The sequence below is a fragment of the Phodopus roborovskii genome, unplaced genomic scaffold (genome assembly GCF_943737965.1).
Source record: "Phodopus roborovskii unplaced genomic scaffold, PHOROB, whole genome shotgun sequence".
In the NCBI taxonomy this organism is placed as follows: domain Eukaryota; kingdom Metazoa; phylum Chordata; class Mammalia; order Rodentia; family Cricetidae; genus Phodopus; species Phodopus roborovskii.
Window position 1 is genome coordinate 22,467,280 of NW_026125295.1, and position 71,861 is coordinate 22,539,140.

A 71,861-nucleotide genomic window follows, 5' to 3' on the forward strand; every position below is an offset into this window, starting at 1 on the left:
AAAGACCCCCAGTTGGAAAAGTGTAAGGGTTTAGGAGGGGAAGTAAAACAAGGTTGAGGATGTTTTGGCTCCCTGTGAGCTGGAGGAAAAGCGCAGCTCATTTGGGTTCCTGGGGTGGGTAAGGAGCCTTGGGCGAGCTTCCTGATCCCTTAGCCACAGGAGATGGTGGAGGAACGGGGCTGGGCGGGGGCTGGTATGACACAGGCAAGGCAGACTGGCTGAAATACCTCAGCAGCTTTCCTCAATGGCAGCTTGGTGCTAACGCTGGAGAGAGGATCCCTGAAAGTCACTGCTGCATGGAGTTGAAGTTGTACTCTCTGGTGGATCAGGAGCCAAATTACAGAATTGACGTGGAGCACAGGGACAACATGGCAGGTAGGGAGAAGGGGCGAGCCTTCTCCCCACCCATCCAATATCAGCCAGTTGATTCCAAGGGCCCTGAAAGGAACACTTGGCCACTGGCTGGCTTCATTCATGCCTGTATTGATGAATATTTCCCAAGTGTATATGCCAAGTCCGGGTCTGCCCTTGGCCACTCTGAGACCAGTAACTGTCACTGCCCTCATGGGTCATGTGGAGTAATAAAGTCATTTAACTAAAATTGTGATGGAAGGAGGTGTTTTAGTCAGTGTTCTGTTGCTGTGAAGAGAGGACATGACCACAGCAACTCCTATAAAAGAAAGCATTTCATTGGGACTTGCTTACTTTCGGAGGTTTAGTTCATTGTCAGCATGGTGGGAACATGGTGGTACAGAGGCAGACAGGGTGCTGGAGAGGAAGGCGAGATTCGACATTACAATCCACAAGGAGAGGGGGGGACTGTGTGTGTGTGAGAGAGAGACAGAGAGAGTGTGTGTGTGTGAGAGAGAGGGAGAGAGAGGGAGAGAGAGAGACAGAGAGAGGGAGAGAACACCACTGGGCCTGGCTTGAGCATTTGGAACCCCAAAGCCCACCACCAGTGACACATTTCCTCCAACAAGGCCACACTTCCTAATCCCAAGTGTTCATCAAATACATGAACCTATGTGTTTGACCATTAGGGCCCTTGGGGACCATTGCTATTTAAGCCATCACAGAGGGAGAGGCCCTGAAGGACTTCGGTGGCTCCTACCAGGGCAGGAAGCCCTTGCTCACATTAGAGGACAGTGGACTGACTAATGGAGGGTGAATGAGTGCGAGGCAGAGCTATGGGGGTACGGAGTCACCACAGACCCCTCCACTATCCATTCCAGCTTCTCCAGGCCTCTTCCTAAACCACAGCTGTGACTTGGGCCTCAGGGCCACTTGGCATGCATTCAGAATTCCACTTCAATAGCTCACCTCTGAGCCCAAGCCCCTGCCGTCGCCTCCAGAACCAGCCAGCCAGCCAGTCAGCCAGCTCCCCTCCCCACCCCAAGACCGTCTTTGAGAAGGTAGTTTCCCAGTCCTGAGCCCTCTTTCATCAATGCCCTCTCCTATGTACACATAAAACTAACCCACACCTGAGTCAGCCCAGCCCTACAGGGCTTACCCAGAACCTGTTCACATCCTTCGGGAACAGCCAGCCTTCTCTTTATCCATGATCCCCTTTCCAGGGGACAGGGCTTGCTCTGGGCACTCGGTAAGTGATGAAGCGAGGCTAGAAGACAACTCTGGGGTGGGTCCCGGGAAGTCTTTCTGGGAGCAGTGACTCCCTTCCACCTTCAACTCCCATTCATTTTCTACCCTCTGCTCTGGTCTGTCACTGTTGTTTCTGGGATTTAGCTTAAAAGATAGAGATGGGAGGGTCTTTGAGATCTAGTCTGATGCCTGCACATTTAATAGAGGTGGAGTAATAAGGTCCTGAATAGAGGTGGAATTTTTTCCCCTCCCGTCTCATCACTCAAAAAACCATAATGGTTAGTTTCTTCTGTTGTTCAGATCTGTGTGCCTAGGGCTGACTCCTTCCCCAGAGGCTAATGCTTTCTTGTGACTAACACTAACATCTCATCTCTGAGTGAGGCCTTATGCCCTTGCCTCTACCCTGGTCTACTCCACTTTTCCTGTCTTTTCATTTAGCGCTGTCTGATGGTCTCCGGAGAGATTTGCAAGGAGCCTCAGTGTCTCTCTGTCCCTCTAGCTGTATATGAGGACTCTCAAGAAACTCTTCAGGACTCCTCTGTGTTGCTGTCCTATGGGGGGTCTCACTAGAGACGGTGTTAGTCCACTCACAGTGCTACAACACTATCCCTGAGGCAGGGTGGCTTAGAAACAACAGGAACGTACTCATCACTGTTCTGGAATCTGTGAAATCAATCGTCAAGGCACCATGAGAGTCTACATCTGATGAGGGCCAGTTTCCTGCTTCATGGGTGGTGTTAGTCAGGGTTTTCTCCTATTCCAACAATGGCCAGTTCCTGATGGGAGTTCTAAAAACTAATGCCAGCAAAGGAATGAACTTGCCAGCAGAGTGAGGGCAAGCAGGCAAAATGCAATCATTTCCTTCTTTCGTGTTCTTTACGTAGGCTGACACCAGAAAGTGGCCAGATGCAAGGTGGACCTTCTCACTCACCTCCAAAGAGTCAGACATAGGGTAGGTCTTTGTAAGGAGTATGGTTTTTCTGCCCACCGCCTGGTCTTGTCCCGCTACTGCGCCTACCCCAATTAACACACAGAGACTCTGTATTCTATATAATTCTGTTGGCCCGTTACTAGTTTCTTATCTGCTAGCTCTGTCTTAAATATTAACCCATTTCTATGTATTTCTACGTGGTCTTACCAGAGAGAGGCGGCTGGCGATTCTGCCTTCTCCAGACTCTCCATCTTGACCCCTCCTTACTACTTCCTCTCTCCTAGTCCCTCCTATCTTCCTTTCCTATTGGCCAACAGTGCTTTATTCATTAACCAGTATGAGAAACATATATACATAATGGCATCTCCTATCATCTCCTCTTTTCTGTCTAAATAAAAAGAAGGGTTTTAACCTTAACATAGCAAAATATATCACACAACAATTATCAAGTAAGAATCACAGTTAACAATATTTAGTTCATCTCCCCTCAGGTCTTCCCACTCCAAATGCTTCAATCAAGAAAAACCCCTCACAGGTGTACCCAGCAGCTTGGGTTTTAGTGAAGTCTTGATGTAGTCAAGTTGACAGTGCAGAATAGTCAGAACACAGGGTATCTTCTGGAGGCATGGTCACACGTGGTGAACAACTTTTCGGGTCACCAGTCTTATGCATGAGGTATCTGTCTCCATGATCTAAAATCCCCTAGACGCCACTGCCTCTTGCTACCAGCATCAGTTACCAGCATACACACTTAATAGGGATCGTAAACATTCAGATTATGACAGAAAGGAAGTACATCTTATGATCTGTGAGACCCAGGGTACTTGTCTTAGTCAGTATTCTGTCTCTGTGAAGAGACTCCAAGACCATGGCAACTCTTATAAAGAGCCTTTCATAAGGGCCGGCTTTCAGTTTCAGAAGTTTACTCCATTGTCATGGTGGGGAGTGAGGCAGACATTGAAGTAGCTGAGTTCTACATCTGGATGTGAAGGCAGCAGGGAGGGAGGGAGAGGGGGAGGGAGAAGGAGGAAGGGAGGGGAGAGAGAGAAGAGAGGGAAGGAAGAAAGGGAGAGAGGTAGAGAGAGAGGGAGGGAGGGAGACAGGGATGGAGGGAGGGAGAGGAGAGAGGGAGAGAGAGAGGGAGGGAGGGGACAGGGGGAAGAAGGAAGGGAGGGAGGAAGAGAGAGAGGGGGGAGAGAATGGGACTGGCTTGAGCTTTGGAAACCTCAAAGCCCACCCACAGGGGCACAGTTCTGCCACAAGGCCACACCCACTCTAACTCTGATATGTGGGATAGCTGATATTTGACCCTGGAGAACCACTGGTGTGGGGGAGTCACCTTTGAAGTAGACAAACTCTCTTGTTCCCAGCAGTCACTAATCTCTCTCCCCCCTTCCTTCCTCTCTCTCTCCCTCTCCCTTCCTTCCTTCCTTCCTGTCTGTCTTTCTTTCATTCTTCCTTCTTCTCTTTCCTTCTTTCTTTTTTTAAAAATTCTTCTTTCATACAGTACATTCTGACTGAAGTTTCCCTCCTCCCTTCCCACTTCCCCTCACCCTCCCCCAGATCCACTGCTCCTCTTATTTTCCTTCAGAATAAAGCAGGCCTCCCAGGAACCCCAGTGCCTTGAAGGAAAAGGCAGGGAGATCTCTGAGCTTGAGGCCAGCTTGGTTTCCACAGGAAGACTCCATCTCAAAAACAAGTAAGATAAATGAACTAATCAGTAGAATAAAGCATATTCATATGGAATTCAAATCTTTATTAGAAATAAATTACACACATTTATGTCATGTTTTAAAAATACAGCTTAGTAAAAAAGCCAAGCAAAGAATATGGTATTAGTTGTATAATTTAATTGTTCACAAAACAACATAAACATTATCTTTTATATCTATCCAGTTTTTTATTTTTTATTTTTATTTTTTTTATTTATTTATTTATTTATTTATTTATTTATTTTGACTGACTGGTAACAACTTGGGTATAATGGAAATCTTTTTTTCCCCAGAGACTGTTATAAGGGTTATGTGTGTTGAAAGATTCTCATTTATGGCATTATAAACAATAGTTTTTTTTTAATGGTTAAAAAAAGATTTTAGCCCAGTGTTGGTGGTGCATGCCTTTAATCTCAGTACTTGGGAGGTAGAGGCAGGAAGATCTCTGTGAGTTCGAGGCCAGCCTGGTCTATAGGGTTAGTTCCAGGACAGGTTCCAAAACAATACAGAGAAACCCTGTCTTGAAAAACAAAAACAAAAACAAAAGAAAAGAAAAGAAAAGAAAAAAAAGATCCTAAAATAGTACTAACACACAACTGCCAGTTCTGGGTTATGGCTCATTAGTATGAACAATTCTTGAAAGCCAATTAGACAAATATCTATGCTGTGGAATGGCGTGTGCTCTGGTGAATTTTATTATCCCAAGACAAATCCAGACTTCCCTGAAGTTCAGGGTTGTTGGTTAGAGTGTTAATTGCAAGAGAGCACAGCATTGGATAACCCCTTTGGAGACAGGGTCTTACTATGTAGCCCTGGATATCCTGAACCTCACTTTGTAGACCAGGCTAGCCTTGAACTCACAAATCTGCCTACTTCTGCCTGAGTGGTGAGATTAAAAGTGTGTAACACCACAGCTCACTGTGTCCCTTTGCTTTGCTTTTGTTCTCTGAGACAGGGTTTCTGTGTGTAGCCCTGGCTGTCCTGGAACTCACTCTGTAGACCAGACTGCCCTTGAATTCAGAGATCCTCTTGCCTCTGCCTCCTGAGTGCTGGGATTGAAGGCATGCACCACCATGCCTGGCTTGATCTTTTTTTTAAAAAGAAGATAAACAATGACAAACAACTTAAAATCTGAAACCAAACTCAAGAGAAAAACATAGCTAAACACTGCCTGCTTAGGAATAAAGACGCTGCACTCCTGGTGGCTGCATGCCTTCGAATGCACTGCGGTAGCCCTAAAGTGGCTCAGTGGATGGGAGGGATTTAGGGACAAGTTCTTCCTTCCTCATTTCAGTCAGTCACAGATCATGCTGCTGCCTCCATGAAAGTCAATAATCTGTCACAACTTTGTAGGCTGTACAAAACAAAACTGCATGACCATGCTTAGACCCTTGCTTGCAAAGTAGCAAAGGACTGTAGGAGACAGTTCAATCTGCTGTCTGTCTGTCTGTCTGTCTACCCACCTATGTACGCATTCAGCAAGAAGAAAACCGAGGCTAAGACTGAGGGAGTTTAAGACCAAAAAGATGGGTGTAAGGAGTAAGTTTCTCCGCCCGCCGCTGGTCTGGTCCCACCGCCGCACCAGCCCAAATTAATACACAGAGAGACAATGTATTTGATATAATGCTGTTGGCCAGTTACTTGTTTCTTATTGGCTAGCTCTGTCTTAAGTATTAGCCCATTTCTGTTAATCTATGTATTTCCACGTGCTTTCATCTTACCCGGGGGAATGGGGCCTGCATCTGGTCACCCCAGTCTCTCCATGCTGACTCCTCCTTACTACTTCCTCTTTCCTCTTTGTCTCCTAGTCCCACCTGTCTTGCTTTCCTATTGGCCAAAAGTGCTTTATTCATTAACCAGTATGAGAAACATATTTACAGAATGACATCTCCCATCATCTCCTCTTTTCTGTCTAAATAAAAGGAAGGGTTTTAACCTTACAAAGCAAAATATATAACACAACAGTTATCAAATATGAATCACAGTTAACAATATTTAGTCCATTACATTTAGTAAGATTTAAGAAAATATTCCATCATCTATTCTATCTTTGTGAGTCTAAAGTCCTATATGTAACTTATCTTTAATCCTAACTAAGGAAAACTATAACCATAACTATTTGTCTTCAACTTCATCAAAGACCACAGAAGGAGAATATATAAACCTTAGAAATGACAGAGACAACTCACTGCCTGGTCAGTCACCCGAAGTTCTTCTGTAATCTTTCATCTTCAGCCCATAGGCCATAGTGTATCTGGCAGACTCTTCAGCAAAGCAGGAAACTTTAAACTGTCTTCTTGTATTTTTTTTGTCAGTCATGTGTGTGTGTGTGTGTGTGTGTGTGTGTGTGTGTGTGTGTGTGTGTGTGTGTGTCCCCTGCAGATTGTCTGGCAGACTCTTCCATGAAGCAGGAACTCTGTAGCAATATCCATCTTGAATCAGTAGTCACTTTTCTGTGGGTCCTGCATGTACAGTTTATTCAGCATAAAGTCAAACAGTCCAGACAAGAGCAGTATGTTGCTCAAATGGCTAGTCTTGCCATATTGAAAGTAACTTCTTAACACATTTCTTTGATGTCCATCTTCCTTTCTGATGCAGGTGGTGTTGCCAGGAGCATTTATGTCTCACTGTCAAGAAAAACCCTAAACCATTTTAAATGCCATATTCTGTAGGCCTCTGAAAGGTTTGAAGAATGCCTATCTATCTCAAATACATCTCTGCATATCTAGAAAGCCTAACTCACCTAGCTATAAGTTTTGACTATTATAGGTAACTATCTAAAATCTGTACTAAATTATACATTACATTTCTAAATGAGCTACATAAACACAATACCTAAACAAGTGGAGAAATATATTCATCACAAGATTGACTTTAAATTTGTATCAATAAATGAAAATCCATTTCAAAACAAAGTATTAATATCTATATCATAATCCCCATTTTACCTTTAAAATGAGATTGGTTGTGATCATTAACCAGTTATAACCAACCCTATTTAAATGAAAACAAACATTTATAGAAGATATTTGGGAATTTGGGTGTCGTTATTTTCAAACTGTTTCCTGTTGATAGGGGGTGCTGTCATTGGGGATCCTAAGAAGATGCAGAAATCCTGGCTGTAGTCTGCAAGGCTGCCTTGTTAAAGATGTTTTGAATGTTGGATCACCTGCAACTCTGTTTCAGGGGGTCTGGCTTGATCAAACCACATTAGTCTGGAAGGAATCCACAGCTTTTTATTTTCTGTGGAAACAAAAATAGAAATCCTTTCCCCCAGTAACTTGTCCTTAGACTTAAATTTTGAGGTCAAAGCATTTTTAAAATATATAAATTGGATTGATCCAGCAGCATTTGTTTTAACAGTTGTTATTTCCTCAGCAGTCAAAAGATACAAAGACAATATAACATCATACAGTATCCAAATTCTCTCTGAGCTTTCTATCTTTACGTGGTTTTATTATTACTCTTTCTTCTTCTATTTTTTCATTTTTTGAGACAGGGTTTCACTGTGTAACTCTTATCTGTCCTGGAATTCATTCTGCATACCAGGTTTACTTTGCAATCACAGAGACCTGCTTGCCTCTGTCTCCTGAGTGCTGCGATTAAAGGTGTGTGCCACCACACCCAGCTCCTCTCTGTCTTTTTAAAACCATTCACTTTGTCTCCTTCTGTGGCACTGACCACGCCCATTGGGTGGTAGAGCCAGGGGTGGAAGTGACTGGGGGAATTAGGTCAGAGGAGGGGGGGGGAAGCTCTCTTGCAAGTTGCACGGGGGCAGGAGGACTTCCTGAGGCATTCTTGGAAGCAGGAACCTGCTGGTGTTCACCTGTCTATGTTGTGACTTATTTCTCCCTGAATAAACATCTGTTTGGCCTAATTGTTATCCAGATCCTTATTAAACTGCAATAGATGGGTGATCTGATAAGGGATAAGCAGTACATTTGAAGAGTTACTATTTCAAGAAAGTATCTTGGCCTCTTTGTTCTACTTACCTTGACTCTTAGTTGTTGGGAATGGCAACTGGGGATCCAGGGTCTGCTTCTGTCACCATTGCCTTCTAACTTGTAGCTACCATGCATGAGTGTATCCCCATCCCCATTGGCTAGGCTGATGTCCAGATCTGCAATGCCTGCTGGGAGACCTACTGTCTGGAACATGCCATCCAAGCTGATGGCCAGATGCGAGTGACAGGACCATTGGGGGGGTGTACTTGGCTCCGTCCACATCTTCAGTGAGCCAGGTGGTGGCAAGCATGTACCCTGGGCAGTGTTCATAGATCTGAAACCCTTAGTTACTGATGATATTTGCACTGGTACCTACTGCCAGCTCCTCACAGGCAAGGAAGGTTCCTGCCAATAACTGTGCCTGTGACCACTACATCATTGGCAAGGAGATCATTGATAATTAGTTTTGGAACTAATTAAAAAACTGGCTACACAGTGCACAGGTCTTCAGGGCTTCTCTGTTTTCACGCTGTATGGGGTGAACTGGCTCTGGGTTCACCTCCCTGCTGATAGAGGGGCTCTCTGTTGATAACAGAAAGAAGTCCTAGCTGGAGTTCTCTATGTACTCACACCCTATGTTTCCATTGATGTGGTTTGGATCTACAATTCCATCCTCACCACCCACACCACCCTGGAGCACTCTGATTGTGCCTTCATAGTTGACAGAGAGGCCATATATGACATCTGGTGTAGAAACCTTGACACTGAGCACCCAACCTATATTAACCTACACTGCCTTATTAGCCAGATTGTGACTTCCATCACTGCTTCCCTCAGATTTGATGGAGCCCTGAATATTGACCTGACAGAATTCCAGACCAACCTGGTGCCCTACCCCCATATCCACTGCCCTATGCCCATACATGCCCTGTCATCTCTGATGGAAAAACCTACCATGAGCAGCATTCTGTAGCAGAGATCACCAATGCCTGCTTTGAGCCAGCCAACCAAATGGTGAAATGTGACCCTTTCCATGGTAAATACATGGCTTGCTGCATGTTGGACCATGATGATGTGGTTGCCAAAGATGTCAGTACTGCCATTGCTACCATCAAGACCAAGGGCAGCATCCAGTTTGTGGATTGTGCCCCATTGGCTTCAAAGTTGGCATTAATTACCAGCCTCCCACCATGGTACCTGGTGGAGACCTGGCCAAGGTTCAGAGAGCCACGTGCATGCTGATCAATACCACAGCCATTGCTGAGGCCTGGGCTCACCTAGATAAAGATTTCAATATGATGTGTGCCAAGTGTGCCTTTTGTATGGTGAAGGCATGGAAGAGAGGGAATTCTCTGAGGGATTCTGTTGAAGGATGGATGGGGTGAGAAAGGAGGAGAGGAGTATCTAGCTTTTTTTTTTGTTTTGTTTTTTTGTTTTTGGTTTTGGAAGATAGGGTTTTGTTGTGTGTAGCCCTGGCTGACCAAGCCGGCTTTGAACTCAGAGATCCACCTGCCTCAGCCTCCCAAGGGGTTAAAGGTGTTCATCACCACCATCTGGCCCAATTTATTCTTTCAGCTCCTGTGCCATGCCGAATTCCCCAAACTTCAGCTTCAACATTAGCTGGCAGACATCAGTGTTTCTAATTATGTTATTTTCATTCTTCCATCGTGTCTTTTCTTCTTCATGCGTACCTGTAAAGTTTTCCTATGATGTCTCTAAGAAAAAGCTTTAAGAACATGTTCCCTGGGACAGGTGACAGAAGCCAGCCAGGCCTCAAGGTGAGGCCAATATGATGATCAAATGTACCATGGAGAGGTGGGAAAGACAAAAAATGGAGCTGTATGTGTGCTGAGGAGAGGTAGAACTTCGGGCAAATTGTCAGTAACAGACAGGTGTGAGAGCCGGCTGAGGCAGACAGGTGTGAGAAATGGCTGAGGTAGACAGGTGTGAGAGCCAGCTGAGGTAGACAGGTGTGAGAGCTGGCTGAGGTAGACAGGTGTGAGAGATGGCTGAGGTAAACAGTGGAACATGTTTCCCAGTAGGGTCAAGCAAGATGGTATGCAGTGGGATTTCCCTGGCTCTGAGCAATGATGGAAGCCTGCCATGAGAAATAGTTCACTTTCTGGATTGTACCTCCTTGAAGGATCACCTTGGTCCATGATGCCATCAGAGGCTATGTTGGTGTCTGTGGTCCATGATGCTACCCCAGTCTATGATAAAGCCTGAGGACCTTCATGGTCAGCAATGCTGACTGAGGCCATATTAATTGCAATGGGCCATGCTGCTGCTGGGGGCCATATTGATGTGAGTGGCCTGCATTGTCACCTGAGGCCACAGAGGGGCATGTCTGGGTCTGAGGTCCTACTGTAGCCCAGGTCTGTATTGATGTCCCTGACCAATGTTACCACCAAAGACCACTTGATGTCCACGTTCTATGATGCAGCCTGAAGTCACATTGATGTCCAAGCTGGTGCTACCACATGAGGCCATGGTGATGTCAGTGGTCTGGGTACCTCCAAGGGCCTTGTCTGGGTCCATAGTCCTCCCGCAGCTGGAGCCCATGTTCAAGATCTGAGCTGTCAACAGAAACCATGTGGAGGAAAGGAAACATGCCCCTGCTGACAGCCAAAACAAGGACACTGCTTTTGCAGTGATGACAATGATTGCAGACCCAAGAGTTGAAAAAGGGACATGGAAGACCTCGATGACAACCACTGTGCCCCCAAAAGTGACAGCCTAAGCAGGAAGCCATTGAAGAGAACTCATAAAAAGTGTGACAAAGAAGCTGAAGTTTGCTCTCCACAATTGATGGCTTCTGTCAGGAGTGCTGAAGGGGAGTGCTCAACCCTGTATCTTGAGATCTCAGGCCACTCCCGTGAGCATGGTCGTACCACAAATTGGACTTCTTTATTTTTCTATTTTTTATATTAACTTTTACTTTCTTTGGATATAGGTCCCATGGTGGGGAGAAGGGCAGATATAATGATTGGAAAGTGAGTGTGATTGATGGGTTACATGTGATGAAATTCCCAAAGAATCAAGAAAAATATTATGAAGATAATAATAAAAAAACCCATAAAGGTTGAAATTTGCCTCAATGGTTAAGGGCAACAGCTGCTCTTCCACAGTACCAGGTTCAATTCCCAGAACCCACACAGCAGCTAAAAACCGTCAAGAATTCCAGTTCAAAACAATCTGGGGCCCATGCACAGACAAATATATAGGCAAAACACCAATGCATATGAAAATAAACAAACCTAAAAAATATAAACTTAAAAAAGGTAAAAAAAATTCTCATACACGTAAATTTTAAGAGTAACATTTTACTTTCCATAAAGATGAGAAAAAATCCATAATGAAAATATTTTTCACAAGTTTGGAACCCTAAAGGAAAACGCACAGAAAATGTATAAGAGTATCTTCAGTACTTTTCCATGACACTGCAGCGAAAGGCACTCTGTGACTTAAGCAAAGAAAAAGACATTCACACTGAGTAGTGAAAACAGCGGAAATTCTGCATGAACTTTCTTTCAAGGCAGAGACAGGCAATAGCTTAGAGCCACAACCTATCGCCTACTTATTTGTTTATTACTGTTTTGTTTATTTATATGTAACAGAGTGGGGGCTCAGCTGACAGTCTTGTATCTGTTCTATTTGCTATGTATCCCTGAGCTGATGCGTATGGGGTTTACACACACTTTGATTTGTACTGCCGTTGGAATTATTTTCTCACGACTCCATGGGTATCTTGACATCTGTTGGAAAAGTATGTTAAGAGCCCCAAAGACATTCATGGGATGATTCTGTGTGCCCTGCTGGCTAATCTTCTTGGAACCACTGTCCCCACGGTCTTCCCTACATTTGTTTCCGTCTTTCTCCTAACCCTATACAAAACAATGGGCGTCAGTATGACTTCCTTCTACCTGTGTAAAGTAGACTTGGATTTCATTCATGGCCCTCCACCCTCTCCTCTTGCTGTCTCCATTCCTTTTCCTAACTCTTCGTCACCACACTCTAAGGACTTGAGGAATACTTTTCAATGATCCTTTCAACAAGAGTGTTGTGTAACCCACCCAACTAGCCTAAAATCCAGGATGGTGTGATTGACCGTGTCTATATCCCAAAAGCTGGGATGTGTTCCTACCAACACCTTTCTCCACCTCCTGCTCTGTTCGGGAACTTTCCACCTCCAAAGATATGGATTCAGGGTGGGGCTTCCTACTTCCAATAATTGAATCAAGAAAAATCTCACACAGGTGCCCTGGACCTTGGAGGTTGTAGTTAATTTCAGTCGGAGTCAAGTTGACAACCAAGAATAGACACCACAACTTCTCTAAATGAGAAGTTCTTGCTGCCCTCAGTTTTGTTTGTTTTCTTGTTTTTGTTTTGTTTCTTCATTCTTTTTGTGAAACTTTTACTCATTTGCAATTTGTTTGGTTGTGTGTATGTTTGAATGCCTTATGGACAATTCAGACCAGACAAGCTAGGGCCTGACAAAAGAGGGTGTTCATCTTAGTGTTTTTTTTTTTTTTTTTTTTATATTTTTATTTTTGAGACAGGGTTTCTCTGTATTGGTTTGAAGCCTGTCCTGGAACTAGCTCTGTAGAACAGGCTGGCTTCGAACTCAAGAACCTGCCTCTGCCTTCCGAGTGCTGGGATTAAAAGCATGTGCCACCAGCATTGGGCCAACCTTCCTATTGTAGATAGGGATGGTTAAGGGTCATCCTGTGGGTGTTGCCACATCAATGAGTCCTTTCATATTATTAAAAAACATTGCCTTCTCCCACCCAAAACCATCATTTCCAGGGGCTTTTTGTGGATTTGTGTGTGTGTGTGTGTGTGTGTGTGCGCGCGCGCGCGTGCACGTGCATCCCTTTAGTTGTTCATTTTCTTTTCCATTTTTTAAAAATACTTTTTGTGCCCGGCATTGGTGGGGCACGCCTTTAATCCCAGCACTCAGGAGGCAGAGGCAGCAAGATCTCTGTGAGTTTGAGTCCAGCCTGGTCTACAGAGCTAGTGCCGGGGGCTCCAAAGTAATACAGAGAAACCTTGTCTGGAAAAAACAAAACAAAAAAAAAAACAAATAAAAAATACCCTTTGCTCTGATGTGGGTAAGCAGAGGCAATTTCACACAACTGACATTTTAACATGTTTAGTATTTATTAGGTTATATTTGATATTGATTTATCCTGGGTGGGGCCTAGGGAAGGTGAGACCCTCCATTTCACAACTTAGCTGATATTCAACAAATTTGCATGTTCACACAGGCCCGAAAAATGCTTGTGCTCTTTATTGTGTTCTTTCTCAGTCACAGACACAGAGACACACTGCTTCCCTCCCTCCCCCTGCATCCCTTTTTACTCATCCCTCCCTCTTCTCTCCTCCCTCCCTCCCTCTCCCTTTCCACACTCTTATAAACACTTTGTCCACACTCAGCTACTATGTTCTATCATCTTTATTGATGCACAAGTGAAGTTGGGATTGCAAGCATTGGTTTGACAAAGAGCATTTTGAAAAGCAAGACATGATGAAACTAGAGTTCTTTGTTGGAAAGCAAGGTGGACTTGACCAAGTTCTGCTAGGTTCTGTTTGGTAAGGGTCAGGAAGCAAAGGCCCATGCCTGTAAGCCTGTTCCAAACTGCTTTCTTCAGGACCTGTCTTTGGTGCTTGTTTCTTTGTTTGTTTGTTGTGATTTCTGAGACAGGGTTTCTCTGTGTAGGTCTGGTTGTCATGACGAGATAGACCAGAGAAAGTTACTCCAGCAGGTTCAGGCATGGCTGCGAAGAAGTCAAGAATTGTCCTACACTCAGGGCTGGGAAACATCTTCTCCCACTGTGGTGTGTCAGTTCCCAGGAGTAAAGCTTGAACTGTCCAGGAGGACTAAGCAGGGTCAAGTCCCTCGAGTCATGGGAACACATAAAAGGACACTGGCAGCATGGCGAAGCCAGTGCTGTCTTGGATTTGGAGAAACAGGGGACAGCCACTGACCGTGTTCTTCCAGGGAAGCCACGATGCAGACAAGGCCCTGAATTGGAAAATTCGTCTTCTGATTTTCGAAGGCAGCATTTTAGCTTCAGGGGTGAGATCTAGTGTCCCCACTCTTGTTGAAGCCTTTTTCATCTCCCATCCACAGTGTGTAGCCCAAAGCTCTTGTGTGCACAGGGTCTCGATATTCGGTTCCTGGGTGTCTCGAGGCACACTGGAAATCAGTCTCTTACAGCATTCAGCAAAATCATTGTCCAAGGTGCTGCATGTAGGGGAAACAGGTCTTCCTTTCCTAGAAAAGGCGCCTCCTGGCCTTGCAGGGAGAACGTGGAGGCTTCTGATGACCCTGAGGGCGCTGGGCTTGCGGACTTGTCGGAGGAGATGGAGGCAGAGGCTGCAGTGGTGAGCTGGGCAGAGGCTCCAGCATGCTCTCTCTGAGGCTCCAGTTGGATCAGGGAGCATACCTCCCTGCACTAGGAGGGGATTCCATCCAGGGCCTGTCAAACAAGGAGCTGAGCATCTCAGTGAAGGAGTCAAAGAGTTCTGGGTCCATGCCAGCTAAACCATGCATCCATGACATCATGAAGTCTTCGTGAGAGACCTCACCTGGCTGAGAGGCGTTTCCCGGACCTTCGATGTGTGATCCAGATGCACTGGCGGATCCCAGGTGCATGAGTACTAGGTGTTCCTGGGGGCATGTCCATGATAGCGGTCCCCTGCGGGGTGCAGGGCCAGACCCCAGGCTGTCCAGGCACCTGCAGGTCTTCCAGAACCAGGGTGATGGTGTATCCAGGGAGCGATACCTGCATGATCGATGTGGGTTTGGGCTCCAGCAGCAGGTTGTCGCCTTTCAGGGTGAATCCAGCGGGCACGACCACCACCGAGTTGGGCTCCTCCCAGGCGAGCCCGCTGGGGGCTTCCAGGTCTGGCTGTGCCAGCCATTCTGGGCAGCTGGGTTCACGGAGGCAGGGGCATTTGGCGGGGTTGAGTCCATCTTGAAGCAGATAGTCCTCGGGGCTTTGGGGCCGTGGTCCCAGCATGTTGGTGGCGATGAGGGTCTGGCACTTGGTGGTTGGGAGTAGACACAGTTTGATGCAAAAGATGGACTTGTGTGCTGCAGTGCCTAGTTCAAGGCAGCTGTTGTCTGGCTTCTGCAAGAGACTGGACTCTCAGGCACAGGGCAGATGCGATCAGGAAGACTGGCTGATCAGAAGTGTTTGTGGGAGGACCTGAGTTCCTTCTATAAGCCTTGCTTCGAAGGAAGCCCCGCCCAGGCAGGGTGAAGCCCAGTGAGGGCAAGACCCTTGGGTATAAGCATCCCAAAAGCTTGGATGCTTTCCCACTGACACCTTCCTCCTCCTGCTCTGTTCGGGAACTTTCCACCTCCAAAGATACAGATTCAGGGTAGGGCTTCACACTTCCAATAATTGAATCAAGAAAAATCCCACACAGGTGCCCTGGACCTCTGGTAAATAATATCCCAACCAGTAAATTCAATCTTTTTTTTCCCCCTCCCCGTGATAATGTTTCTCTGTGCAAGAGTTCTGGCTGTCTTAGAACCTGCTTTTTAGACCAATCTGATCTGGAACTCATCTGCCTCTGCCCTCGAGTGCTGGGATTAAAGGTGTGTGCCACCACTGGGGGGAGAGGGGGTTCAATTTAAGCTTTTTATCCGAAGTAATGATTTGGTTAGAAACCACTGGCAGTGTTCCAATTTCTTCATATGCAAAACCAATTGTCCCATCACAGTTTGTTGAAATGTTTATCTTTTGTACTGGATGCCATTATTTCCATTGTCATATAGGCTTTTATTATTTGCTGTGTGAGAATGTGTGTGGTCTTTCTTGTCTGGTGTATTGATTAAATTCTCCCAATCTCTCCCAATTGTAAACTAGTAAGTTATATATTTATAGGTATGTGTGGTGATTTGACAGATAAAGACAAGTTCATTGCCCAACTTACCGCCTGTCAGCAGGAGAATCTTTGTGAAACTGAGGCCAGCCTGATCTACATAGAGAGACCTTGTGGCAACAAAACATAAGAAAACAAAATGTTCAAATAAGCAATCTCTTTTAGTAATTTTGAGGTATTTATGACATAAATAGCTGTTTTTTTGCATATTGAAACATTTCCTCAAGGGATGGAAGAGATTGACAAGGGTGAAGAAATATAGGAGAGATACCATTATCCTCACAAGGCTGTTCCCATTCACTTTAGTTTCCCAGGAGAGGAGACCTTGGTGTCCCTGAACTGCTGCAAAGTTGATGCAGGGGACTCGGGTGGTACAGTTGCCTTAGTGAGCCATGCTCCTCTAAGTAACTCATTTGTTCACCCCAGCCAGACCCTGATGGAATCATTTCTTTGTTTGTTTTCCTCTTAACCCACTGTCATTCCATTACCTTCTGGCTTCTGTTGTTTGTTTTGAGATTTAATTTAATTTAATGTTTATGAGTGCCTGGATGTATGTCTGTATACTACCTGTATGCAGCATGATGGGGGAGGCCCTTCTGTATATGTTTCTCTTATTGGTTGGTAACTAAAACCCTGTGTGGCTAGTGGCCAGGTGGGAAGGATAGGCGGGACTACCAGACGAAGTGAATTCTCGTAGGCAGAGTTAGTCACCATGTAGGACTCCAAAGGAGCAACAGGTCTGAACCCTTCTCCGCTAAGATGAGGCCATATGGAAATACTTTGGTTAATAGAAATGGGTTAATAATTAAGAGAGAGCTAGCCAATAAGAAGCCCAAGCCAAGGGCCAACAGTTCATTTGGGGCAAGGCAGCTTCAGAAGTGGGTGGGAAATTCCTGTAACATCAATGAAATCCAGATCTGGAGTTACAAATTGTGTGAGCCATCGTATGGGTGCTGGGAATTGAAGTACGGTTGTTTGGAAGAACAGCCAATGCTCTTAGCCACTGAGCCATTTCTCCAGCTCTGAGAAACCAGTTTTCTAGTGGATTCTCTCCTCTTCGTAGTTATCTGTCTTCATTTTCTGCAAATATTATCTTTCATTATTTTTTCCTAATCGAGATCAAACACATTTTATCTGTACATTTTCTTTTCTTTTTAAAGTTTCTTTATTCTTTCTCTACCACCTGAAGGACTGCTTCTCCTTTCCTTTCTTTCTTTTTTATTTCTAGTGCTTTGTTTCCTCATGTGGTCTTTGATATTTGAGTAAGAGCCTGGAGCTCATGGACAATCAAGTTAGTCCTGGGTATAGTGTATTTGCCCCAGAGAAGACTAGTTTGCCTTTATCCCAGCTACCCATCCACCCTGGAGTGTGTTAACCCCTTTCCCCAAGCAGACTGTGTTTCATCTGACCTAGAGCCAAGTCTGAGTCAGGTCCAATCTTATTTCTGACCTGTGTAGCCTCTTTCCCTCCTTGTTATCATTATTTTGGAAGCCTGGGCTTTCTTTCAGGGAGTATGACCACTGAGTTTTGCTTTCTGTCTTCCATAAACAGGTTGTTGTCATAACCAAAGCTGTAGGTCTAAAATTCTAAAGTTTTAGATCAGTGGTTCTCAATCTGTGGGTCAAGAACCCCTGGGGCAAGTTGAATACCAGATATCCTGCATATCAGATATTTATATTATGATTCAAATAGTAACAAAATTACAGCTATGAAGTAGAAATGAAATAGTTTTATGGTTGGGGGTCAGCCAGCACACACGAGGAACTGTATTAAAGGGTCTCAGCATTAGTAAGGTTGAGAGCCACTATTGTAGATACACTCAAGGCCACTCTCTGATTCAGTACCATCACCTCTCTGGGTGTGTGGTTTGTCATCACTTTCAGCTTTGGTGAAGAATTCATTTTACAAATTATATATGGCCTTAAAATATAATCAGATATTTTGCTGGCACTTTTAGAGTGCTCTTTTTGAAGATTTGTTAGAATCGTGGCTCACATGTAGCATCTAGGTTATAAGACTCTTGCAATAGAGGACACAGTTCATCAGATAGGGTGCCAGACTCTTCAGAATGACCAGATATTATTTACAAGGATAGAAACTAAACTGGGAATGCAACTGAAGAGCTTCCCAGTGTAAGATGGAGATGAATAGAGAGGCTGTTGCAACTGCAATACAAAGAGCTAGGCTCCATCTCAAGTTGACAGTAGAACTTGGCAGCACTGTTCACATAGTCCTGTTTTTTTCTTTGTTCTTTTTCTTTCTTTTTATTATTATGTTTTTATTTTACATGTTGATCCCAGTTCCCTCTCCGCCCCTCCATCCCTCCGTCTGTCCTTCCCTCCCTCCATCTTACCCTCTCTCCTCCCTCACATGCACCCTGACCACCCTCCCCTCTCATCCTCCCACCCCAATTCCACATGTAGGGCAATGCCATCCAGGTGGGGTCATGTAAATCTGTCAAGTCATTTGAAGTAGAGACTAGGACTTCTCTCCTGCCTCTAGGTTAAGGCAGTTATCCCTCCATGGGGGATGTGTCTGCAAGGTCTTTTGTGTACCAGGAATGCATCCTGGTTCCACGTCTGAGGTCCCTTAGACTGCTCAGTCCTTCTAGCCAAGACCCATATTCAGGGGGGCCTGAGTCAGTCCCATGCTGGATTCCCAGCTATCAGTCTGGGGCCCCGTTAGCTACTCCTTGTTCAGGTCAGCTGTTTCTATGTGTTTTTGCAACATGGTCTTGTCCTCTCCCTCTGCATTTGGATTCTAGTTCGACTCAGTGTTTAGTTATGGGTGTTTGCTTCTGTTTCCAACAGGTACTAGATGTGGGCTCCATGATGGTAGATAAGTTTGTTGATCTCACTATCTGGGAAGGGCATTTATGGTAGCCTTTCCACAGTTGCTCAAATTGTTAGTTGGCAGCAGTCTTGTAGGTCTCTAGACCTTTCTTTAGGTTCAGTTTTCTCTTCAAACCAATAATGGCTCCCTTTTTTATGTTCATTCTCTCTCTCTCACTCTCTTCTGTCTTCTATCCCTACCCTGACTCAATCTTCCTAGTGGAATGCTTTCCTCTCCTCTTTCCCCTACTTTTCTCTCCATTCACTGCCCTCTCCCCACTTCCCCTGTGCTCTGGGGGACTTGTCCCTTCCCCCTTCTGTGAGGGACTTTATATGAATCTCTTATATCCTTGTATCCTAGTTCCTTTGGTGGTGTGAATTATAGGCTGGTGATCCTTTGCTCTAGGTCTAAAATCCATATGAGTGAGTACATACCATGTTCCTCTTTTTGTGACTGGGTTACCTCATTCAGGATGGTTTCTTCAAGTTCCATCCACTTGCCTGCGAATTTCAAGATACCATTATTTTTTTCTGCAGAGTAGTATTCCATTGTGTAGATGTGCCACATCTTCATTATCCATTCTTCAATTGAGGGGCATCTAGGTTGCTTCCAGGTTCTTGCTATTACAAATAATGCTGCTATGAACACAGTTGAACACATGTCTTCGTTGTACATGGATGTGGATCATTTGGGTATATGCCTAAGAGGGGAATTGCCGGGTCCTGTGGTAAATTAATTCCCATTTTCCTGATGAACTGCCACACTGATCTCCAAAATGGCTGTACAAGTTTGCACTCCCACCAGCAGTGGAGGAGTGTTCCCCTTTCTCCACATCCTCTCCAGTATAAGTTGTCATTGGTGTTTCTAATTTTAGCCATTCTGGCAGGAGTAAGATGGTATCTCAAAGTTGTTTTGATTTGCATTTCCCTAATAGCTAAGGGTGTTGAACACTTTCTTAAGTGCCTTTCAGCCTTTTTGAGAATTCTTTCTTCAGCTCTGTACCCCATTTTTAAATAGGGTTATTTGGTGTTTTTTTTTTTTTTTTTTTTTTTTTTTTGACTAGTTTCTTGAATTCTTTGTATATTTTGGAGATCAGCCCTCTGTCAGATGTGGGGTTGGTGAAGGTCTTTTCCCAGTCTGTGGGCTGCTGTTTGGTCTTGTCCACTGTGTCCTTTGACTTACGGAAGCTTCTAAGTTTGAGGAGGTCCCATTTATTAATTGTTGATCTCAGTGTCTGTGCCCCTGGAGTTATGTTCAAGAAGCGGTCTCCTATACCAATTTGTTCAAGGGTACCTCCTACTTTCTCTTCTAAGAGGTTCAGTGTGGCTGGACTTATGTTGAGGTCTTTGATCCATTTGGACTTGATTTTTGTGCATGGTGACAGACATGGGTCTATCTGCAGTCTTCTACACACCATCATCCAATTGTGCCAGCACTATTTATTGAAGATGGTTTCCTGCCCCCATTGTATTCTTTTAGCTGTTTTGTCGAAAATCAGGTGTTCATAGGTGTGTGGGTTTACATCAGGATTTTCGATCTGATTCCATTGGTCTACCTGTCTATTTTTGTGCCAATACTAGGCTGTTTTCAGAACTATAGCTCTGTAGTAGAGCTTAAAGCCAGGGATGGTGATGCCTCCTGTAGTTCTTTATTGTACAGGGTTGTTTTGGCTATCCTGGGTCTTTTGTTTTTCCATATAAAATTGATTATTATCCTTTCAAGGTCAGTGAAGAATTGTGCTGGGATTTTAATGGGGATTGCATTAAATCTGTAGATTGCTTTTAGAAAGACGCCATTTTTACTATATTTATCCTACCTATCCAAGAGCATGGGAGATCTTTCCATTTTCTGGTATCTTCTTTAATTTCTTTCTTTAAAGCCACAAAGTTCTCATTATACATGTCTTTCACTTGTTTGGTAAGCATTACCCCAAGATACTTTATGTTGTTTGTGGCTATTGTAAAGGGTGGTGTTTCTCTGATTTCTTTCTCAGCCTCTTGTCGTCTGAATAAAGTAGGGCTACTGATTTTTCTGAGTTTATCGTGTATCCTGCTAGTTTGCTGAAGGTGTTTATCAGCTGTAGGAGTTCCCTGGTAGAGTTTATTGGGTCGCTTATGTAAACTATTATATCATCTACAAATAGAGACAGTTTGACTTCTTCCTTTCCAATTTGGATCCCTTTGATCTTCTTTTGTTGTCTTATAGCTTTAGCTAGAACTTCAAGTACAATATTGAAAAGATATGGAGAGGGCAGTCTTGTCTTGTTCCTGATTTTAGAGGAATTGCCTGAAGCTTTTCTCCATTCAGTTCAATGTTGGCTGTTGGTTTGCTGTATATTGCTTATTATGTTTAGGTATGTTCCTGTTATCCCTGATCTCTCCAAGACCTTCATCATGAAAGGGTGTTGAATTTTGTTGAAGGCTTTTTCAGCATCTAGGGAGATGATCATATGGTTTTTCTTTTTCAGTTTGTTTATATGGTGGATCACGTTGATAGATTTTCGTATGTTAAACCATCCCTGCAATCTAGGGATGAAGCCTACTTGGTCAAGATGGATGATTTCTTGGATGTATTCCTGGATTTGGTTTGCCAGTATTTTATTGAGTATTTTTGCATCGATGTTCATCAGGGATATTGGTCTGTAGTTTTCTTTCTTAGTTGTGTCTTTGTGAGGCTTGGGTACAAAGGTTATTGTGGCCTTGTAAAAGAGTTTGGTAATGAATCTTCTGTTTCTATTGTGTGGAACAATTTGAGGAGTATTGGTATTAGTTCTTCCTTGAATTTCTGGTAGAATTCTGAACTGAAACTATCTGGCCCTGAGCTTTTTTTTTTTTTTTTTTTTTTTTTTTTTTTTTTTTTGGTTGGAAGGCTTTCAATGACTGCTTCTATTTCATTGTGGGTTATAGGTCTATTTAACTTGTTTGCCTGCTCTTGATTTAATTTTGGTAAGTGATAGTTATCCAGAAATTTGTCCATTTACTTTGAATTTTCAAATTTTGTGGAATACAGGTTTTCAAATTATGACCTGAACATTGTCTGGATTTCCTCTGTGTCTTTTGTTATGTCCCCCTTTTTGTTTCTGATTTTGTTAATTTGTATGTTCTCTCTCTGCTTTTTTTTTTGTTAGTTTGGATAAAGGTTTGTCTATCTTGTTGATTTTCTAAAAAAAAAAAAAAAACAACTCTTAGTTGCATTGATTTTTTTTTTGTTGTTTTCCTGGTTTCTATTTTGTTGATTTCAGCCCTCAAATTGATTATTTTCTGGCGTCTACTCCTCCAGGGCGAATTCGCTTCTCTCTGTCCTAAGGCTTTCAGTTGCGCTGTTAATTCTCTTATGTGACTATCCTCTGTTTTCTTCATATGGGCACTTAGTGCAATGAACTTCCCTCGTAGCACTGCTTTCAAGGTGTCCCATAAGTTCGGGTGTGTTGTGTCCTCATTCACGTTGAATTTTAGAAAGTCCTTAATTTCTTTTTTATTTCTTCTTTTAACCAGGTGTGGTGCAATTGCACATTGTTCATTTTCCATGAGTTTGTAGGTTTTCTGTTGTTGTTGAATTCCAATTTTAAAGCATGGTGGTCTGATAAGATACAGAGGACTATTCCAATTCTCTTGTATCTGTTGAGGTTTGTTATGCCCGTAGTATGTGATCGATTTTAGAGAAGGTTCTATTTGGAGCAGAGAAGAAGGTATATTCTTTTGTGTTTGGATGGAATGTTCTGTAGGTGTCTGTTAAATCCAGTTGAGACATAACTTCTGTTAGTTCTTTTGTTTCTTTGTTGAGTTTTTGATTGGTGGTCCTGTCTAGTGTTGAGAGTGGTGTGTTGTAGTCTCCCACTATAAGTGTGTGAGGTTTTATGTGAGGTTTGAGTTTAGTAGCGTTTCTTTTATGAATGTGGATTCCTTTGTATTTGGGGCATAGATGTTCAGAATTGAGACTTTGTGTTGATGGATTTCTCCTGCAATGAATACGAAATGACCGTCTTGCTTCTTGGGTCCATTTGATTGGAAGATCATTTTCCAACAACCCTTTACCTTGAGGTAATGTCTGTCTTTGAAGCTTAGATGTGTTTCTTATATGCAGCAGAAGGATGGGTTCTGTCTTGGTATCCATTCTGTTAGCCTGTGTCTTTTTATAGGTGAGTTAAGACCATTAATGTTGAGGGTGAGTAAGGACCATTGATGTTAATGCTTGTTTGTTTTAGATTTGTTGTTGGCAGTGGTATTGTGAATATATTTGTTCTGCTTTACCCTTGGTTTCTGGTGTAGTGGGATTATCTGTTGCCTACATCTTTGTGAGCGTAGTTAATTTCCTTGGGTTGGAGTTTTCCTTCCAAAACTTTCTGTAGGGATGGATTTGTGATAAGTATTGTGAAAATCATTAAATATCTTGTTTTCTCCATCTATAGTGATTGAGAGTTTTGCTGGGTATAGTAGCCTGGGCTGGCATCCGTGGACTCTTAGTACTTGTATAATATCTATCCAGGACCTTCTGGCCTTGAGAGTTTCCATGGAGAAGTCAGGTGTAATTTTGATAGGTCTGCCTGTACATGTTACCTGTCCTTTTTCCTTTGCTGCTCTTAATATTCTTTCTTTATTCTGTATGTTATGCTTGTGTCTGTAGTTCCCGATTGTTTGCCCAGTTTTTCTATTTCCAGCATTCCTTTGGTTTGTGTTGTCTTTATTTTCTCTATTTCAATTTTCAAGTCTTGAACCGTTTCCTTCACCTGTTTAATTGTTTTTTTCTTGGCTTTCTGTACTTTCTTTAAGAAATTTGTTTATTTCTTCCAATTTTTTGTTTGTTTTTTCTTTCATTTCTTTAAGGGATTTTCTCACATCTTCTTTGAGGGCCTCTATTATTTTTATGACGATAATTTTTAAGTCATTCTCTTCTGCTTCATCTGCTTTGTTGTGTTCCGGTTTAGTTGGTGTAGATTCCCTAGATTCTGGTGGTGTCATGCTTTGTTAGGTGTTTTCTTATATTGCCATTTTCCCATAGCTTCTTCCAGTAGGTGTTGGTGGGGTCTCTCCCTCTCTCTATGGTACTTCCCTGGTGGGCTTAGGTGGGTCAGAGGTTCGGTGTCTGTAGTTCTGGGTGGTCCAAGCTCTCTAGGAGGTCTCTCCACAGGCAGGGGCCCAGCGATGGGAATCAGTGATCAGGCTCCAGCAGAAGACTGGCGATGGGGGTCAAAGATCCCGAAGGCTGGGACTCAGGATGTTCCTTGTGCCTGTAGGCAGATCTAGCCCAGCTAGATCTCTCCAGTTGAGGCCTCTTTAGCAGAGGCCCTGTGATGGGGATCAAGGATCCTGCTGGCAGGAACTCAGAGTGGTCCAGCAGAGATAGGTGGATCTCTGGGAGGGGCCCAGAACTCCAGTAGAGGACTGGCGGTGGGTGTTGGAGACCAGGCAAGTGGATATTATGGGTGGTCCCTGGATAGGCAGGTCTAGTGTGCTCAGAGCTGCTCCCGGAAGTTCCCCGAAGGTGTCTGGATTGTTGGCTCTGCCCTCTGTTCCAGTGCTCAACCAGAACGGTGGGACAGTGGGCAGGATAGGGCACAGGGTAGGGGGAGGGCAGGCTTTTGGTGGGGGTGTGTGGGGGTGTATCAGAGCTCCAAGAGCGCTCTCGATGGAGACAGGACACAGGGGCAGGGAGATCGGGGCCAACCCAGGGAATTCCCGGGGAAGGGTGTAGGGGAGAGTCCACCCGAATTGGTCCCAGACTCACCTCTAGCCAAGGCCTGGCGATGGGGGACAAAGGCTGGGCTGATACTCAGGATGTTTCTGTGTACCGTTAGGCGGATCTAGCTGGGACATGACACTCTCCAGCTGAGGCCTCTTTAGCAGAGGCCCTGCGATCGGGAGGGGGGCATAGTACTGGTTTTACAGACATATAAGATACAAGGCTGAGGGTGTCATAGAGACTTGTGCAAAAAATTCCAGAGGCTTCTGAGCCCAGGCAACATGCTAGCAGAGTTCCTGAAAGGAGCCTTTGAAAGGAAGTTCTAAAGCTCAGAAAGTGAAGCCTTATTTGCAGCGGAGATCCCAGGTAGTCAGAGACACGCAAACTATGGGTATCTCCTAAGCATGGCTGTAGGCTAGAAGTGGAACCAGCTTAAGAAAAAGGCTACGTGCACTACAGGCAGCAGGAACAGAGGGACAGTGCTTCCCATGCTCTTTGGAGCCCATGAGGTTTAATCCTAAACCCTAGATCCTGGACAGGAACTTCAGGATTTGATGTTTGCCCTGCTGGGTTTTGTAGTCAGTCTTCACTCCTATCTGTTCTTTCTGTACCTACATTTCTTCCTTTTGGAATGAAGATGTTTGGTGTGTGTTATTGTATGCAAATTCCTTTTGGCTGCTATAGGGGCTCACAGTGAAGAAACTGAGTTTCAGAAGAGATAATTGTATGAATGGACTCTATTGGAACCATTAAAGACCATGGAGACATCTGACGTTGGACTGAAGGCATTTTGCTTCAATGTCATAAATGTATGGGACCAACAGATAAAAAGCTATGGATTAAAAGTGATGTTCTGGGCATCAGGTTTACAAGGGAGAGGCTGCTTTTGATCATCAACTTGATAAGATTTAGAACCACTCTGGGAATTTATTCACAGTAATTTCTGTAAGGGGCTTTCTACACTAGATTAACTGAGGTGAAAAACCTGACCCTAGATGCAGGCAGCCCTGCTCTATGGGCTGAGATCCCAGATTCAATGAAAAGCACCATTCATCACTTGCTGTCCTAAGAAAATATGATGGAATCAACTGCTTCAGTCTCCTGCTATTCCCCACCACAATGGATCATATATCTGAATTGTGAGCCAAAAAACAAAACAAAACAAAAAAACAAACAAAAAGACCCAGCCAACCAACCAACCAAACAAAACCTTCAGCAATGTGGCAGGATACAAGATTAAATAAAAAAGAAAAAAAAAATCAGTAGCCCTCCTAAATATAGATGATAAACAGGCTGAGAAAGAAATCAAAGAAACATCACTATTCCTAATAGCCACAAACAACATAAAATATCTTGGGGTAACTCTAACCAAACAAGTAAAGACCTGTATGGCAGAACTTTAAGTCTTTAAAGAAAGAAATTAAATAAGATACAAGAAAATGGAAAGATCTCTCATGCTCTTGGATAGTAAAATTAGCAATCCTACCTAAAGCAATCTATGGATTCAATGCAATCTCCATCAAAATCCTAGCACAATTCTTCTCAGACCTTGAAAGAACAGTACTCAACTTCGTATTGAAAAACAAACAAACCAAGAAACATAGAATAGCCAAAACAATCCTGCACAAATAAACAAACTTCTGGAGGCACCACCATCCCTGATTTCAAGCTCTACTATAGAGTTATAGTAATGAAGACAGCTTTGTATTAGCACAAAAACAGACAGGTGGACTAATGGAATCAAATCAAATCAAATTAATTCATATACCTATGGGCATCTAATTTTTGACAACAAAGCTAAAATTATATAATGGGGAAAAAAAGCATCTTCAACAAATGATGCTGGCATAACTGGATGCTGACATGTAGAAGAATGCAGATAGATCCATATCTACCACCATTCACAAAACTTAAGTTGAAATGGATAAAAGACCTCAACATATATTCAGACACACTGAACCTCTTAGAAGATAAAGTGGGAAGTACCCTTAAAAAATTGGCACAAGAGACTACTTCCTGAACATAACTCCAGTAGCACAGACACTGAGATCAACAGTTAATAAATGGGACCTTCTGAAACTATAAAGTTTCTGTAAGGCAAAGGTCACAGTCAACAAGACAAAATGGCAGCCCACAGACTGGGAAAAGATCTTCACCAACCCCACATCTGACAGAGGACTGATCTCCAAAATATACAAGAATTCAAGAAACTAGATACCAAAACATCAAATAATCCAATTTAAAAAATGAGGTATAGAACTAAATAGAGAATTCTTAACAGGAATCTCAAATGGCCCAAATGCAGTTAAGAAAGTGCTTTACATCCTTAGCCATCAGGGAAGTTCAAATCAAAACAACCCTGAGATACCATATTACACCTGTCAGAATGGCTAAAATGAAAAACACCATTACGCTAGAGAGGATGTGGACTAAAGGGAACACTCATCCATTGCTGGTGGGAATGCAAACTTATACAGCTGCTTTAAAAATCAATATGGTGGTTTCTCAGAAAATTGGGAATCTATCTACCTCAAGACCCAGCAATAATACTCTTGGGCATATACCTAAAGAATACACACCCACACCACAAGGATATCTGTACATCTATGTTCATTTATAGCAGCATTATTTATAGTAGCCAGAACCTGGAAGCAACCTAGATGCCCCTCAACTGAAGACTGGATAGAGGAAATGTGGTACATTTACACAATGGAGTACTACTCCTTGGTAAAAAAACAATGACATCTTGAAATTTGCAGGCAAAACAATGAAACTAGAAGAAACTATCCTGAGTGAGGTAACCCAGACACAGAATGACAAATATGGTATGTACTCCCTCAGAAGTGGATATTAGACATAAAGCAAAGGATAACCATCCTATAATCCACAACCCCAAAGAAGCTAGGAAACAAGGAAGACCCTCAGAGAGACGTATGTGGGACTAAACCCGCCACCCCAAGAAGGGGAAATAGACAAGAGCTCTTGAGTAAATTGGGAGCATGAGGTAGGAGAAAAGGGGAGAAGGGGAGGGGGAGGAGAACAGGAGGGATCAGGAAGGTCAAGTTGGGGGAAGGACAGAAAAGGAAAGTAAGGAGAGGGATACCTTGATAGAGGGAGCCATTAACTAGGCACTAGGGAAATTTCCAGGAGTCCACAAGGATGTCCCAACTAAGAATCTAAGCAATTGTGGAGAGGTTACCTTAAATGCCCTTCCCCTATGAGATTGATGACTACCTTATATGTCACCCTAGAGCCTTCATCCATTAGCTAATGGAAGCAGAAGCAGAGATCCATAGCTAAGCACTGGGCTGAACTCCTGGAGTCCAGTTGTAGAGGTTGGGGGTGGTGATGAGCAAAGGTGTCAAGACCATATTGGGAAACCTGAGCAAGTGGGATCTCACTGGCTCAGACTGACAGCTGAACCAAACTAGGCCCCCTGAATGTGGGTGTCAGCTGGGGGGGGGGCTTGGGCAGTCTATGGGGCTGCTGGCCATGGAACTAGTATTTATACCTAATGTATGAACTGGCTTCTTTGGAACCCATTCCCTATGGAGGGATACCTTGCTCAGCCTAGACAGATCAGGGAGGGCCTAGGCTCTGGCCCAAATGATGTGACAGACTTTCATGATTCTCCATAGGAGGGCTCACTCCCTGTGAGGAGTGAATTGAGGGGGGGTGTGCAACGGGGAGATGGGGGGGATGGCAGGACAGGAGGGAGAGGGCACTAGGATTGGTACGTAAAACAAGATTGTTTCAATAATAATAATAATAATAATAATAATAATAATAATAATAATGACAACCCTCCTTTCTTAAATTGCTTTTGTGGGGTATTTCGTTAGATCGAAAGAGTGGTAGCTAATGCAGAGGCCTTGTGGGAACTAATTAGCTTGTTAGAGGCATGATTCTCAAAAAGATCAATTTGGCTCTCACAGGAACTCAATTTTGTAAAAACGGGCTGTTATAAAAAGAGAAAAGCAGGTCACTGCATTTCTCTGGCTCCCTGCATGACCACAATATGTCTTAGTTATGGCATGTTTCATGTAGCCAGAAGGCCCTTTCTAAAGATGGTCAGATATCTGTCCCATACTCTTCAATTTATATTTTCTTTTCTTTGTTTCTTTTTTGTTTTTTAAAGATTTATTTATTAAATGCATAGTGTTCTGCCTGCATGTATACCTGCATGCCAGAAGGGGGCACCAGATCTCATTATAGATGGTCATGAGCCACCATGTGGTTGCTGGGAATTGCTCTGGAAGAGCAAACACTGCTCTTAAGCTCTGAGCCGCCTCTCTAGCCCTATACTCTTCAATTTCTAAAAGTTACCAGTCAAATAAACCTCTTTTCTTTTTAAAGTTCAAGAAAGTTCCAGAAACAAACAAACAAACAAACAAACCCAGAAGACATGCCAACTTCTATTTTGGTTATGTATTCATTTTAACAGTGCCTTTTAGGTATTCTTTGACAATTCACACCTGTAAACAATGTACCTTGTTCACATCCACTTCCAAGTCCCCCTTATTCTCCCAAGGCACCTCTAACATGCCCCCCTTCCCACTTCATGCCTTCTCATCCTCCCCTCCTCTTCCCTCTGTAACCCACTGAGTTCAAGTGGTGCTGCCTGTTGTAATGTTGACTGATCTCGTTGGTTTCGTCCTATGCATGTCTGTGCAGGTAACAACAGCTACAATGACTTCATGAGTTGCAGTGGCCACATCAAAGTCAGCATTTCATAGCTCTCCTCCTCATCCTTCAGTTTTTAGTCTTTCCACCCTCTCTTCTGTGATGTTGCCTAAGCTTTATCATGCTGGATATGGGGGTGCAGCTGAAACAGATATCTCATTAGGGTCAAACACAAGATACCCACTCATTCTTAGCATTTTAACAGTTGTGGGTTTCTGTATTAGCTGCTAACCACTACTGAGAGAAGCTTTCCTGACCAAGGCTGAAGGTAGCACTAATCTACAAGAATAAATGTAAATATTTAGAAGGCAGTTTGACAACATGCCCATTTATCAATACAACAGCATTAGGTTCTACTCTAGGACCTATGACTTCCAAGCCACAGATTTTGATCAAGCTTACTTGTATTCAAGGCATGACTTCCTTCCTGTGGAACAAGCCTCAAAGCCAAATTAGTTGTTTATTCCCATAACCTTCCAACCAATGTTGCACCAGTGGACATAGCTGGCCTGGCAGGTTAGTATTGTGGCATGTAAACTTTCTCACTGGCTAATAGCATGGATAGCTTTTACACCTCCACCTTAAATAGGAACCAGAAAGTAAGTAGTAAATCCAGTTGTTGACTAACTAGCTGACATTTTAATGTATTTACTGGACTGAGAATGAAAGTTGTAGTAATTAAGGTTTCCATTCCTATGAGGAGCTGAACATGCAGGATGAAACAGGCGAATTCCTGCTCCCACTGTGTTCACCAAAGAAAACTGCTGAGCAATGAGGCAATCCAATATGATGAATAAATACATTTACAAAAAGGTAAACTCTATTCAAGTAACATCCACAAAGCAAGCCCCTTACTTTAAGGGGAAGATTTAAAATAAGGAAATAAACACCTTGAAAAATTAATGCAATCTTGAAATGAGAATTTTCTTACAGATATACTTTAATAGAATTTAATAGAATTGTGTTATAACTATTTTATATTATTAAGACATTATAAGTATGGTGACTTGAATGAGAAATATCTACTTATAGGTTTGCATACATAGTCTCCAGCTGGAAGCACTATTTGGGGAAGATTCTGGAATCTTTAAGATGGTGGAATCTTGCCAGATGGAAGTAGGTCAAAGGGGTGGCTATACTGGCTGTGTCAATTTGACACAAGCTAGAGTCACCAGAGACAAAGGAGGAAATGCCTTCATGAGATCCAGCTTAAGGCATTTTCTCAGTAAGTGATCATTTGGGAGGGCCCAGCCCTTTGTGGGTGCTGTCATCCCTGGGCTGGTGGTCCTGCCTATAAGAAAGCAGGCTAAGCAGGGAAACAAGCCAGTAAGCATCTCCCTTTCATGACTTCTGCCTCAGCTCCTGCCTCCAAGTTCCTGTCCTGTTTGAGTCCCTGTCCTGACTTCCTTTGCTGATGTATAGCAATGTGGAAGTGTAAGCTGAATAAACCTGTTCCCTTCCAACTTGCTTTTTGGTAATGCTGTTTTGTTGTGGCAATAGAAACCCTAGCTAAAACAAGTTGATACCAGCAGAGTGGGGTATGATTGTGACAGACCTGATCATGTTTTTGGGAGGATTGTGGAAGGACTTTAAGACTTCGGGCTAGAAAAGCCATTGAGTGTTGAGACTTCTGTGGGCTGTTCTTTAGGATCTGGGAAAATAAGAGTGTTGAGAGCTGTGCAGAAGATGGAGGCCTGGCTTGTGAGATGTCACTGGGAAATTTAAAGACTGTGTGGCTTTAATTTAAAGACAGTGGCTGTGAGGGTTTATAGCCTTACCCCACTTTCTGCCCTCTCTGTTTTCTTTGTGTGGAGGATGAAAATGTGATGAGCGAGCCCACTTCTCTGGCAGCCATGCCATGCTTCCCTGCCACTGTTAATTACAGCCCTCTGGAACCATAAGCTACCCACCCCCACCCCTTTTAAGGTTTTGAAACAGGGTTTCTCTGTCTAACACTGGCTGTCCTGGAACTAGTTCTGTAGACCAGGCTGGCCCTGAACTCACATAGATCTGCCTGCCTCTGCCTCCCGGGAGTGCTGGGATTAAAGGTGTGTGCCACCACCACCTGACCCTTATGTTGCTTTTGATCATATTTTTATCGCAGTAACAGAAAAGTAACAAACACAATGAGTCATAATAGACAGGTGGAGCACTACCATGATATATTTAGTTAAATTTTCAACCTGAGGATGGGCGAGACTCTGAGACAGTGTCTTTTTGTGGGTAAAAGACAATTTTCAACAAACACAGTCAACTACATTCAGTCAAGCCAAATAGAAATAGCTCCTTGTAGACACATTACAAACAAACCATGTGACATGAAAAACCAAACAAATATTTTAAGTAGGTAAAATGAAGCCAGAAGTGGTGGCACACACCTATAATCCTTGGACTTGGAAGACTAAAGCAGGAGGATCAGGACTTCTGGACCAGCCTGGGCTAAATAGCACCTGTCTCAAAAACACAAACCAAGAACAAAACACTTCAAATCCCCCAAACTAAAATGTACAAAAACAAACAAACCCACACACAGTATTTATTTTGTTCAGATGAACATTTATTTAGACCCCCAAAATTGTGAAATGCTAAATTAATGTATTTAATGTAGCCAAGAATATGCTAGAATTCAGAGTAATTGTGTAGAATCAAGGGCTGGGGAAACAGATGACAGATAGCACACACTCCACAAAGGTGGCTGGAAGCCTCAAGTCAGCCCAATGGACATGCTAAAGAGACAGAGGAGGAAGATCAAAGTTTCAAGTAGAAATGGGCAAAAAGAGAAGAAACTAAAAGTGAAGCCTTCAGGGCAGGGCACCTGGCCACAGGCGGAACTGAGAAGGCTGAGTTTTAAAGAGTGGTTTTTAAGCATTTGTTTATTTTTGGACTGAGATGCTGATGCCCTTTGATTCTTTCCACTTCTATTGAAAGTTTCCCCTCACCAATGTCTAGAATGAAACATTGTGCTGGGGGTCTATTGTGCACTTAAGAATAAACTTTTGTTAAAAAAAAAAAAAGTCATACAGTGGTTTATAGCCCATTGATTTTCACTGAACCATCTCTATTCCAGGTTAAATAAATTTCAGAATCCTGAAAAAACAAAACTTAGTATGTAATCATAACATTTTCAAGTATAAAATTCTAAGAGTCTATCACACAAACTCATGCTCGGCAGATGTAGTGGAGCTAACTGTTAAAGCATATGTTTTTGGGCAGGTGAGAGATGGTATCAATGGGGGAAAAGTATTCACTATACAAGCCCGATGACCTGAATCCATCCCCTGAACTCATAGTAGAAGGAGAGAAGTGGTTTCTGAGTTGTCCTCTGACTTCCACATTTGTGCTGTGGTACAGACACGGGATGGCAGATATGGTCCTGTACTCACACACATTCACCCAAATATACATCAGTAATAAACTAAACAATAAAAAAGCTGTGTGTAAGAGATAGGCTCTGGCCTATAGTCTCAACTCCTCTGGTGGCTGGTGCAGAGGATTCCATATTCAAGATAGCTCTAGGCTAAAGAATGAGTACCAAGCTAGCCCGGGCAACTTAGTGAGATCCTGTCTCAAAATGCAAAGGAGAGAGCAAGGGATGTAACTGTATTAAAATGCTTGCCCATCAAGTGTGACATTTTAAGTTAAATCTGCATTAATGCAAAAAGAAGTTAGAAACAGATATATAGTCCCTAGAAGATGAAAATTGTGGTTAGCTTGAGAACATAGAGGAAAGATTTGGTTAAGTATGTTGTTAAATTTGAACAGCTGTGATTTTATGAATCATCTTGTCGACTTCACCTTTACCAGTAACATTAAAAAAAATAAGATAAGGTAAAAATGGTAATTGCATACAAAACATTACAAGTTAGGTTTATCGGATAAAAATAATTTCAGAATTTAAAACACAAAATAATGTGGAATAGTAACAGTAACAAAAACATTTTCCATTAGTTTACTGGTGAATTTTTGATGTGAACATATTATAAAAAGCATGCAAGCCAGGGACTGTGACACAGGCCTTTGATGCCAGAACTTGGGAGGCAGAGGCAGGTGGATCTCTATGAGTTCAAGGCCAGCCTGACTTCTAAGAGTACATAGTGACTTCTGAGACAGCCAGAGCTACATAGTGAGATCTTGTCTATAAATAAATACAACAAAACAACAGCATCAAACAAACAAACAAAAAAAAAAACAAACAAAAAAACCCAAAATAAATGCATATCCTGGTGCACGCTGGAAACAGCTAGTAAAATTCACCATAACTCTCATTTATAAAGAAGAGACTGAAAAGGAAGGTTTACCAGCAGCTCCGGAGACTGCTGAGAGCATACTAGTACATTAAGGTTAAATGGCCATCATCGCTCATCACGGTATTGGGCCATTTCTCAAGAGTGCAGCCTGAAACACCAAGGAGGTTAGTGATGTCCAACTCTTCAAAAATTCATGGAAAAACACCAAAGGACACCGAGAGCATAAGAAACCTACTTATTTCTTGGTTAGAGACCAAACAGGTAAACAGAGGGTGTTGGGAATGTACCTCTAGGACTTCTAGGAATCTGTTAGGGCCCTCGGCAAGAGACTGCGGTCCTTTGTGTTGGCAAGAGTGGCACTCTTACTCCTAAAACAGGTGACTAAGTGCATTGCATCTAGGGGCAGAGAAACTTCTCACTTGAGGGGCATCAGGATTTGTGCGGGGTAGTTCATTCATAGAGCAGTCGCCTCCTGGCCTTGCACGGGGCCCGTGGAGAGCGGGGAGGGCCCTGCTCTTGGGGACTTGGAGGAGGAGATGGAGGCAGAGGCTGCAGTGGTGAGGTGGGGAAAGGTCCCAGCAGGTAGCTGTCCAAGTCCCAGATAAACCTTGGAGAACATGGCTCTGCATTAGGGGAGGGCACCTGAAGCTGTGGTTCCAGGATGAAGTTCTGAGGCCAAGGGCTGGGTATCCTGATGATGGAGGAAAGGAGTTCAGAGTCCTGATCAGCTGGAGCATCTGTCCAGGGTGACAGGAAGCCAGAGTCCTCATCCTCATCACAGGCGTCGTCTAGATAGGAATTGTCTAGGATGTACTCACAGATGGGTCCTTGCTGGGGGATGACGAGGTGGTCCTGGGGCACGTGCAGGAGAGCAGCTTCCTGTGGGCTGGTGGACGAAAACCCTGGCTGTCCGAGATGGGCGGAAGGCTGGAGGCCCTCGGGGACCAGGATGAAGGTGTGTCCCGGGAGCGACACTTGCATTACCGAGGTGGGCTCGGGCTCCAGCAGCAGGTCGACACCATCCAGCTGAAGTTGCATGGCACAGCCAGCGGCCAGGACCACGACGGAGGTGAGCGCTTCGCTGGCGGCCCCGGTGGGCGCTTCCAGGTCAGGAGACGCTGGGGGCTCATGGCGGCGGCGCTTGGCAGGGCTGGGTCCTTGTGGCTGCTGTGCCCAGCTGCAGGGGTCGGAGCTGGGGCTGCGGGGCCGCGCTCCCAACATGTTGGTGGTGCTGCGGGGCTGGCGAGGAGCGGGGTACAGCGCGAACAGGTGCGACGGTGCAAGCGGCGGAGCGGCTGCAGTCCCCGGCTCTGGGTGTCTGTGCTCCGCCTATTGCAGGGAAATCTGGATCTTGCGCACGCAAGGCCGGATACTACTAGATGCCAATCAATTTTGAAAAGATGAACCGGAACCCAGGTCAAGACGGAAAAGGTCAGGTTAGGCTGCACCTTTTGGAGCCTGTGTCCTGGAGGCTCCACCCATGAGTGTCGGGCTGACCAATAGCCTTCGCTGTAGTTGGGAAATACTTTTTTTGGCCTATAGGAGGCAGAACAGGTTGCTCCGCTACACTCTAGACCTATCCTCAATAGAATTTCAAGATGCCTCAGGATTAGAACTCCTATGGTTTCGGGGAGCCAAAGGATCGCTGAAAACCTTGTGCATCCCGCCCCCACCCCATCCCTCAGTTAAAAACGCCATTTGAAAATGCTGTAGCGGTTTTGTTTGTGTTTTTCTTCTTGTTTAGAGATTGGGTTACTAGGTTAGCGGGGGTCTGATGTGTGAAGTACTCACGCCTGAGATAATGCCTGTTTTTGTGCACCGGAAATTCCTCATTCTGGAGGCTGAGGTGAAAAGAATCTTGTCAAGATGAGCTGCAGGCAGACACATGGTCTCAAAAACAACAAAACAGTTTTGGTCCAGAGAGGGCTCACATCACAACAGTAGCGCAATTAAGTTATGAAGCAGCAACGAAATAATTTTACGGTGTGGGGGCGCTCACCACAACATGAGGAACTGTATTAAAGGGTCTCAGTATTAGAAAGGTTAGGAACCACTGCCCTAAACTAAATGGAAAATCCCCCTTCTCCAGCTTTAGAAAAGTGTTATTTATTTACTTTGGTTTTCTGTGTAGTCCTGGAACTGGCTTTGTAGACCAGGCAGGCTCAAGAGATCTGCCTGATTCTGCCTCCCCAATCTGGGATTAAAGGTGTGGGCTACCACTGCCTGTCCAAAAAGCACTTTAAAAACAGCAAAGTGGAACATTTGTGTAGATGCGTCCTGAATATCAAGGGCTACACTATAATTTATTATTTAAAATTATTTTTATTTTATAGGTATGGGTCTTCTGCCAGCATACATGTCTGGTACCACATGTATGTACTGCTTTGTGGCCACCAGGAGGGAGTACTGGATCCCCTACAATTGAGCCAGCAGTGTGGATGTTGGGAATCAAGCCTAAGTCTTCCGGAAGGAGCAACAAATACTTTTAAAGGCAAGTCTGTCTCTCCAGCCCCCTTTCCTCTTTTAAACTGTGTGTGTGTGTGTGTGTGTGTGTGTGTGTGTGTGTGTGTGTGTGAGTTGTGTGTGAATTCATACGTGAGTATTAATTTTGCATCATTTCTACCCATCTCTCTCTCTAACTGTTATGTCTCCCTCAAATTTATGACCTTTTCTTTAATTGTTACTTGTGTATCTTTATATATATGTATAAATACAGTCTGCTGATTCCATTTTGTGTTGCTTCCATGTTTAATTATGTAGGGCTGATCCCTGGGTTTGGATAAACTACTTGTGGGCTCATCCTGGAAGAAGACTGATTTTCTCTCTTTCAGCAGCCAGTTATTGCCTGAAGTCAACTGGTATTTTCACTGTACAGGCCTTGTTAAGGTGACCATAATTTTGAGATTTCAGGGTGTATAGATTTTTTTTTGTCATATGGAACATAATATCTCACAGCAGATGTCCTGGTACTCTGCCTTTACCTTTCTTTCTTCCTTCCTTCCTTCCTTTCTTCCCTCCTTCCTTCCCTCCTTCCTTTGTAAATATCTCTTTTTTATTAATTTATTTTTTACATTCCAATCCCAGTTCCCCCTCCCTCCTCTCTTCCCATCTGCTTCACAGAACAGGTAAGGCCCCCTCTTGGAAGTGTACTAAATCTGTCCCATCATCTGGTTGAGGCAGGGCCAAGGCAACTCTCCACCCCCACATCCCTGTGTCTAAGCTGAGCAAGGTATCTGTCCATATAGAATTGGCTCCACTAAGTCAGTGAGTGCATTAGATCTTGCGTCCACTGCCGGTGGCCTCATATAATGTCCCAGCCACACCATTGTCACCTATATTAAGGGAGTATAGTTTGGTCTCATGCAGGTTCCTCATTTGTCAGACCTGAGGCTGTGATCTTTTACCAGCTCAGGTCAGCTGATTCTGTGGGTTTCCCCATCATGGTCTTGACTCCTTTGTTAGTATTATTTTTCCTCCCTCACTTTGTTTGTACTCAAGGAGCTTGGCCCATTGGTTAGATGTAGATTTCTGCATCTGCTTCCATGTGTTTCTGGAAGAGGGTTCAAGCTTTTCTGGGGTTATGGATTGTAGGCTGGGCATCTTTTGCGTTATGTCTAGTATCCACTTATGAGTGAATACATACTATATTTATCTTTCTGGTTTTGGGTTACCTCACTTAGGATTTTTTTTCTATTTCTGTCCATTTGCCTGAGAATTTTAGGATGTCATTATTTCTTACTGCCGAGCAATACTCCTTGTGTAAATATATCACATTTTCTTTATCCATTCTTTAGTTGAGGGGCATCTAGGCTGTTTCCAAGATCTAGCTATTACAAATAATGTTGCTATGACCATAGCTGAGCAAATGTCCTTGTGGTGTGACTGTGCCTCTTTTGGGTATATGCCCAACAGTGGTATTGCAAGGTCTTGAGGTAGGCTGATCCCTAATTTTCTGAGAAATTGCCATACTGATTTCCACAGTGGCTGTATAAGTTTACATTCCCACCAGCAAGGGAGGAGTGTTCCCCTGTCTTCACATCCTCTCCAGCATAAGCTGTCATTAGTGTTTTTGATCTTAATCATTCTGATTGGTGTAGGATAGAATCTCAGAATAGTTTTGATTTGCATTTCACTGATGACTAAGGATGTTGAGCATTTTCTTAAGTGTTTTTCTGCCATTTGAGATTGTTCTGTTGAGAATTCTCTGTTTAGATCTGTACCCCATTTTGCATTTGGATTATTTGGTAGTTTGATTTCTAGTTTCTTGAGTTATTTGTATATTTTGGAGATCAGCTCTCTGTCAGAGATGGGGTGGTGAAGATCTTTTCCCATTCTGTAGGGAGCCGTTTTGTCTTGTCAACCATGTTCTTTGCTTTACAGAAGCTTCTCAGTTTCAGGCGGCCCCATTTGTTAATTGTTGCTCTCAATTGTGCTACTGGTGTTCTATTTAGGAAGTGGTCTCCTGTGCCTATGTATTCAAATGTATTTCCCACTTTCTCTTCTATGAGGTTCAGTGTAGATGAATTAATATTGAGGTCTTTGTTCCATTTGGACTTGAGTTTTGTGCATGGTGATAGATATGGATCTATTTTTATTCTTCTACATGTTGACAGCCTGTTATACCAGTAACATTTGTTGAATATGTTTTCTTTTATCCATTTTATATTTTTAGCTTCTTTGTCAAAAATTAGGTGCTCATAGATGCGTGGGTTGATACTAGTGTCTTAGATTCGATTCCATTGGTCCACCTGTCTTGTCTTTATGCCAATACCAAGCTGTTTTTGTTACTATAGCTCTATAGTAGAGCATGAAGTCAGGGGTGGTGATGTCCCCAGATGATTCTTTATTGTACAGGATTGTTTTGATTATCCTGGGTTTTTTGTTTTTCCATATGAAGTTGAGTATTGCTCTTTCAAGGTCTCTCTCTCTCTCTCTCTCTCTCTCTCTCTCTCTCTCTCTCTCTCTCTCTCTCTCCAGTGTTTCACCATGTATTACTTTCTGGCCTGGAACTCATTATGTGATTAGGCCAAAGATATCTGTCTACCTATGAATCCTGAGTGCTGGGATTAATGGCATGGACCACCATGCTTAGCTGGTTCTCAGAATCTTTTTGACCCCTCTTCCATGATGTTCCCTGGGCTTTTGTTGTAGGAGTTGTATTGTAGATCAATAACACTTGTATCAATTGGAGTTGAACACTGTCTGCTGCAAAGAGAAGCTTCTTTGATAAGGAGTAAGAGCTACATTTATCCTTGGATATAAAGGTAAGTATTTAGAATGCAGCCAGAAGTTATGCTGTTACAGGAAAGTGGCTATCCTCTAGGGTCTATTAGCCACGGTTAGGTGGCTAGGTTTACAGTATTACAGTGGATTTCCTCGTATGGAGCAGACTTTAAGTGGAATTACACAGCTGTTGGTTGCTACCAAGATACAAACACCATTGTTGTACCCTTTGGGGATATCTTGCCATGTTGGTCTCTGTTGTGGCTCATAAGCTTTATAGCTGGTTAGAACTATGGATTGCTTTTCTCAACTGGAAGCTTGCAAGGCACTTTTGAATGCTACAGGAGCTAACCTTAAGGAGATACCAGATCAGCTCCAGTTCAATTCCTGTGCCTACTAAAGTATGGATAATTTTTAGCAATTATATCTCACCTTCAAGTTGTTGGAGGCAACCAAGGGCAGTGGCAATCACCTATGTTATTTTTAGAGTCTCTTCCTTCCTCTTCATCAAAAACTTGGTGGGAGGTTTCTTATGCTTGGCACTGGGTGGGTGTTGTTAGGTAGTCTATACCTATCTGTAGGTTGTTTTTTGTTTTTGTTTTTGTTTTCCTGCTTTTTTCCCCAGGGCCAATTCAGTTAACTTTTGCTATCCAGGATTTAGGATATTCTGACCAAAATGTGTATGAGATTGATCATTTGTACCTAAAGAAATATAAATTCATAGCCAACTATAGTAGTATACACCTGTAATCCCAACACTTGGAAGGCTGGTGACATCCTAAAATTATTAGGATGTCATCCTCAAAGCCAGTCTAGGCCAAGAGAATTCTACAAATATTAATTGGTCTTGTCTGTGGTTAGGGAAATCTTAGTTTTTTAATTTAGCTTACACCAAAAAGTCAAAATTCCACTGTTTCCTTAATACCTTGACTCTACAGGGCCACAGAGTCTTTAGAGGCAATTGATATGTTAGGTTCCTGGCACAATTGTTGGAAAAATGGAGGAGGCTTACATGAGAACTGAAAGTTGGAGTGGACTAAAGGGCTAGTGAGGTCATGGCTATTGGACGACAACTTACTAACTCCACTTTACTAAACCCACATAATTTCTAACTGCATCCTAAATATTTATCCTTATTCTCACCGATAGGGAAACCCTGTCAGATGAGAAAAGAAAAGAATATTGCACTGCAGCAAGAAGACAAATGAGGACAGAATGGAGGGGTGGAGTTCAAGGAGGAAAATAAGGGAGGTAACTGGCAAAGCATTCCCAGGTTTAAGTAATAAATATTAATGTTCATCAGTAAAAAGGCTAGCATCTTGGTTTTAGCTTTGGCAGTAATGATTTATTTTATTATAAAAGCATGGGCAGACCCATCAAAAATAGATATTTAAACATTAGGAGTGATGTGCATAAAATTCAAAAAGCAAGCGCATGGAGAAAAACCAAGCCCAAACAATAGAAGGTCCCTTTGCACGAGCAGAGATGCACAGAACCTTACTTAGTGCTGTCACCGCCAAGCCACCACATGGACTGATGAAAAAGGCAGCGTGGAACACCATGCACAAAGCAAAAAATTCTTAGAATGTTAACATTTGACACCTCAAGGCAACTCTTAAATCATTTTTTCTTCTAACCGTCTCTGCTCAAGTCTCTAAAAGAACATCTGAGTTTTGCAAAGTCCTTTAGCACTACCCTAGTCTTACTTTTTTTTTCTTACTGTGTTGCTGTGTGTATGCCAAAGAATCAGGGCTCAACACAGTTTATACATGAAGATACTCCAATACTCAAGTTTTTAAAATATAATTTAATTCAATTATTAAATCCAACATTTGTTTTACAAAGTCTTTGTACTTAGCCAAAACCAAAACAAAAAATACAATATTTTTTTTATGATCAGAAACATTATAAAGTAACATCTTCAACAGGACAAAGACTATTTTACAGAAAAGATAATATTCTATAAAACTTAAGTGTGTTCATTACATATGATAGGAATGTCCCTACTAAATATACTTCAATTGAACTTAAATATCCAATAGAAACTGTTAGGAAAAACAAGGAGCATTAGATGTGTCAAAGACTCCAACTTTCTCATTAGAGATATTGTTTTTATCAACCATCCTAAAGAAGTCACATAAAACTACTAGAGAAATTAATAAATTTTGTTGGATATTGAATCACTATAAGACTTATATCTATACACTAGTAACAAAGAACAACATAAATTTGGGACCTTCTAATTATTCTAGCAATATAGTCATAACTAATTATTGTAACATTAGGTGACTTCGAGAACAACATTAAAAATACACAAAATAATATCAAGAGACTTGGCTGTCATGGAAAGAAAAAGAAAAACCAACACCTCCCAAAGTTAAAACAAAACAAAACAAGCCCCCAAACTAACAATGCCCCCATCAAACAAAAACCCCACCAATATAAACTACTTCTTAATTATTAAAAAAAGAACATGATCATTGCTTCCCTTGCTAAGTTTGTTTCATAAGGAACAGCATCAGTGAGGCACAACCACGTGCATTTCACTACTAATTACTAGTTTAATTCAAGTAATTAACGTGTGGCGGACTGAAGAATGATAGGGTGGAGTTTTAAGGAAACATGCTGGAGTAAAACTGGAAATTGGGGCAAAACCAGGATTGCAAGGATGAAACCACCCAAGGGTGACTTCTATATAGAAAATGGCATAAGCAGTCAAGTCCAAGACCAAACAGTAGGCGACTTTAAAAACAGCATGTGATCTGGAGGCAATGATCTGTCTTTCAGACTTTGTAGTCAACCACCTATCCAATATTCTGCATTCTACCCATTTCAAAAACAAGAGTGCCTTTCTAACCTTGTAGGCTGTTAAAAGGCACACAAAGGACTTTGACTTGAGGGGCATCAGGATTTGTGCGGGGTAGTTCATTCATAGAACAGTCGCCTCCTGGCCTTGCACGGGGCCCGTGGAGAGCGGGGAGGGCCCTGCTCTTGGGGACTTGGAGGAGGAGATGGAGGCAGAGGCTGCAGTGGTGAGGTGGGGAAAGGTCCCAGCAGGTAGCTGTCCAAGTCCCAGATGGACCTTGGAGAAGATCGCTCTGCATTAGGGGAGGGCACCTGAAGCTGTGGTTCCAGGATGAAGTTCTGAGGCCAAGGGCTGGGCATCCTGATGATGGAGGAAAGGAGTTCAGAGTCCTGATCAGCTGGAGCATCTGTCCAGGGTGATAGGAAGCCAGAGTCCTCATCCTCATCACAGGCATCGTCTAGATAGGAATTGTCTAGGATGTACTCACAGATGGGTCCCTGCTGGGGGATGACGAGGTGGTCCTGGGGCACGTGCAGGAGAGCAGCTTCCTGTGGGCTGGTGGACGAAAACCCAGGCTGTCCGAGATGGGCGGAAGGCTGGAGGCCCTCGGGGACCAGGATGAAGGTGTGTCCCGGGAGCGACACTTGCATTACCGAGGTGGGCTCGGGCTCCAGCAGCAGGTCGACGCCATCCAGCTGAAGTTGCATGGCACAGCCAGCGGCCAGGACCACGACAGAGGTGAGCGCTTCGCTGGCGGCCCCGGTGGGCGCTTCCAGGTCGGGAGACGCCGGGGGCTCATGGCGGGCGGGCTCGTGGAGGCGGCGGCGCTTGGCAGGGCTGGGTCCTTGTGGCTGAGGTGCCCAGCAGGGCGCTGGGGCTGCGAGGTGGCATGTGCAGCATGGTGACGAAGCTGTGGGGCTGGCGAGGCTCGTGGTGCAGCGCGAACAGGGCGAGGGCGCGGGCGGGCTCTGTAGTCTTGTATTTTCCTCAAGTCCGGCTGGATACACCCTGGACGTCAATTATATTTCAAGAGATGTGCGGGAAAGTGAAGTGGAGAAATCTCACACCAGGCTCCGCCCATTGATCCTCCATTGCATAGGCTCCACCCAGGAGCGTTGGGCTCTGCTTTTCAAAAGCCCACTCTTTTGGCCTAGAGAGGAAAGAATGACTTTCGTGGTTTTTTGTTTATCAAAACAGGGTTTCTCTGTGTACCTTTTGGAGCCTGTCCTGGAATTTGTTCTGTAGGCAAGGCTGGCCTCGAACTCACAGAGATCTTCCTGCCTCTGCCCTCTCCAAGTGCTGCGATTAAAGGCGTGTGCCACCAACGCTGGACCCTTTTCTTTTCTTCTTCTTCTTCTTCTTCTTTTTTTTTTTTTGACACTCCTTGGAATAGGACTTTAATATGGCTGATATTTAGAATTCTTGTTTTCGAGAATTCAGAAAACCACTGAAAATTGACCATCTTGGTCTATATAGCTCCAGTACAGCCAAGACTACAAAAAGAGACCCCACTTCTCTCTTCCCTCCCCCCAAAATACAACAAAACCCCAAACAAAACAAAAACAAACCAACACTCCCTAAACATTCAGTTCTCTTTTGTGTTTATCAAATTTTTTATTTTGTTTTCATCTTTCGGAGAAAGTTTCACTATGTGTGTGCGCCGTGGTTGATAGTATGAGTTTGTGATCCCAGCATTATTTTTATTTATTCATTTTTTTTATTTTTTATTTTACATATCGATCCAAGTTCTCTCTCCCTCCCTCCCATGCTCCCCCACCCTCCCATTCCACCCCACCCCCACTCCACAGGGAGGGTGGTGCCTTCCAGGAGGGATCAGCAAAATCTGTCAAGTCATTTGGAGTAGGGACTACGCCCTCCCTCCTGCTTCTAGGTTAAGGGAGTATCCCTCCATGGGGGATTCGCTCCCAAAATCCTTTCATGCACCAGGGATATGTTCTGGTTCCACTGTGTCCCCTTGACTGCCCAGGCCTTCTAACTGAGACCCATGTTCAGTCCCATGCTGGAGTCCTAGCTATCAGTCTGGGGACAATTAGCTTCGTGTTCAGGTCTCTTTGGGTTTCTGTAGCCTTGTCTTGATCTCCCTCTCTGCATCTGGATTCCAGTTTGGCTCAGTGTTCAGTTGTGGGTGTCTGCTTCTGTTTCCATCAGCTTCTAGATGAGGGCTCTATGATGGTGGCCAAGTTAGTCATCAATCTCATTATCAGGGAAAGGTATTTATGGTAGCCTTTCCACTGTTGCTCAAATTGTTAGTTGGAGTCAGTCTTGTAGGTCTCTGGACATTTCTCTAGAGTCAGTTTTCTCTTCAAACCTGTAATGGCTCCCTCTTTTATGGTCTCTCTCTCTCTCTTTCTCTCTCTCCCTCTCTTTCTTTGTCTATTCCTCCCCTGACTCAATCTTCCTAGTCCTATGTGCTTTCCTCTCCTCCCCTTCTCTTTCTCCTAGCTCCCTCTCCAGTCACTGCCCACACTCCCAATATGCTCAGGAGATCTTGTCCCTTTCCCCTTCTGTGAGGGACCTTGTGTGAATCTCTTAGATTCCTCCTTGTATCTTCGTTTCTCTGGCGGTGTGAATTATAGGCTGATGGTGACCCTGGCATTATAAGAAGGTAATGGAAGTGACTCTTAAGATTCAGAACAGCCTGGGTCACCATTTTTAAAAACAAATAAGCATGGGCTGGATAGATGGCTCAGTGGTTCAGAGCACATGCTGCTCTTATAGGGGATCTGCATTCAGTTCCCAGCACTCAAATGGCGTCTCAGTCTTCTGTAATTCTAGTTCCAGGGAATCTGGTGCTTCCACTGGCAGCAAACGAACATGGATGCAAAACATCCATACACATAAAAAACAAAAAAAATCTTTAAAAAGAAAAAAAAAAAAACCAACCAAAGTGAATAAATGGTGAAGATACAGTTTCCTGAGTGATTGAATTCTATGAGTGTACCACAAGACTGGATTTACAGTTTGCTGTGGAACCCAGGACAGGAATTTATCTCCCACTCCACGGTTAGTGAAATGTACAGGTCTTCTTCTAGTTCTGTGAAAAGTGCCTTTAAAATACTAAAGTGAAATATTCAGGTAGAAATTCCCTGAAGATTATTGGCTATAATAAAATTGTTAAAGATAGGCCCAATGTGGTGATAGCCACCTATAATTCTCACTGGGGGAGCAGAATCAGGAATTCCATCCTGCCTTGTGAACTAGCGGTCAGTGTCAGTTGAATGAAGCCTCATTTAAAAAGAAAAGGCTGGAGAGATACATTTTAAAATATCAATTAAAAAATAGTCTGGTAGTGGTGGCTTATGCTTTTTTTGTTTTATTTTGTTTTTTTGAGGCAGGGTTTCCAGGCTGTCCTAGAAATCATTCTGTAGACCAGGCAGGCCTTGAACTGAGAGATCCGCCTACCTCTGTCTCCCGGTGCTGGGATTAAAGGTGCGTGGTGTGGCTCAAGCTTTTAATTCCAGCACTAAAGAGGCAGGGGAAAGAGGATTTCTGTGAGTTCCAGGTTGGCCTGGCATTACATAGAGAGTTCCAGGACAGCCAGGGCTGCACAGAAAAACATGTTTCAACAAATACAACAAGAGAAAGAGACAGAGACAGAGAGACGGAGAGACAGAGGAGGCTGGCAGTGGTGGCACACCTCATTAATCCCAGCACTTGGGAGGCAGAGACAAGATTTTTGTGTGTTGAGACAGGCCTGGCCTACTTAGTGAGTTCCAGGACATCTAGGACTCCTTTAAAGATCCTTTCTCAAAACACCAAGAAGAAAGAAGAATGTATCACTGACAGCATTAAAAATTGAAACAAAATCAACAAAATTTTAATAGTCTGTTTTTATTTTAATTAATTAATCAAATTTTCTTTTGAAACAGTTTTACCATTATCAAACTTGGTATGTGGAGGAAGACTACCTTGAACCATTGATCCTCCTGCTTCCACCTCCAGAGTGATGGAGATCCCTGCCTTATCCAGTTTCCTATGTACTGGGTATTGAACAAAGGGTTTAGTGCAGCTGAGGGGAGTGTTCTACAGCTGAAGTAATCTCCATTCACAACTGAAGCATTAAAAAACAAAAGTATACATTTCGATCCTCAAAACACATAGAACTCTGAATGACGGACGTTACAAATCTAGTTTTAGTTACTGTGGGAATGTGATGCAGACACGTATTTTAATTTAAACAAAGACACATCATACATATATGTCTGATAAACTCCTGTGAGATGTTCAGTGGTACTTTGTGTGCCTTTTGAATTAACATACAATGTCTCCCACACCTTCTCTTTCCTTCTTACTCCTTCCTCTCCTCTTCCTCTTCTTATCCCCTTCATTCTTTTATTCAGAACTAGGGATCAAACCCACAGTCTTTTACATTCTAGGCAACTGGTCTACCTCTGAGCTACATCTCCAGCCCCTATGAACCCCCTCCACTTTTCAAAGTATGTTTTGCCTGCTATCATCTTTGCCAGCTGTGTATGTTTCCATTTCATTGCTGTATCATCTTTTCAGTTCTCCTTTCAAAGCTGTTTATTTTGAGACAAGGTCTAGGTAAATTACCAGACTGGCTTTGAAATTTCTCTATAGAACAGGTTGGCCTTGTACTTGTGATTGTTTGGCCTCAGTCTCCCTCACAGCTGGTATCACAGGACTTAGCCATCAGGCTTGGCTCCTCTAATAAATTTTATGCTGCCTTCTATTTCATTAGCTGTTGACTCTGCCATTACCCCAACTTGAAATTCTTCCTTAATCACAATTTCAAACATCCTATTCTCAGAGCACTCCCAATTCATTCTCTTAAATATAAAAGCTCCACCATCAGTCTTTCACATTCCATGAAAGGCTGCCTTTTCCTGTAACTTTTCATTAGAAATGATATCATTGGGTCCTCACTCCCCTTCTTACCTGTGAGGTCAAGTCCATGAATAGTCAGTTGCAATCACATGAATCCACATGATTACTTGGTTTCTTTGGAAAGAATCTCAGTTAACTGAGTGAGGACTTAATTCAGAAAAAGGCATTTTGACCTAAGGAAAAAAAATTGCACTCATTGTCTGCAACATCCAGCTATTTTTAATTATCTTTAGCATGGAGTCCAGACTGTTTTGGGGGTGGTTTTTATGCTACAAAGAGGGAAGTATTTTCTGTCCCAAAGTAGGCCATACCCAAGTAATAGGCTATGTTTTAAGACCCTTGCTTACACGTGTTTACTGCAGATCTATTTCTAATAGCAAGGAAAAGGAATCAACTGAGTTATCTTGACTTTTCTGTGGCTGTGATGAAATACCCTAGCCAAAGCAGCTTCATGGAGAAAGAGTTTATTTTGGCTTGTCACAGCTCAAGGCTACATTATGTCATGGTGGGAAAGGTGAGGCTCCTGGTGCTTGAAGCTACTGATCACATTGCATTCAGTCAGAAAGGTGCTGATAGCTCGCTTGTACAGACCTTCAGCCCTCTATAGGTAGCTAGTTGCGAGCTTTATCCTCTGATCTTCAGACAAGCTTTATTTGTACAAGCAAAGTATCACCATAACCTTCAGGCCTCTATGGTTAGCTAGCTAATGGCAAGCCCCACCCTCTGATGTTCAGACAGGCTTTATTTGTACAAGCAAGGTATCACCACACAGAAAGAAGAGAGCAATGGATGCTAGGCTCAGCTGTCTTTCTCCTTTCTATGTAGTTTAGGATTTCTGCCTAGGAGATGGTGCTGCCTACAGTGGGCATATCTTCCCATTTCAACGAACATGATAAAGGTAGTCCCTCACAGGCCTACTCAGAAGTGCATTTCTCAGGTGATTCTAGGTCTCATCAAGTTAACAATTGAGACTAGCCATTACTACAATGTCCATTAAGTGATGAATGGATGAACTGTGGTACATACACATGGTACTAGAATTTTATTGAGCCATAAAGAAAAATGAAGTTATGAATTGTGAAGAAAATTTACAAAACTGAGAAAATATACATATTAAGTGAGATAACCTAGGTTTATATACAGGAGCTCCCCCCTTTTTTTCCTCATATGGAGATCTTACTTGGTAATTTTTACATATTTATTTAAGTGGAAGTAAGTAAGATGTGTGGAGGTCAGAGAACAAGAAAGGGGCCCCTGGAAAAAGAAATAGACTTTAAGAGAGGGGTGGGAGGATTACAGAACACATGTTGATATGAAAATCTGAGGGGAACCCCAGAGGGTGCTTGGGAGCATTTACTTCAAGATGGGGAACAGAGAGATGAGGGAGAGGAGGCACTGGGATAGGGTTGGCCACAACTATCCATGAAAATATCACAAGGAAACCTGTTACTTTGTAAATAAATAAAATAACAACAACTGAACTGTGATTTGACAGAATTGTAGCATCCTTTGAAACTTTCTTGTCTCTTCTTGAGGCTGGGAATAAGTAAATGAGACCCTCTCTACCAGCTTCTCATTCTCTGAGCATAGTAGGACATCATTCACATAGTTCAGGAGGACTTAATCCCAAGGGGAGTTTCGAATCTTTTAAGCCTTGTTCAAGGAACTGGGAAAGTCTGAGAGGACACTTGAGGGATATAACCATCTTCCCCAGGTAAAGGCAAAGGGATATTGACTCTTCCTGACTAGAAATACATTGAGAAAGACTTTTTTCCTTCGGTAGTGTCTCTCTCTATAGTTTAGGCTGTCCTCAGCTGTTGGAGTGCTGGAATTACAAATGTAAGCTACTATGTCCAGTCTGGTGTACACTTAACCATACAAGTCCATATGCAAAGTGGGCTTTTTTTCTTTTAAAAGTCTCAGGAGTGGGCAGTGGGGGGCACACACCTTTAATCCCAGCACCCAGAAGGCAGAGGCAGGCTGATTTTTGTGAGTTCAAGGCCAGCTTGGTCTACGACATTACCCAGAGAAACTGTAAGGAATAAGGTTTTTCCACCTGGAGATGGTCTTGTCTCGCCTCTGCACCAGCCCCAAATAACGCACAGAGACTCTGTATTAGATATTATGCTGTTGGCCAGTTACTAGTTTCTTATTGGCTAGCTCTGTCTTAATTCTTAACCCATTTCTATTAAATATAAGTACTTCCACGTGGTCTTATCTTACCGGAGAGCCAGCTGGTGTCCTGCTCTCTCCAGACTCTCCATCTTAACCCTTCCTTACTACCTCCTCTGTCCTCCTCATCTCCTAGTCCCGCCTATCTAGCTTTGCTATTGGCCAACAGTGCTTTATTCATTAACCAGTATGAGAAACATATTTACAGAATGACATCTCCCATCAAGAAACCATTTCTAAAAAATAAAATAATTTAAAACCTATGATGTTGGGAAAATGTGTGAATTATTTGAACTATCTTATGTCTGTGCAGTCCTTTTTCTTCAGCAAAGAGGCTAAACAAAACTAGCTGTGTTTGGTGTAGAAATAATAGCACATGTATCATTTTGAGACAGTAGCTCACTGTGTAGCTTTGACTGGCCTGGAACTTGCTAAACAGACCAGGCTGGCCTTGGACTTACAGAGATCTGCCTGTCTCTGTTTCCCAAGTGCTGAGATTAAATATTCGAGTCATTATACCCAGTCCACTATATTGATTAAAAAACATTTCTTTATTTAATGTGTATGTATGTGTGTCTGAGAATATGTATGTGTACCACATGAGTGAAATACTCATGAAGGCCAGAAAAGGGTTTTGGATTTCCTGGAACTGGAGTTACATACAGGCAATTGTGAGCCATCTGATGTGGGTGCTGGGAACTAAAACCTGGATCCTCTGGAAGAGGAGCAAGTGCTCTTAACTGCAAGGCATCTCTTCAGCTCCAATATGCATGTGTTATTGGAAATGTTTTACAAGGTATAGCTTTGAGGAGGCTTTGACTTTTTAATCCATTTTCCTCCTTCAGTTAGTTTTATTATAGGGAGAGAAATTTGTAAGACTCTTTCTGGGCCAATTCAACCCGTTTTTGCTATCTAGAATGTATTATCTGTGTTTCTGACAAACATATGCATGAGTAAGTCATGCGACACTTGGGCTCATATGTGCCCAAAAGAAAGGTAAACTCAGTCAGGCAGTGGTGGCGCATGCCTTTAATCCCAGCACTTAGGAGGCAGAGGCAGGCAGATCTCTGTGAGTTTGAGGCCAGCCTGGTCTACAAGAGATAGTTCCAGGTCAGCTCCAAAGCTAACACAGGGAAACCCTGTCTCGAAAAACAAACAAACAGAAAAAAGAAAGACAAACCCTTCAACCTATGTAGTGGCACATGCTTGTAGTCCCCATACTTAGGAATTAGAGGCAGGAAATGTATTAGTGATTAATTAGGCACATCAAGTACAAGGCCACCATAGACTAAGAAAACCCTCCTATGAATACTGTCTGTTCTTGTCTGTGCTTAGGAAAGTTTAGTTTTTAATTTAGTTCAAGTCCAAAGAATAAACTCCACAGTTTCCTGAATATGTGGCTCATGGGGTCAGGGAGTCTTCAGAAGCAGACATTTAAGGTCCCTGGGAAAGCTGTTGGTAAACAGAGGAGGTCAGGACAAAGAGAAGGGAGAGTTGATGGAGATGCTGAAGCAGGGAGGTTGACAGGGGAGGAAGAGGGGACAAGGATGGAAACCTTATTAGAGAATCCAGACAGGTTTGTTATCATCTTTGTCCCCAAACTCTTTTAATGGAGATGTTTCTGGAGGCCTGTGAGTACCCAGTCCAAAATGGCCACCATTGAACCTGAGAAACCGTTCCCCTTCTTTTTCTAAGTACTCTTCGACGGTTTTCCAAGTTAAATGCTCTGTCATAGCCGCCAAGAGCCCACACTATCCTCAATGTTTCTGTGTCATTCAGAAAGAAAGATCCAAGATCAGGACTTCAGTGAGAAGACCCATGGGCAGCAGTCACTGTTTCTGAAAGAGGAGAGGTTGTTGACAAAATAGCTGGCAATGGCCGTAAAATGTTTCAGAGCCCCAGGACAGGTGGTGGCTTCTGATTTGACAGTTTTCCTTTAGAAAAACCAGAAAGGGTACTCAGTGGATCAGAAACCAAGCACTCAAAACAGAAAATGGAAATGGGAAGAGAAAACGCATATGGTTTTACTGGTGACGTCTTGGTGATCCACGTGGATGCTATACTGGTGGTGCACACTGCGAAATCACCAGAGCACGAGGCCGGCTCAAACAGTGGACACACAGGGTCTTCCAGTTCAAGACCCTGGGATTTTCCTTCTTTGGGCATCCTTTGAGACAGTACAACACAATGAAACCTAAGAGGGAGCAACTGATGAAAGAAAAGGATTCCATCAAAGATGGCAAACAGATTAAGCTGATAATAAATTTTGGTGTTAAAATCTAGAAATAAATAAACAACTTAAAGAGTTCAGACCACCTACTGGTAATCCACACTGGATTATGTGGATCATTAGAAAAGCTAAAACACGAAAGTCCACCCAATGAAAAAAGAGCAGAGGCAGTTCAGAGCATTCTGGAGTGGAGACACTAGTCAGTCCATCACTTGCATTTGATGGGAAAGGAAATGAGCAATATCTACAGTGAAAACAGAGAAGGCAGCAAGTATGCTGTGGAAATTGGTATTGGGAGGTAGTTGGAAGTGTTGATTAGCAGTGAGAGATCCTATGTGATTGGTAGTTTGTGTCCTTCTTAGGAATGGCCTATTCTGGTTGGTCATATATAGTAGCTGGGAGAGAATATTAGGAAATCTGCAGATATTGATCAAATTACGATCAGTTTGGCATCAGTTATTGCAGAGGCAATGGTTCAGCTTCTGGAATTGCTGCTGCAGAGATTGTGGATTTGAGTTGTATTGTCAAGTATGGTCTACCATTGCTTGTTTATTTGTAATTTTAATCTGTCAATCCTTTTGCCCTGTTGGGCTAACCAAAGATCAGCCTTTGTAATGTCATGTGGACTTCCCTTGGCAATAGCTGTATTCAGTTTGTAAAGACTCTAATATGGAGCTCTACGTATAGGAATTTGGATGGGTAGATGGAAGAGTTGACCTGGGAGACAACTAGAACAAAGGTCTTGAACCAACTCACTGGGTGCTCTAGAGCTGGGTATCCTGTATTGGTTTGGAGCACATGGCTGGTCCTGTAATCTCGATTAATAATAGGAGCAGACTGCCTATGGAACCTGAGAATAACACCTGGAGACCAGCTAAGTTAACTTAGCTGTAGTATTGGTTGGTTTTTGACAACTTGACACAAGAGGGAACTTCAGTTAATGAACTGTCTCCAACAGACTGCTCTTCGGGGATATCTGTGGGCACATTTTCTTGACTAATGATTGGTGTGGGTTGGGGATATGAATATCCTATCCCTGCATCACTATTCTGTGAACATTAGAAATTGTGCCATTTGTGGTGCCTGAAACTATATAAAATGTCAAATTACATGTACTCTGTATTGTTTGTTTGGCTCTTACTTTTGGATCTTTGGTAGCCAAGAAGAGAAAGCAAAATTCATATATAGAACAGAAAATGAATCTCTTTCTTTTCTGAACTGTTGACAAACTATGGTTTTTTTTTTTTTTTTTTTTTTTTTTGCTTTGTTTTGGTTTTTCCTCATAAAGAAATTGGTGTCATTTGATCCTATCAAATAATTTGGGATATTTATGCCTGAGAAAATGTAATTATTAAGCAAACAGATACAAAATAACAATGTTTAAAAGTTTTTACAGACAAAGGAGCTAACATCCAAGGGGCAGGAAATGTAGGTAACATTGACTAAAAACAAGTTATTTCCAGTTTCTAGTGATCCAATGCTTTCTTCGGGCCTCCTTGGGCACTAAGCCACATGTGGTGCAGTGACACTCATATATTATATATTTGATATATATATATCATTATAGTAATATAATGAACTTGACCATCCCCATCCCTCATGTTCCCATCACCATCCCTTCTACCCACCATGCCCCCTCCCAGTTTACTCAGGAAACTTCTTATCTGCATAGTGTCTTAAAGTAAGAGAGGATACATACAGATGTAGCTTTAGAATTCCAAACCCAGTTAAAATAGCACAGACTTGTAGTTATCACTGAAACATTTCCAGACATCAACTAAGACTCATCACATAGGCCATGGAAGAAAGAATTTCTAAGATTGTTTTGTAGGATGGTCAGAGGTGGTGGTCTGTATCAATCATCTTAGCATTTTTGACACAGGAGCAGAAGAATTTCAAGTTTGAGGTAAATCTGGGCTACACAGGGGAGCCCTATCTATATAAAACCAAAAATTGTAGCATAGAAAGAAGACAGATGAGGGGCCAGTGGAATGACTCAGAGGGTAAAGGTGCTTGTGGCCAGACCTGACAATCCAAATTCAAGTCTTGGAACCCACAGGATGGATGGAGAGAATTGATTTCTAGTAATGGTATCTGACCTCCACATGGGTGCCAGGGCACTAGCATTCACACACACAAAAAGCAAATGCATAAATGTGTCTTTAAAACAATTAAAAAGAAGACAGGATAGAGTGAGGAGCAGAAGGCAAGAATAGAAAATGAGTAAAAAAAAAAAAAAAACTGGCAACACACTTGGAAAATCTAAAACATAATTATTGATATTCCCCAAAACAGCTTTATGTTGATATCTGCTTTTTCAGTATTGATTTATTTCATTATAAAATGTGGATCAGTGCTGGAGACATTCAGTGGTTAAGAACACTGACTGCTCTTATAGAGGAACCTAGTCATCCAGATCACAGCTCAAACTATTTGTAGCTCCTATTCCAGGACATCTGATGCCCTCTTCTGGCCTACAAGGCATTCAGGCATTCAAGTGGTGCACAGAGATATATATATATATAGTGTGTGTGATGACATTATATATATATATATATATATATATACATATATATGTGTGTGTATATACATATATAATCTAATATTTAATTAAATAATAATAATTTAATATTAATTAGGAGCAATGTGAATAAAAACCAAACAGCAAACACATGAACAAATATACAGTCAAGCCAGACTTGGTGGCAAATGCCCTTAATCCAAGCAGAGGGAGGAAGATCCATGTGGGTTTCAGGCGTGCCTGATCTACCTATATGTATAGTTCAGGACTATGTGGAGAGACACTGTCTCAACAAACTCAACCAACCAACCAACCAACCAAACACTCTAACCTCCTAAGCAAAAACATCCCAGGGTATAATTACAATCGCAGGGAAATCCTATGGAAGAGCAGAGATGCACAGAACCTTATTTAGTTGTTATAAGTTCTGTCAGGGACAAGCCACCACATGGACTGATGAAAAAGACAGCATAGAATATCATGCACAAAGCAAAAAAAATTTTTTTTGAGACAGGGTTTTTCTGTATTGCTTTGGCGCCTGTCCTGGAACTAGCTCTGTAGACCAGGCTGGCCTCCAACTCACAGAGATCCACCTGCCTCTGCCTCCGAAGTGTTAAACTGTTAATATTTGAGACCTTAAGACAACTCTTAAATCATTTATTCTTCTAACCATCTCTGCTCAAGTCTCTAAAAGAACATCTGAGTTTTGCAAAGTTCTTTAGCCCCAACCCTACTGTCATTTTTTTTTTTTTTTTTTTTTTTTTTTTTTACTGTGTTGCTGTGTGTATGCCAAAGACTCAGGGTTCAACATAGCTCATACACGAAGATACTCTAATATTCAAGTTTTTAAAATATAATTTAATCAATAACTAAATCCAACATTTTTATAAAGTCTTTGTACTTGTCCAAAATCAAAACAAAAACACAACATTTCTTTTAATGATCAGAAACATCGTAAAGTAACATCTTCAACAGGACAAAGGCTTTTTACAGAAAAGATACTATTCTATAAAACTTAATTAAGTTCATTAAAAATGATAGGAATATCCCTACTAAATATACTTCAATTGAACTTAAATATCCAATAGAAATTGTTAAGGAAAAATAAGATATATTGATGTGTCAAAGGCCCCAACTTTCTCATTAGAGATATTGTTTTTATCAACCATACTAAAGAAATTAATAAATTTTGAATCACTATAAGACTTATATCTATACACTAGTAACAAGGAACAACATAAATTTAGGACCTTCTAATTATTCTAGCAATATAGTCTTATAACTAATTATTGTAACATTAGGTGACCTCGAGAACAGGAGAACTATATTAAAAATACACAAAATAATATCAAGAGACTTGGCTCTCATGCATGGAAAGAAAAAGAAAAACCAACACTTACCAAAGTTAAATGAAAACAAACAAACAACACCCCCATCAAACAAAAGCCCCATCAATATAAACTACTTCTTAATTATTAAAAAAAGAACGTGACCATTGCTTTCCTTGCTAAGTTTGTTTCACAAGGAACAGCATCTGTGAGGTGCAACCATTTGCTATCCTCCCAAGCAAGGAATAGTTTCCATAAGGAAAGGGCCCATGGCAAAAAACAAAATACAACAAAAGATAAACAAAAAAACCCTCAACCCCCCAAAACAAACAAACAAACAAAAACCAAAACCAAAACAAAACAACCTACAAAACCAGCATAGAGTAGGAGAGATTAGTGCTAAAGCTCATAAAATAAAAAAATTTCACTACTAATTACTAGTTAATTCAAGTAATTAAGGTGGGGGGGCAACAGAATGGTAGGGTGGAGTTTTAAGGAAACATGCTGGAGTAAAACTGGAAATTGGGGCAAAACCAGGATTGCAAGGATGAAACCACCCAAGGGTGACTTCTATATGGAAAATGGCATAAGCAGTCAAGTTCAAGACCAAACAGTAGGCGACTTTAAAAACAGCATGTGATCTGGAGGCAATGATCTGTCTTTCAGACTTTGTAGTCAACCACCTATCCAATATTCTGCATTCTACCCATTTCAAAATCAAGAGTGCCTTTCTAACCTTGTAGGCTGTTAAAAGGCACACAAAGGACTTTGACTTGAGGGGCATCAGGATTTGTGCGGGGTAGTTCATTCATAGAACAGTCGCCTCCTGGCCTTGCACGGGGCCCGTGGAGAGCGGGGAGGGCCCTGCTCTTGGGGACTTGGAGGAGGTGATGGAGGCAGAGGCTGCAGTGGTGAGGTGGGGAAAGGTCCCAGTAGGTAGCTGTCCAAGTCCCAGATGGACCTTGGAGAAGATCGCTCTGCATTAGGGGAGGGCACCTGAAGCTGTGGTTCCAGGATGAAGTTCTGAGGCCAAGGGCTGGGTATCCTGATGATGGAGGAAAGGAGTTCAGAGTCCTGATCAGCTGGAGCATCTGTCCAGGGTGATAGGAAGCCAGAGTCCTCATCCTCATCACAGGCATCGTCTAGATAGGAATTGTCTAGGATGTACTCACAGATGGGTCCCTGCTGGGGGATGACGAGGTGGTCCTGGGGCACGTGCAGGAGAGCAGCTTCCTGTGGGCTGGTGGACGAAAACCCAGGCTGTCCGAGATGGGCGGAAGGCTGGAGGCCCTCGGGGACCAGGATGAAGGTGTGTCCCGGGAGCGACACTTGCATTACCGAGGTGGGCTCGGGCTCCAGCAGCAGGTCGACGCCATCCAGCTGAAGTTGCATGGCACAGCCAGCGGCCAGGACCACGACGGAGGTGAGCGCTTCGCTGGCGGCCCCGGTGGGCGCTTCCAGGTCGATAGACTCCGGGGGCTCATGGCGGGCAGGCTCGTGGAGGCGGCGGCGCTTGGCAGAGCTGGGTCCTTGTGGCTGAGGTGCCCAGCAGGGCGCGGGGTCAGCGCTGGGGCTGCGAGGTGGCATGTGCAGCATGGTGACGAAGCTGAGAGGCTGGCGAGGCTCGTGGTGCAGCGCGAACAGGGCGAGGGCGCGGGCGGGCTCTGGAGTCTTGTATTTTCCTCAAGTCCGGCCGGATACACCCTGGACGTCAATTATATTTCAAGAGATGCGCGGGAACCCAGGTCGAATCGGGAAATGTCACGCTAGGCTCCGCCCCTTCCAGGCTCCGCCCAGTAGTGTGGAGCTGACCAATGGCCATGGCTGTAGTTTGTAGGTCCGTGTGGAAATGCGTTTGCACTCCAGGGGCAGCCATTTGGTTTGTAGGCTCTTCACTTCGCTTTGGATTGTGGGCGTTGTATGCTTTGGTCAAGTTATAGCAGTAAGCCATCACTGCTCAAGTCTCGCGAGTGGAATGTTATGTCAGGACTTGATGTGTAAGCCAGGTTTTCAGCATTGATCTCAACACAGAAGGACCCTCTTCTACTCTTGACCTGTAATGTCGGTGGTTTTGCGTGTATCCTTGAGCCTCTGTCCGATTTTTAAAATACCACTCAATCACCCTCCAGGGATGATGAAAGAAAATGTAAAATTAACATGATCTGTGATTAAAGTTGGTGTCTTTATTGTGCAAGGCAGTTTTGCAAGCATTATGCTGTCAGCTGAAACAGGAGCTTACTTAATTGGATCTAAATCACAACTCTGAGGTATACCGTATATCTGTTTTCAGTCCAGTATATTTAGCTGTTGAAAAGTGATGCTAAAGAGTTAACTTTTCTAAGATCCAGGATCTAGCTGAACTAGATCCTGCATTTCAAGCCTTGGAAGTTGATTCGGCTCCAGCGCATTGATATAAGCTGCAGCTTCAAGGACTGTTTGGTGTAACAAGATGGCGGAATCATAACACGGTAAAATACAAAACACGGTGTGTTTTAAAACGCCAACTGACGACAACAAAATAGTTCCTTTCATGCCTGTCTTTTAGCCATGTGACTCATCAGTCTGGAGGTAATTATTATAATAGAGTATCTTGTTCACTTAAAATAAAATTATGCACATATTATTTATACTCCCTTACATTTTTATTTTTATTTAAATTAAAAAGAATCTTATTTTACATACCAATCCCAGTTTCCTCTCTCTCCAGTCCTATTCCCCCCACAAACCTCCCATCCCTATCCACTCCCCAGGGAAGGTGAGGCCTCCCGTGGGGAATCCCCAAAGTCTGTCACATTTTTTGGGGCGGGATCTAGATCCCCCCCCCCCCCCCCCCCCCCGTGTATCTAGGCCGAGAGAGTATACCTCCATAGGGAATGGGCAAAGCCCATTCGTACACCAGGGATAAATACTGGTGTGGAACCAGAGGCCCCATAGACAGCCCAGGCTCCCAACTGACAGTACCAAGATTCCAAGAAACAGAATGTCCCTGAATAGGGCCTTAAGCGTCATGCTGTAAGGACAGATGGATTAGCACAGTCAGGCAGCTCTTAGTGAGTGTTTCAGGGCTGAGTGGGTGGGCACCTAAATCGGTTGTTTTTTGGTCTCACCAGCTTATCTTGATGGAAAATCTAGATTGTGATCTTCTGACTGGGACAGAAATGAGTTAGCAGGGGTCTTGGTTTCCCCTCCTGTACCATCTCCTAATTGAATAATACTGGGCAAGTCATTTCACCATTTCACCTCCTCTAGGACTCCATTTCCTCCCATGTAAACTCGGGAAATGTGATCCTGTGGTACAGATTGCTTGCTGGGTAGTGTGTGTCACGTTTCTAGAATGTAGCAATATTAGATATTAGCTATTTGTTGCAAGATTTATAATGGGCTCTCTCACCTGTACTTGCCAGCATTGTTCCTCCACGTTGTACACCAAGCACTTAGGGGACAGTAAGAAGATCATTGCATCCTAAAGGGGTGTTTGAGCCATTAGGAAACAGGCTTGTAGGTGTTTCCTGGTGCAGTATCTACATGGTTATGTGTGGCTTTCAATCAGATATTCTTCATCTTAACCTGATTTTATTCTCCTCTTTAAAGTGCCCAAAGAAGCTGGACACATAGTGGCAAGGCCTTTAATCTCTCACTTGGGAGGCAGAGGCAGGTGGATTTCTGAGTTCAAGGCTAACTGGGGGTACATAGTGAGATTCTGGTTTAAAAAAATTACCCAAGATTAGGTGGATTTTTAGGTGTGCTCATTGGTATCAGTCAATATGATACATCAAATTAGTGCAACCTATTTATAGTTCTGTGTGGACTAATTTGGCAAAAATGATAGGTAATTAGGTGTGCACAGATGGTCCCAGTTGAGAGAAGGAAGCCAGGGGACTTGAACATAGGACATGGATACAATGAGGATATGGATAAACAGGACTCAAGCCACCGATTTGGGACTTAGTTGGTGTTCTTGACATTGAATATGTCTTTATTCCTAATTTTAGTTTTGTTTTTGAGACAATCTCATGTAGTCAGGCTGGCCTTGAGCTCTTATGTAGTAGAAACTGACCTGAATACCTGGTTTTTGCTTCTATCTCCCAAGTGCTTGGATTATAGACATATGCCAGCACACCTGGCAGTTTTGACCATATACTCACCCACCTTAATACAGAATTAAATGGCTTTAAAATTACTATTTATTTTTATTCACATGAGTAACAATTGCACTTCAAAAATAAGCCAGATTGAAAGGTTGTAGCCTCTGGTTAGCTTCCACCTAACTTATGAGATAGAGTTGGGGCTGTGAACTCCTTCTCTGTGTGGTTACAATAGTTTTCTCTCCGGAATGGTGATGTTTTGTGAGCATTTTTATGCCATGTCAGGATTCAGTGCCATTATGTATTGTTACTGTCAAAGTACATGACCTCTCCCATTTTATTTCAGAGGCCATTTCAGCATGCAGAGTTGACATCTAGATTTCGAGTGTTTTGTATAAAAAAAAAGGCAACTTCAAAAATCACTTGTATATTAACTTCTTTGCCTCTTTGGTCTCGAATTCACAGAGATCCCCCTGCCTCTGCCTCCTGAGTGCTGGGATTAAAGGCGTGGACCACCACTGCCCTGTTGCTGATGCTGTTTAAGGATTAGCTATGATGATGGCCTAAGTGATCACAAGATCATTAATCCTGTTCTATCTTAAGGATTCCAAAATGACATTCAAGTAGTGATTTGCCTGGATGAGAGGAAATGGCATTTTTTTTTTTTTAAACCAAGTCCTTAGGTGAAGTCAGGCTTCAGAGTTTTGCTGTTACCATCAAACCCAATGACTTCTGCTTTTGTCTTCAGCTGTCTTACAAAGACTCTTGTTTCTAGTTGTTTTCAGGGTTGTACAATTGTGTGGCTTGCAATGGTGATAGTTTCTCTCCTGCTCAAGCTCTATACCTGCAATTGCTTTCCCTTGCTTAATTCTGTTGATGGGTACCTTCAGTGCAACATAAATAATAAAGGGAAGCAGTAGTTTTAAATTTTTAAAATTGTTTTTTATTCTAGATTTTGGTGAGAGTGCTGCTGGTCTCTGCCAATTAAGCACGCTAGCTCCATTGCTCACAAATAAACAGTTAAGAGATGTGTTTTGCTGCCTTTTTTAGTGAAGTATTTTCAAATGTGCAGAAACGAACCAACATGTATCTTTTATCATCATCCTCATCATTTTGCTGTATTGCCTTTTTCATTCTGTCTGTCTCCCAGGAAGATCATATGGTTGTCTGTCTGCTCTTACAGTAGACACACTTAGGTTCCTCCAGTTCTCTTAAGTCTTGGCTTTGCAAATCTTCCCTATTTTTTATTTCCCTCAAATTTCTTTTAGGACAAGAACTCCAGATTGTCTCTATTTACCAATTGATCCATTCATATAACTCATATAGCCTACTTTTGGAATTGATAGATTTTTTTATCATCACAACAAACTTAATTAAAAAGTTTCAAGATTTATTTGTATTTATTTGTCATGCTGCTGATTGAAGGACTGTAGTTAAGATGCTGTGTTCAGAATGTGGTTGGGTTCATACTTCTCTTTGGTGAGGTCATTTCATTGCATAGTAATGTAGCTTGAGTTATTCGTTTATGTTTATATTTAGTTTTATCTTTCTTCCCCTGATTCTCTTTGGTGTGTGTGTGTGTGTGTGTGTGTGTGTGTGTGTGTGTGTGTGTGTTGGTACACATGCCATGACACACAGCAGAGCACAACACTGTGGAACTCTTTTCATCTTTATATGTATATGGATGGAATTTCGGTCGACAGACTTATGAAGCCAGCTCCATCTCCAGAGAACTATCTCCAGGGCCCTAATTGTACAGTTTTGAAATGTGCTGTTGCATTCTGTTTGCCAGTGTATTTACAATTTGACTTCATAGTGACATTGATCTGTACTACTATCGGTTTTTTTTTTTTTTTTCAAAACAGTCCCTCGTTATGCAGCCTTGGGTGTCCTTGAACTCACTGTGTAGATCAAGATGGCCTCAAACCCAGAGATCCACCTGCTTCTGCTTCCCAAGTACTGGCCACCATGCCTGGTCTGTAATATTTAAATTTTTTCAGGTTTTGGTATTGATATTATATTTGCCATGTAAGAATAATCTGTACTGGGACAGTTTTGAGAGTGTTGTATAAAACCGTGTGGGCCTTGTACTGCCAGCCTGGCATGCTTGCTCTTTCTTCTTTGTTAATTGTAGTTTTCAGATTTTGATTCCATGTTTCTAGTCTTTTGGGTGAATCGCATTTTAAAGAATATGATTGTTTTCATGTGGCCTTTAAAAATGTTTAAGATGTTCTTATGGCTACTCTATCTGTAATTATCGATCCCCTACCGTTTCATAATGTCTGTTATCTGCTTTTCCATATTTTCTTGATTAATTATATTAGCCCTGATGCGAACTGATCTGGTTTAAATCTTAGCTTTGCCACCTACTGGCTATATTCCTGGTCTATGTCCAGATGTCCCCTGCTCCTCCTCTATTGTCACCAGAGAAGAGTGAGCCACAGTTGAGGAACTGCCTCCATCAGATTTTTTTCTGTGGCCATGTCTGTATAACCACTGTGGCTGGTGATACTCCTGGGCAGTTGGTCCTGGGTTGTATAAGAAAGGTAGCTAAATGAGCCATAGGAAACAGAGCCGTAAACAGCACCGCTCCAAGGCCTCTGCTTCAGATCCTGCCTCCAGATTTCTGCTTGAGCTCCTCTTCCGGCTTCCCCAGAGGGACTGTGAAGTATAAGATAAACCCTTTCCTCCCCCAGCTTCTTTTGGCCAGTGTTTTATCACAGCAACAAAGAAAGAAAATGAATACAGAAATTTGTACCCAGTGTGGGGTGTTGCTGTGATGCGCCTGCCCATGTTTCCTTTGGGGTAGACTATGGAGTCATTTGGAACTTTGAGCTGGAAAAGTCATTGAATGCTCAGGACTTAATGAACTCTTGTAGGTACCTGGACTGTAATTCTGAGAGCTTCCCTAGATGGTGGACTGTGAAATGTAAGGTGAAATAAACTCTTTCTTTCCCAAGCTGGTTTTTAGTCAGTGTTTTATCATAGCCACAGAAAGCAAACCAGGACAGTGTGTTTAATGGCTCAGTGTGCGGGCCTTGCTTTCTGTTCTGTTGATCTGCTGTTTCACCGACACGAACTGTCTCCATCAATGCAGCTGCACACACAGTAAGGCTCAAATCAGATGCGTCAGACCCTCAGCTTTGATCTTTTCCTTAGTGCGGTGGCTGTACTCGGCCTCGCTGCACACGTCTTAAAATCTATTTGTTAGTTTCCATACAACAACCTACTGTGCTTGACAATATTGAATCTTCTCAAGTGTGACTGTGAACTATCTCCATTTTTTTTTTTTTAAATGCTGTTTTCCTTTCATCAGAGTGTCATTACTGGGCATGGCAGTACCTGCTGCTGCTGATCCCAGGGGCACAAAAGCTGAGGCAGGGGGATGGAGAGTTTGAAGGACAGCTGGGCCTGTATAGTGAGACTGTCTCAAAACAAAACAAAACAAAACAAAACAAAACAAAACAAAACAAAACAAAACAGAGTTTTATAGTCTCTCTCATACTAGATCTTGTGCATGTTTTCACAGTTCCTTCCCCTCCCTCCTTCCTTCCTTTTCCTTCCTTCCTTTTCTTTCCTCCCTCTTCCTTCCTTCCCTTTTCTTTCCCTGTCCCCTCTCCTTTTCTTCCTCCATTTTCAGGTTCAAATTCTGGTTGTTTCCGGGTTCAGTCCCCAAACTTTAATTTTATCCTATTATAAAAATGTTTATTTATTAATTTTATCCTTCCGTGTTTAAGCATGTTTCTTGCCTTTTCAGCTGACAACAGGAAGACCTGTGACAAACTGGCGACTTGCGTCTTTGTCCCTTTAAAAGTTTTGCAGTGCTGCTTGGCTGTGTCTTAGTTCCGGATGGCATAGTGGAATCACAGGCTGGTCTGCTTGCATCCACTTTGTAAACCACTTGGTCTTTTGCCTCCCAGCCCGGAGAACTGTTTTTATTCATCTTGAAGCCCGAAATTCTGCTAGGAAATAACTCAGCTTTGATTGTGTTTTGTTTCAACTTTCTCTAGCTCACTGTCAGTCAGTAGAGCCAAGCAATAAAGAAAGTGATCACAGTGCAGATGTTGAACTATAATGTAACTTTGAAAGGTGTTTTGCAGTAATTTTGTTCCCTTCACAGTAAGCTTTAGGTAATGTTTCTCTAATTTGTTTTCGCTGTCTACTGTGTGTTAGTTAAACACTTTCAATTTATTTCCTTTCTTCACATTCCCATGTATATCTTCTAGGTCCTTTGCCAAGTTTTCAAAAACCATCTGCCTACACTTTTCTACTGTCCAACTTGGCCATAATAAACTGTCTATTTCACATTTCTTCTTCTGGCATCTTTTCACCGTCTCTCCCATGTCTTGCTTCATTATATAGCTGAGACGGCTACATTAATTGTGAAGTCATTCTTTGTAAGTTTTCAACTTTGCCTTACATTTCTCTAGTGTATTTGGATTCTGCCATGTTATTTTGTTTCCTCTGTCTCTCCATCTCTCTCCCTCTGTGACTCTCTCTCCCTCCCTCTCCCTCTCTCTCTCCCTTCCTCTCTCTCTCTCTCTCTCTCTCTCCCTCCCCCCTCTCTCGGCAGGGGTTCTCTGTGTAACAGTTCTGGTTGTCTTGGAACTTGCTTTGTAGACCAGGTTGGCTTTGCACTCACCGAGATCCTCCTGCCTCTGCTTCCCAAGTGCTGGGATTAAAGGCGTGCACCACCTGGCTCTCGTCTCATTTTTGAATAGTTTCTGAGCTGATTCATTTTAGAGTCCTCCTCTTTGAAGGCAAGGTTTTGTACCCCTTCCCCCCATGACTAGTAAATATCTGGAGTACTATGAGACAAACTTTGTCTTCCCTGCATTGCCTGCATACATATGGTGATTCTTGTTCAGCCTAATCCACTGCCTTCTGGAAACTAACTCGGGCAGGGGCTCAGCTGCCCCAGTTTGAGCCTGGGACATCATTGCAGCTTTCACACAGAAAAGACTTATGTTTCCGCTTCAGCCACAGTCCCGAAACACTTCCCTTTCTGAACTTCCATGATACTTACTGACCTGTCCTTCCCCTGGGCACTTACATGTTCTTTATTTGCTCCCAGATTGGAATTTGGGGGTTTTAACCTCTGTTCCCATCCATGCTTAATGCCTTTGGGATAATTTACATTAAAAGTGGGGGGCATTCAAACTACTGGTGTTCACATAAACATTTTTATGAGCTAGGTATGGGGTGCACATCTATAACCTCAGCACTCAGCCAACCTAGGCAGGGAGATCACAAGTTCAAAGTCAGCCTGGGATGATGGGACCTATCCTGAACACACATGATCAGAGGCACCTGGTTGCAGAGGCACCAGAAGCCTTCCCATCTTCGTTTCCACCTGTACAGTGTGAGCGTTTCTGCTTCTCCAGAACTTTCACTACAGTTCATTAGCAACCCTACAACCTCTTCTGGACACATGGAACAAAATAAGACTTTTTGTTTGTTTTTTGAGACAAGGTTACTCTCTGTAGCCCTGCCTGTTCTGGAACTCACTTTGTTGAGCAGACTAGCCTCAATCTCAGAGCTCCACTTGTCTCTGCCTCCCAAGTGTTGGTATTAAAGGTGTGTACTACCACTTCCTCCCTTCCCCCTTTTTAAAGCAGGGGTTTGCTATGTATGGCCTTGAACTCCCTGTGACTCTGGTCTGCTCCTCAGTGCTGGGATTACAGGTATATTGTACTATTGATTTCCTGCTGTTTTAGTTAGAATTTTTACAAGTAATAGCAAGACTGAGCATGTTATTTATTATTTTATTAGGCGTTTATTCAGAATCAGTGTAGAGACAACTGGCTACCCATTTAGAAATGTACAGCAGTCTCCACACAGTATACTCTTTTATTAGTGGAGAACTTGACTAAATTATTAGAAAGAAATATTTCCTGTGCCAACTTCCTTGGCACAAGACAATTTTATCAAACAAAGTGACATCATTTTTTTGTATGACAGAAGATATCATAATCTAAGGTGATTACAGGTATACACTGCTCCTTTAATTAGAATTTTCACAAATTTTATTGGAATACATGCCTTTAACCCCAGTACTTGGGAGCCAGAGCCAGGAATATCTCTGTGAGTTTGAGGCTAGCTTGGTCTATGTAGAGAGCTTCAGGGCAACCAGAGCTGCATAGCAGAGAAGCCCTGTTTCAACCACCCACAAATTTTACTTATTGGGCATGTTTTGTTAGCATTTTAAAAATTGAAAATGGATGTTTTTCACACACTGCATTCTGATTATGGTTTTCCTCCCCACAAGCTTCCCATATCCTTCCCACTTCCCCTACCCACTCAAATCCACACCTTTCATTTCTCTCTCTCATTAGAAAACCAACAGGCATCTGAAACAGTAATAATATAAAGTAAAAACAAATTAGAATAAGACAAACCAGACAGATAAAAGAGCCAAATAAAAAGCACAAGAAACACATGCAGATGCCAAGATACACATTCACATACACAGAAAACCCATACAGACTAAATAGAAAACTGTAACATAGGCTGGAGAGATTGCTCAGTGGTTAAGAACACTAGCTGCTCTTCCAGAGGTCCCGAGTTCAATTCCCACAACCACATGGTGACTCACAACCATCTGTAATGAGATCTGGTGCCCTCTTCTGGCCTGCAGGGATATATGCAGACAGAATACTGTATACATTAAAAAAAAAAAAAAAAAAAAAAAAGCTGGGTAGTGACACATGCCTTTAATCCCAGCATTCCGGAGGCAGAGGCAGGAAGATCTCTATAAGTTGGAGTTCAGCCTTGTCTACAGAGCCAGTTCCAGGACAGACTCCAAAGTTATAGAGAAATCCTGTCTTGAACCCTTCTTGAATCCCCCATGCTACCACAAAAAAGAAAGAAAGGAAGAAAGAAAAATCACAATATATAAGCAAAAGACCTGAAAAAACAACAAAAGCCTGAACAAAACTTCGTGAGACAAAAAGAAAAAAACCTCTCTCCTGCCAAAAAATAATAGCAGTGAGTCCATTTTGTGTTGGCCATCCATGGCTGGGCATGGGGCCTGCTCTTATGTATGGTTTGTATACTCAGTGAGACTCCTTTGGGAAACAACCCTGAGTTTTCCTTTTCGAGTGGTTATTTATCAGTTGGAGATAGCATCTAGGGGTGGCAGCTTGTGTCTTCTTCATTCAGTACATCTTTGTGTTCCATCAGTGATCTGCTCCTTGTAGCTTTTCTGTTGTCTCCTACTATGTGAAGTTTGCCCATGAGTGACAGACATTCACCTTTTGAACTCCTTGCTAATCTTTTCTTAAAGATGTTGCTTCTTTCCCCTTAGACTATGGTATTTTGTTGTGCAAAAAATGTTATAATTTTCTTTGATAGAATTTCCAGTGTAAATTAAAGATATTTATTTCCTTCTAATAATTTAGTCAAATTCTCCATTAGTGGATGTGTACTATGCATCCAGTTGTCATTAGAGTTCTCTTTTTATTTATTTGTTTTGAGTTAGGGTCTCACTTTGTAGCCTGGGCTGTTCTGGAACTCACTACGTACACTAGGCTGGGCTTAGATTCATAGAGATCTGCCTACCTCTGCCTCCTGAGTACTGGGATTAAAGGCATGTGCTACCATGTCTGGGTTGGCATTTTTTTAAAATTGTTTTTAAAAATTTGCAAATATTTCAGCTGAATGTGTATTGGTGTATCACATGCTACCTGCAGAGGCCAGAAGAGGACATCTGGCCTTCTGGAATTGGAGTTACAAATGGTTGTGAGCCACCCCATGGGTGCTGGGAATTGAGCCTGAGTTCTCTAGAAGAACAGCCATCTCTTAACAACAGAGCCATCTCTCCAGGCCTAGTACTTGGTATCATCATAATTTTGCACCCTTTAAACCAAGGAACATTACATCTGACTTTCTAGATTTTTCTTTTTATGTAGAATATTAAGATTTTCTCCACATAGGTCTTGGGAATTTCTTAGTATTTACTTAGGATTTCCTTGCTCTTTCCACACCTGTCTCCTGCTTTTACTGTGTCCCATGCATCTGGTGTTCTCAGTGAGTTCATGATCAGTATCTTGTTCATTCTCTTGAATTCATTTGCCTGAGTATCTTTTTCACCTGCACGTGAGGGCGTGTCTCTTCTTCCTGTGCACATGGCACCTCCAGTGCAGTCCTAGGGCCATCTCTAGCCAGGTGTATTATAGTGGGTCTGGACACTACCTCTGGTTGAGTTTTGACTAAAATGGCCTCCAGAGTTTTGAGCTTTGTAGTAGCCTTTTGCTAATTATCAACTTGAAGCTATTTTTTTCTTCAGTTGGTAGTTTTTCAAGAGATTAAAAAAAGTTGAGAGGATATTGAAATGGACCACATGCTTTTAGCATTTTTTTTAAGGATCTTTTTATTTGGATTTATACTTGTGGCTGGCATTTTGTGTGTGTGTGTGTGTGTGTGTGTGTGTGTGTGTGTTTTCTCATCTCTGTCACAGTGGATAAGTTATAGTGATTTGATTTTTCCCTATGCTTGGGAACAGTTCTTTGCAACCTAGTACTTATCTTGTCTTTGAGAAATAGGGCAGAACTAGAGTTTCCTTATATATAGGTACTTATATGTGTGTGTGTATACATACTCACATATGCACACACTTTGTTTTTAACTCTATGTATTGGGCTAGTGAACACAGTCTATGACATTTTTGTGTGTGTGTGCCTCAATAGTCAATGCTTTACAATGTTTCATGTGAGTTTGATGCAATCGTGTTTTTTTGTTGTTGGGTGTCATTTTCTGTGTTTTACAATTAGATTCAGTTCCTTGGTTGTGGTTCAGATGATAAAAATGTGCTTCATCTGCCCTGCCTGTTGAAATAGTAACTAGTCATATATCTATGACTTATTAAGCATTTAAAACTGTGTCTGTTGTAATTTAGGAATAAAGCCTAAATTTTACTTATTGTAATTATTTTAAATTTGCTTCTAAATAGCCACATTTTAAATATACCATCCCATTGATTACCACCTTTGTAGAATTGGCTATTTCTAGTCTAATTTATTACTTACTCACTGAGAGATATTGTCAAGTTTCTGTTTTTGGCTGAAGAGTTGTTGGTTTCACTCTTGCAATGGTCATTATTGATTGTAGACTTGACAGGATCTAGAATCATTCAGAAGACAAACCTCTGGATATTTCTGCAAGGCAATTTCTGGATTGGGCTTGCTGAGGTAGGACTACATAGTTTAAATGGGAGTAGTACCATTACATAGGCACTCTAGTGTCATGGACTAATATAAAGGAGAAAGCAAGCTTCATTGCCATTGGCTTCCTAACTGTGGATGCATTGGGACCAGCTGCCTCATGTGCCTGCCACTAGTGGCTTCCCAGCTGTATTGAATGCCATCTTCAGGATGTGAGTTGAACAAACCCTTCTATTTCTAAGTTGCTGTGCTGCTTGGTCTTGGGTGACGAAGAGCTGGCTCAGGTAGGTGCTTTGCATGTGGTGATTTGTTAAAATTGAAGGACCCTGTGCCTAAGAAGCCCTTCATTTGTGACAGGCTGTGAGTCCAGCATGTTTCCCAGAGAGTGATACTGCTTTTGTTGATTTGGAGAGCAGCTAACTTTGTCTTTTGCTCCTGGAGAGACTCTCTGTGCTGTTCAAACATCCTCAAAACGGTGACCTAGAGCAAGAGTTTTCAGTGCCTTGAAGAAACAGGAGAGGCCCTGGAAAATTCTTTCCCAATGTTCTCTCGTTCCTGGAACCCACAGCCTCTGAGTTCTGAGGAGCCTTGGGGTCTGACCTACTTGTATGTACCAGGTTCTTTCCCTTCAAGTTTGGCTGCAATTTTGCTATTTCAAACCAAATCTCTTTTAATCTTTTAGGAATTTCTGAATTCCCCAATTCTTTGCAACACCAAATTTTAATGTAAAATTCCCAGTGTTTTAAAAGTGAGGAACAGTGTCTGCAAGGGTTGATGTGGGGTTCCCAGAGGAGGAGTCTAGCCTGGTTCTCTCTGGTTCTATTAACCCACTGAAACTCTCCTTATTTCACTAAAGAGTTAGTTCTCTGACAGCAGGGCTAATCTTGCTTTTGCTGACTTTTCATTGCCTGGTATGATGCTTAGACAATTTACTGAGTGAATGCTTTTTATTTTCTATAATAACTTCATATATATACATATATATGTATTTGTGTGTGTAATAAAATTCACTCCTCTATTTATTTTTTATTTATTTTAGCGTCTTATAGATTGAACCTAGAATCTTAAACATACTAGTTAAGTGCCCTACCACTGAACTATATCTCCAGTACCCCTGCTTTTCATGTTTTATTTTGCCCAGGTGGGCTTTGAACTCCTTCTGTAGCCCAGGCAGGCCTTGAATTTGCAATCCTTCTGCTTGGGCTTCTACCATTAGGCTCAATTAAGTATTCCCTATTAGGGAATGATGTTGAGCATCTTTTCATATACTTGCCATCATTTATATTTTCCTTAGAAGCATGTCTCTTCAAAATCTTTGCCTTAAGATGGGCATGGTGGCACACACACCTTTAATCCCAGAGTTTGGGGGGGGCAAAGACAGGCAGATCTCTGTGAGTTCTAGGCCGTCCTGGTCTACAGAGTGAGTTCCAAGACAGCCAGGGCTACATTTGAGACCCTGTCTCAAAAAACCAAAGAACTAAAACCAAAACAAAACCTTGGCTTGATTTTAACCCTGTTACCTTTTTATTGTTTATCTGAAAGAGCTTTTTTTATATCCTTGATACAAGTCTCCCAGCTGATACAGGGTTCGGAAGTACTTCCTTCCACTTGTTCTACGGTTTGTGTTTTCACTTCTGAGGCACAAAGATTTCGGTTTTTCTGTATTCAAGTCACATATTCTTTCTCTCACCACCATCTTTTCCTTTGGTCTCATGTTAAAATTGAGTGAACAGTTTTTAAGTTACTTCCCACCCTTTATCTTCTCAATGCAGCTGAAGCTAGTGTGCCAAAAGGAGAATTTCACTAGCCGGTTCCAATGCTCACTTCTCAGTGGCTGTTTCCTGGCCACAGCCTTAGTGACATGGATTTGGCTAATGAGCTAGTGCCCTGCTCCAGCCCTGGTTGGAGCAATGCCTCTTGCTCACACTTGCTTTTTCTTCCCCTTTCTCATCAGGACTATTGACTCCAGGTAAGTGAAAGAAAGTATCATTGTGAGCAGATGAAATTACATAGGATCCTGACAGCATGAAAAAAATCTTAAAAATGGGTTTGTGTAATCGAAATAATATTCAATCCTGGGAATCCCAAGTGTGTGCTAATAAGGAATGAGTTTATTTCAAAGGCTCAAGCTGCCTTAGATGGTGATCTGAACAACTTCTTATCAAGTCGAATGCCTTTTCCTGTGCAGTGTGCAGTTACTCTCGGGGCGAACACTTCTGAACTCCCTGGGAGAGCTGAAGGCTTCTCCTATTTCAGAGTAATTCAATTTAAGCGGCGCTGTCATAGCATCTGCAGCTTGAAGCTGTTTCCCACCCAGACATCGAAGTTCAGGGTAGACATGGAGGAGGCAGGGAGAGGAATCAGACGGCCCATATCCCTGGTTATTCTCCTTGGGAGGTGGGGGAATTTAAGAAAGGAATTAAGAGCATCTACTGTGTACAGGGGGAAGTGCATTTAATTGTTATGTTATTCTACTGGGGTAGGTATTCTACCCATATTCTAGGAGTGTATATACCCTTGGCTACAAGAATGTGTTCTTATTAATCACCAACTTCCCCATCAAAGAATAGCTGTGTTCCACCTTGGTCCTGGACTCCTTGGGTACAAGGTACTGTCATTAATGTTGGCTTACAGATGGGGACATTTGGGGAAGGACACAGTGAAGAGCGAATTAACAGACATAGCATCATTACAGGTTTTGGTAAGATCTATGGATACAATTGGTGGGGAACTAGAATTTAAACTGAGTGACTGGTGCAGTGATTGGTCCCAGCTAATGGGAGGAAAATGAATAGGATTTCATCAGGCTTCCTCACTTAGGAGTGGTACAAAGGGATTGCTGTGTAGGGTAACTGAGAGGTGACTCGTATAGGACATGAAAAAAACAGATGCAAGATGAGCATCCACAGTGATGGTCAGGAGCTGGATTATGTCCAGTCTGTTACAAAGGAGTTTAGATTCTTTTTTCCAGAGTAAGGGCAATGCTATGGGAGGGTTTCAGGGAGGGGAATGCATGATCAGAACTGTGTTTCTTGTGTGTCAAATTCTTTCTTTTGTGGGCTGTAAACTATGTGCAGGCTTAACTTACTAGTACCTTCATAATTTACTTGAGTATGAGTTTAATTACAATACTTTATTCCATTAAAAACTGTGTATTGCCTAGGGTTGTGGATCAGTGGTAAGGGGCATGCTTAGCTAATTCCTAATACAAAAAAAAAAAGGAAAGAAAAGTTAAAAAATATACACACAAATGGGTCCCTTGTAGGAAATTCAATAAAAGCCAAACTTTCCTTTTCTCATTCATAAGTTTTGTTTGTTGGACTTGTAAAATATGCAGCATGGCTTTCAGAAGGAAGAACTGTCTGAAAGACTGATTCGGTGTTGATTTGGTGCTGTCCCCAGGCAGCACTGGAAGGAGCTGGTGGTCTTGTTCATAGGAGAAAACACCACGGCTGGGCCCTGGTGATGGACAGAGGTGGAGGTGTTGAAAGATGTTCAGAATGTGCCTGGGGTTGGATGAGTTGCAGGGAGGAAGGATGGAGAGCACATCCCTCAGGTATGCGGAGGTGCAGTCCCCTTAGCTTCTTGGCTTCCGTCACCTTCCCATGGTACTGTGCAGTCTGCAGTCTCTCAGCTGCACCCGTGGCGCTGTGCAGTCTGCAGTCTCTCAGCTGCACCCGTGGCGCTGTGCAGTCTGCAGTCTCTCAGCTGCATCCGTGGTGCTGTGCAGTCTGCAGTCTCTCAGCTGCACCCGTGGCGCTGTGCAGTCTGCAGTCTCTCAGCTGTACGCATGGCGCTGTGCAGTCTGCAGTCTCTCAGCTGTACGCATGGCGCTGTGCAGTCTGCAGTCTCTCAGCTGCATCCGTGGCGCTGTGCAGTCTGCAGTCTCTCAGCTGCACCCGTGGCGCTGTGCAGTCTGCAGTCTCTCAGCTGCACCCGTGGC

General features: G+C 42.7%; 3 protein-coding genes and 1 pseudogene across 3 annotated transcripts; 1 reads left to right on the forward strand and 3 right to left on the reverse strand.

Annotated features, from left to right (window-relative positions):
- Positions 1–8,315: 8,315 nt before the first annotated feature.
- LOC127234243 (tubulin alpha-1B chain-like) lies at positions 8,316–9,555 on the forward strand (annotated as a pseudogene).
- Positions 9,556–33,868: 24,313 nt separating this feature from the next.
- Positions 33,869–34,744, reverse strand: LOC127238085 (proline-rich protein 23A3-like). Its single transcript, XM_051206547.1, has one exon. It carries the CDS (start codon positions 34,742–34,744, stop codon positions 33,974–33,976), a length of 771 nt encoding a protein of 256 aa, XP_051062504.1. The 3' UTR covers positions 33,869–33,973.
- A 6,913-nt stretch (positions 34,745–41,657) lies between these two features.
- Positions 41,658–42,452, reverse strand: LOC127238077 (proline-rich protein 23A3-like). The gene is given in 2 exon segments (XM_051206537.1): positions 41,658–42,419; positions 42,421–42,452. Coding segments are annotated over 2 exon segments (780 nt in total). The 3' UTR covers positions 41,658–41,671.
- Positions 42,453–55,476: 13,024 nt separating this feature from the next.
- Positions 55,477–56,268, reverse strand: LOC127238066 (proline-rich protein 23A3). The gene has a single exon (XM_051206528.1). The coding sequence runs from the start codon at positions 56,266–56,268 to the stop codon at positions 55,477–55,479; it is 792 nt and encodes a 263-aa protein (XP_051062485.1).
- Between the last annotated feature and the right edge of the window lie 15,593 nt (positions 56,269–71,861).

Bases quoted from the DNA above. Each gene is read 5' to 3' on its own strand.
- LOC127238085 (XM_051206547.1), bottom strand. From the start codon at position 34,744: ATGTTGGGAGCGCGGCCCCGCAGCCCCAGCTCCGACCCCTGCAGCTGG.
- LOC127238066 (XM_051206528.1), bottom strand. From the start codon at position 56,268: ATGCTGCACATGCCACCTCGCAGCCCCAGCGCTGACCCCGCGCCCTGC.